At 41.2% G+C, this 72,089-nt stretch overlaps 5 non-coding genes across 5 annotated transcripts; 2 read left to right on the forward strand and 3 right to left on the reverse strand.

The window, feature by feature from the left end:
* Window positions 1–11,956: 11,956 nt before the first annotated feature.
* On the reverse strand, window positions 11,957–12,029 carry trnar-ccu (transfer RNA arginine (anticodon CCU)). Its single transcript has one exon. It is a non-coding gene; the product is annotated as a tRNA-Arg (tRNA).
* Window positions 12,030–17,088: 5,059 nt separating this feature from the next.
* trnas-uga (transfer RNA serine (anticodon UGA)) lies at window positions 17,089–17,170 on the forward strand. The gene has a single exon. It is a non-coding gene; the product is annotated as a tRNA-Ser (tRNA).
* Window positions 17,171–21,097: 3,927 nt separating this feature from the next.
* trnaq-uug (transfer RNA glutamine (anticodon UUG)) lies at window positions 21,098–21,169 on the reverse strand. The gene has a single exon. It is a non-coding gene; the product is annotated as a tRNA-Gln (tRNA).
* A 3,981-nt stretch (window positions 21,170–25,150) lies between these two features.
* Window positions 25,151–25,222, forward strand: trnap-cgg (transfer RNA proline (anticodon CGG)). The gene has a single exon. It is a non-coding gene; the product is annotated as a tRNA-Pro (tRNA).
* A 1,272-nt stretch (window positions 25,223–26,494) lies between these two features.
* On the reverse strand, window positions 26,495–26,576 carry trnal-aag (transfer RNA leucine (anticodon AAG)). Its single transcript has one exon. It is a non-coding gene; the product is annotated as a tRNA-Leu (tRNA).
* Window positions 26,577–72,089: the final 45,513 nt, after the last annotated feature.

Genomic DNA, 72,089 nt, shown 5'->3' on the forward strand with positions numbered 1-72,089 from the left:
GTTCCCACAATGCATCAGGCTTGTCTATATGTTCATTTGCAAACTTCAAACGCTGATTTTTGTGGTGAGGACGTAGAAGAGGTTTTCATCTGATGACTCTTCCATGAAGACCATATTTGTAGAAGTATCTCTTATAGTGGAATGGTGTAGCACAACTCCAGCGTCTCCAGGTCTTTCTGGATGGATCGTGCAGTCTAACGTGGGTTTGGACTTGCTTTTCTCACAATCCTGCGAGCTGTTCTGTCTGATGTTTTTCTTGGTCTTCCAGATCTTGCTTTAACTTCCACTGTTCCTGATGACTGCCATTTCTTAATTGCATTCCCAACAGAGGATATTGGCATTGAAAACTCTTCTTATAGCCTTCTCCTGGTTTGTGAGCATCAACTATTTTAAGTTTCAGTTTTCTAGACAACTGCTTAGAAGAACCCATGGTTTTTGTTTTTTGAAAGTGTAAATGATGGAAATAAAATAACGTTTTGTGACATATTATACGAATGTCTACTCTGTCATTTGATGCCTTTTGGAGATTTTTCCATCTTTTCTTGGCTTCTTTATCCAAATTAATACAAATTTTTACCTGGGGTGCCCAAACATTTGAGCCCCACTGTACCTACAGACTCAGTCTTTGGATGGTATGGGTAGTTATTTGCTACCACGACGGCCGACATGCGCCCCGTCACGGTTACCAACAATTTTGGCAATGAATGAGTAATTCACATTGAACAATTGTGATTGGTTGGTCATTTAAAAACATTGCATTGCAAGTAGAGCTGTCAAAATCGCAGAGTAGTGATATATACACAGCTGTCAGCCTAATGACATTTGCAAGTTCAACATGCTACAACACCATGTTATCACATTGGTTGTTTTTGACTATGTAACATTTGCAAATGGCAGTGGTGGGATTTGACGCCTCCAGAGAGACTGGAGCCTAAATCCAGCGCCTTAGACCACTCGGCCACACTACCTGAACGTATTGATCCTCCACATCATGACACACACAGTGACCGTGACTAACGGTATGCTCGTTAATGTCAGTGGAACAATACTTTTGCAAGTCAAAAGCCAATACTTAATTGAAAAATGCCAGTACTTTATTAAAAATGTTATCACTCTATGAACAGCAGAGGAGAGTGGCGTAGCAGAAGCGTGCAGGGCCCAAAACCTAGAGGTCAATAGATCAAAACCATCCTCTGCAAATTCCTATGCTCTGTATCAGCATTTCCAGTCTGTTGATGTTTAACAAAGCATCTGTTGCTTGTCCAAAGTGAAATGTCTCCACCTGCTGAAGAGTAAACTCAACAGCATGTCAAATTTATTTCATCCATAAAAATGGAAACTACAGTGCTCATACCTGCCATAACACCCATAAAACTGGAGCATAATACAATAAATATACTACACTATAGTACAAGTACATAAATACAGTAAAATAGAAACTGTAAAACATGTACATTTAAAGTGCTTGTTGTGCTGTCTGATAGTCTGAGGTATAAAGAGAGAGCATACCGCTTAGTTTGTGTCCCAGGAGGTCTTAGTCTACCACTACGTTCTATAACCCTACCAGTCAGATTACCACAGGAGGTCTTAGTCTACCACTACGTTCTATAACCCTACCAGTCAGATTACCACAGGAGGTAATATCTTCTGCAGCTCTTTTAAAGACTCTACCATAATACCTGCTGGAGATGCCAGGTCCTCATACATATAAAGCATGCTTTTGGGATGACTCCCGCAAGGAAATTGAAATATCACTGAATAAAAGAAGAAATTTGGGTTAAACATGTAATGGTATAATATTGTATATGGCTTCAAAACCTGTAAATGCAACTGTGGTGGCTGGAAATCAAACCTGGGCAAAACGATTGAACTGCTATGGTATAAATCATAGTCGAAAAGTAACACACCTGTTGCGTTTCTGCTGGACAATACAACGCTCACTGCAAATCTTGTAACACAGACTGAAAGTAAATGCTGAGAGATACATTGATAGAGACGGGTGGCTTCCAGTACCTATGAGATAACACAATATTGTTAATGAAGGCATATCTGCGTTTTTTGTGTATGAGTCATTGAGTCATTGATGAGTCAATGAGCGTATTAGTTCGTTACCACCCTTCCAGCTTTGTGACATTTGCAAATGGCAGTGATGGGATGAAATTTTGTTTTAAAAACAAAAAAACACAACTGATGCTGAAAATGCATTAACAGGTGGTTGAACACTGGCACAAGTACATGAATGGAAGTTGTGATTCTATGATTATTACTGACATTGAGACAACGAAAGTCATTCTTTAAGGCTTGGTGTTGTATCATATGTGCTGAACTTTTATGACATTGCTTGGTGAAGTAACCAAAATCATAAGAGTCAACTTGGTAGACTCCTTGCTGAGATTGTTACGCTTAAACTTGAGCTTCAATGATCAGCTAAACCCTCCTTTCTACCACCTTGGAGTAGACTGTGGAGTTCTTTAACTACCTCAGCGACTTCCACCAGCGAAATTGACGACAATCTCGCATCATCCTCAAGCTCTGCCTCTACCTTAGTGGATGTGTCAGCTGGATTTAGAAGTTCCTCAAAGGGCTCCTTCCACTGCCCTATTATCTCCTCAGTTGAGGTCAACAGCGTCCCAGCCTTACTGTACACAAGGCGATGGACAAGAAATCCATTGGGGTCTCCCCGCGCAGGTTTGAATCCTGCTAACAACAAAAGGTGTTGTTTAACAGACAACCAACATTTTTTATGATTTTATGACATTTTGTGAATATTTTGTTATACTAAACAATGATTTTTCTGAATTTTTTTAAATACTATTGTAACCAAGGTCAAAAATCCTCAAAAGAGGAGTTGGAGACGTGCTCTCAGCCAATCAGGAAGAAGCCCGGACTGTTGACCTGCACGGAGCAGAGTTCACTTCCTTTTTGAGCTGCTGGGAGAACGTAGCAAAACCCTCGTGTTAAACGATACCTACCTTGTGAATATATATTGACAAAAGTTGCTAAAAGTGATTAAAAACCGCTTGAGACAATCCAGTGGGGAGCCCTGGACCTGTGAGCGTGCAGTCGGAGAGACCTGACGCCTCCCTGATGAAGAAACGCATTGGTGAGCGATTGTTCTACCATGTTAAGCGTTAGCCGCTAATGCTAGCGCGCGTGAAGCGCTAGCTGAGATGCTAACTAGCACAATGTCAGACACCATTCACAAGCGCTAGAACTATTAGCTTGATGTTTTAAATCTGCGAACTTGGTTCAGCGCTGTGCATTGTGTTGCATAGTTGTTATACATTTGACTGTGTTGATTTAGCACTTAAAGCATCTGTGAAATCTGTGCACTTTGAGCATATTAAGATATGTTTGAACTATCTTTGAGTGTTATATTTTATTTTTGATGTGTCTAAGCATGCCCTCATATGTCAGAGGGTACACAGACTGTGTCAGCATACTAGTATGTTTTGTGTTCTAATTATTTTGTGTAAGTGATACTTTGATATGATATGGAAAGGTTTTTCAATAATTACCTCTGGAATATTTTGAGGATGGTTGTTACCAATATGGTAATTTTATGTCACAATGATTGTTCAGTTAACATGAATTATATTCTACAGTTCATGATTGAAAGCTAAACAAATGTTCTGACCTCACTCACTGTAGGTCAGGTTTTTTTGTTGGACCCTGTTGAACCTTTGATCTACCTGGAAGTTGGAGCCTGGATTGAGACTTTGATGGCGAGCCCCAGCCCAGTGGAGAACTAGAGATACGGCGCCTGCAGGATTTAGCACCTCATTTCACACACACACACACACACGCATACCAACTGCGCGGTAGGACACACCTTTCACATTCACAGTGGATTGAACTGAACCTGATTTGAAGTGATTGAAAACAGAAACTCTGAACTTTAAATCACAGCTGTGGGGACTTGGTTATATTTTATTTTTTTACTTACCCGGGTAAAATTTTGTGTAATCTGATAGTGTGTAATTGTTATGTTTTTTTTTTGGCTTATCCTTCTCGTCTATAAATTAAAAGAGAAGCGTCTTTGTTTTTTCAAAGCAAGTAAACTGTTGTTGAGTCATTCCTGGTGTATTGTTTGGTTAATTCCTGGGCTCCATAGACGAACATAGAACTTCTGATCTTACTGGCCATAGATATTTATCATATAGAGTAATCCCTTTCTGTTCACCCCCTCTAAAGGGTTCCACTACCCCCCCATGCTTCACAGTAGGGATTGTGTTCTTGGGGATGGTCCTCATCATTCTTCTTCCTCCAAACACAAGTTAGTGGAATTATGACCAAAAAGTTGTATGTTGGTCTCATCTGACCACATGACTTTCTCCCATGACTCCTCTGGATCATCCACATGGTTGTTGGCAGACTTAAGACGGGCCTTGACATGTGCTGGTTTAAGCAGGGGAACCTTCCGTGCCATGCATGATTTCAAACCATGACGTCTTAGTGTGTTACCAACAGTAACCCTGGAAATGGTGGTCCCAGCTCTTTTCAGGTCCTGGACCAGCTCCCCCCGTGTAGTTCTGGGCGGATTTCTCACCTTTCTTGGGATCATTGAGACCCCACGAGGTGAGATCTTACATGGAGCCCCAGTCCGAGGGAGATGGACAGTCATGTTTAGCTTCTTCCATTTTCTAATGATTGCTCCAACAGTGGACCTTTTTTCACCAAGCTGCTTGGACATGTCCCCGTAGTCCTTTCCAGCCTTGTGGAGGTGTACAATTTTGTCTCTAGTGTCTTTGGACAGCTTTTTGGTCTTGGCCATGTTAGTAGTTGGATTCTTACTGATTGTATGGGGTGGACAGGTGTCTTTATGCAGCTAACAACCTCAAACAGGTGCATCTAATTTAGGATAATAAATGAAGTGGAGGTGGACATTTTGAAGGCAGACTAACAGGTCTTTGAGGGTCAGAATTGTAGCTGATAGACAGGTAATCAAATACTTATTTACAGCTGTATCATTCAAATGAATAGTTAAAAAATCAAATATTGTGATTTCTGTATTTTTTTAGATAATGTCTCTCACAGTGGACATGCACCTACGATGACAATTTCAGACCCTCCATGATTTCTAAGTGGGATAACTTGCAAAAAAGTAGAGTGTTCAAATACTTATTTTCCTCACTGTATCTCCCGGGTCTTTCCATAGAGAGCAGGTCAAGGCCAGCAACAAAAAGGCCACACAGATATTCAATCCAAACTTTATTAACACACATACACAAAGCGTAACAATGGTAATGCAGCAGTCAAACTTGGACACAGACATCCTGTGAACGATGCTTCTGGTTTTACTTAGCTCGCTCCACCATGGCGCCTTACTAACTCCAAGTATTCTAATGTATTGAAACTGATCCATGATCCCTGGTATGTGATAAACAAGCCCAACACCACAGTATGAGAAACATCCCATAACCACCATGCTTTACTGTCTTCACAGTGGACTGGGGCTTGATTTCAGTGCAGGGGGGTCGGAGGACAAACTGTCTGCGGCTCCTAGACCCAAAAAGAACAGTTTACCTCTCATCAGTCCCTAGAATGTTGCTCCATTTCTCCTTTGGCCAGTCAATGTGTCCTTTGGTTGTTTTCCATGTCAGTCAGGCTTTGGATGTAATTTCAAGGCATTTGAAATCATTTTGGCAGAGCAGCTTATAATCTTCTGTACGCCTTTATGTGTTTTCCCCTCTCATATCAACTTTTTAATCAAAGTCCTCTGTTCCTCAGAGCAATGTCTGGAACGAGCCATTTTTTTTTCAGTGTGAAATGCACTATAACTTCTCCATGTTCAACATGTGCTTCCTTCCTTCCTTAAATATGTATGTATACAGTAGGGCTGGCCAAAATAAAATCCAGATTATTTTGATCAAAATTTTGATCGCGATTATTCTCACGATTGTTTGTTGATTTTAACCAAAACAAATTTTATCGTCATGTAGGCTATTTATAACTGGGAGAGGGAGTGTGATGGATGCTACTCACAGAGAGACGGCTGACTCATTATGAACGGGTCGGGTTGAATGGCGGATACACGTCGTTTGTATGAAACGTCTGTATCTTCACTGCGCTGCATTTTTATGAACTATGATATTCTCGCAATGGGTAACATCTTTGGCCCAGGTCCAGGTACAGCAGCTTCGTCTCACACGCTGTTACTCTACCAACTGCAGTTAGTTGCTTTCAATAATTTCTTCTGTGTTCTTCGCCGTGGCGGCCGCGATAGCAGAGTTAAGCGCAAGAAACACTGGTACAAATACAGGTTGCCTCTCATACTTAACAATATACAGCTGTGTTAATAAAAAATTTAAACTGTAGACAAATGTCAGAAGTGTGGACCGGCGCTGTGTGGCCAGATGCGGACAGTAAGAGGAGAGCGAGTAGAGGAGAGATTCAACACAGACGAAATGGGTCATGTAACGCAATATTAAACCATATCCATATAAACAGCATTGCAGCGGATGCGAGGACATTAGCACCGGTGCGTCCTAGAGGAGCTAACTGCTAACAGACGCTACTAGCACCGACTAGCACTGGTCACCGCTGTTGTCTGAAAAACAGACAACAGACGGGACAAAATGTTGCGTTTACTGGTAAACTGGTAAACCTTGAGACCGACGTATAACCGACTAACCAACTGCTATCTGTTGAATTTTCCTCCCGTTACTCTGTCCTCTGTGACTGTCTCCATCTAGATACTAAGCTGCGCGGTGCAGGAACAACTGATTGACTCATGACCAGACGGTAGTAGCGGTAGATGGGCTATGCAAAAAACCTGGAGCGTTCTATGAAGTTCAAGTTTAAGTTCAAAAAACTTTTATTTGTCCCCAAGGGACGATTCATTTTGCTGCAGTAGCAAAAAAATGACACACAGTACATGACTACAAAGACGACAACATCAATTAAAATACAGTATCAAACCAAATGGCAAAAATAAATGCCACAACATTTAAAGCTTAAACCCCAGTGTACCTTATGTGCTGACGTTACCTAGTCTTTCCAGAGTTAAGCAGAGAGATAGCAGAGGGGACAAAGGAGAATTTTTACCTATTATTATTACCGTTGCTAATTTGTTTTTCATTTTAAACTCAAAGAAGCATACCAGCAAATACATGAAAAGGTAAAGATAGACTGGATAAAAGATTTGTAAAACAATGTCATCAGGGATCTGTCCACTTTAAACTTAGCTAGCTTTCTCAGACAGAAGAGACGCTGCTGACTTTTCTTACTCATCATGTGTGTGTTTAGTTCAAAGGTCAACTTGTTATTAATGATGGCTCCCAAGTACTTGTATGATTCAACAATTTCAACCTCTATTCCATCTATAATTGTCTTTCCAGGAGTTGGAAGGTGACGTCTAAAATCAATGCACATGTCCTTAGTCTTTGTAACATTTAAGTCTAAAAAGGCTTCTTTGCACCAGTTTAAAAAATAGGGTAGTGCAGGGCCGTGAGATGTTTCAGTGGTGTCCATTAAACTTACTATGACTGTGTCATCAGCAAACTTTACAATGTAGTTATTGGTCAGTTCACTGCGGCAGTCATTAGTGTACATAATATATAAAAGAGGAGAGAGAACACAGCCTTGAGGGGAGCCGGTTGATGTCACAGATATTCCAGAAAGATGTCCATTAAAAAAAAAAACGCTCAATCACGCAAATTTGATCGTGGGAAGTCAAAATCGTGATCACGATTAAAATTCAATTAATTGTGCAGCCCTAAGATACAGTATATAGATTAATTATGGGCCATAACTGACACCTGTTTCTTCATGGAATCAATCAGCTCACTAATTTTACACAACACTGCTATTATTTTGAACATGCTCCTTTCAAGTTTGATTTAGCAAAAACAACAACCTAAAACTAAAGGTCAAAGGCCAACTGGTGCTCCTCATTGCTAATGCCTATTAGGGACAATGTTTCCAATTTACTTTACTGGAGAAGAGCTGTTCCAGCAATGTGAACAAAACACGGTAACCCCTACATATACCAGTGAAATCTATATGTTATATTTACAACTCTCCCGGCACTAAAAATCCCAGATAATCCCCCATTTGTTACCGGCTGGCTAAAGGCTGGCAACAAAATGGAGGCCACACATAAATTGATCAAAAGTAGTTTATTTATCACAAACTAACCAACACTGAATGTTACATTTCCCATAATGCAACTCCATAATATTGAGGTTGGCAGATAATAAAGAAAAGTGATGCTTCAGTCAAACAATGTTCCATAGACATGCTCTAAATGTTGTTTCTAGTTTAAGATAGAGCTCTACAGCATGGCACCTCACTAACTCACTCTCTTGGTTTTTCTCTGTTGATAGAAACGGAGAGGAAGAGGAGTCAAACTTCACCACTGTCAACTGTGTGACAGATCCTTCACATCAGGATATTTAAAGATTCATAAGAGAGTTCACACTGGGGAAAAACCTTACAGCTGTGATCAATGTGGGGCAGCTTTCACAGTACAGAGTCACCTAAAAAAACATCAACGCATTCACACTGGAGAGAAGCCGTACTGGTGTGAACAATGTGGGGAAACCTTTTCTCAGAGTGGTCACCTTAAAACTCACCAGCGCATTCACACTGGAGAGAAGCCGTACTGGTGTGAACAATGTGGGAAAACGTTTTCTTATAGTAGTCACCTTAATAGACACCAGCGCATTCACACTGCCTCGTTGTGAACATGTTTCAGAGCCAAGCTGTTTCCTCCTCCTCATGCCCTGATAGCTGTGTTGTTATATTCTGATCTTCTCTCCACGTTGAAGGCTGACCAGCAGTAACTTTATCTTCTGAACAACATGTATGTTATTGTGGATCAGCTGGACTGTTATCTGCCTGTCCTCAGAACCCTTTGTCATTTAAGCTCTAAAATTGGTGCCTGAACCCATCCTTTTAAAATTAATTTTTTTAAATGTATATATTTAAATAAAAAAAGAAGCACAAAAAGACAGTCAGCAAAATTTAAGAACAGCTTGTTTATTACTATATGGTCCAAATTAAATGTAAAAAAAAATTTAATATTTCTCCTGTAAATTGCTGCTAAATGACAAAAACAACCACTAGATGGAAAAAGGCAGCCCTGGTATTTCAGTAGCACCGAAATGAGGCCCCGAAATCCCCGTTACTATTCGGTCCGATAGATACCGGGTGTTAAGGCACCGGTGCCGTACTAGCACCGGGTTCGTTACCCAACCCTAACCACAATGTACCCACCGTGGGAAGGAGAAGGCCCAAAGGAGAAACATTAAGACGTTTAAAGATGTTTTGGTTGGAAAACGTAGAGATGTTTGAAACTTTTTTTATTTAGTAAAAACTTTCTTCTCATCTCTAGAAACATACAACTTTTTTGGGGCTGACAGGAAGTCATTGTAATCATTTTAGGACTACATTTTTGTCACACTTATATATTTCTAAACTCCCAAAAGTTGGTAAAAACTCTAACCTTTGAGCATTGTGAGTTTAATAAGAGCAATTTCAATATTTGTGTAAATTGGTCCAAACAGTCCTCTCATCATTACCAACATACTAGAAGTCGGCCATTTTAATTATACGCTCTCAAGTTATTGTTTTGTAGTTTAAAATGTTTACCTACTTTGTGGAATTTCATTTAATAATCTTTGTCATTTCATTTTTTCTGTGACTGAATGTGGTTTTAAATCTGTTGAGCTCTGTTCAGACCAACTGCCATGCTTTGCTTGTTTGCAAGACATGATGTCTCTCTCTTTCTCATGCACGCAACAAACTCTCTGGGCAGGCAAAACAGAGAAAGGAGAGGTAACCTTGCTCCTCATGACATCATAAGGGGAGGATTCCAGATTGGTCCATCTGAGCTTTCATTTTCTCAAAGGCAGAGCAGGATACCCAGGGCTTGTTTTACATGTAACACCATTTCTAACCACTGGGGGACCAAAGGCAGGCTGGGGGAACTCATGTAAAAGACCTTTTGAAGTGACATTTTCATGCCATGGGACCTTTAACGTCTCCTTGAGAGAGAGTCTGCGTGTAGGTTTATGTTTGTATTGTACTGCTAAAATTGCCTAAATGTTTAATAAGGGCAATAAAGTGCAATTTGTTTACCTTGTTATGAGTGCAAGGCTTTTTTCTCAGCTAAAAGAAAACAAGGTGCTCTTCTGAAAATGCAAAATCTAAATCAGTTCAGCCATGACTCTAAGTGGTTGTGTATGCCAGATTTAAAGTGATTCCTTCTAGGAGTTCAGAGATATGGCATTCACAAGAATCGGATGGACAGACATGAGGATACAGTCACCTTAAACCTTTGACCTCCAAAATATCAATTGATAAATTTGAAGAAATTCCCTCCAGAAATTCCTTCCTCGCTCCTGTGTTATCACGTTCACAAGAATGGGAAGTGTGTACGTATGTGGAAATGGACGGACGACCCTAAAGCATAATACTTCTGGCCACGGCTGGCGGCAAGACAAAACTAACTAGAGACAAAAAAAGAGGTGGGGTTCAGCCCTGACAGAATTGAGAATGTTGTCAAAGTTTCTGTACAGCAGGAGAGGAGTTGTTTTGGAGAGTGAGACTTTGTTGAAACAAAATAAAGACAGCTGTGCAACTGAGTCAAGGTTTAGAATATGGTGAGATTTAATTATTCCCTGCAGAGAATAACCAAGTGGGAAGACAGTTTTCACAGAGTTAACGCAGTAACAGTGTGACAACCTCTTGCAAAATTAAAACAGTAGCATCCCCGTCTTATATCCTGTTTCCCCTAGAGAAGATTTTTCTTTCCCATTACATGGTCTACACTATTTGCCGCATCATGGACTCTAGACGTCACGGGCGGGGCTTCCAGTACCTTGTGGACTGGGAGGCTGACGGTCCTGAGGAGAGGTGCTGGATACCTCGGCGTCAGATCCTGGACGCGGACCTACTCCGGGACTTCTATAGGCTCCATCCTGGTGCTCCTGGCAGTCCGCCCGGTTGCATTCGTCGGAGGGGAGGTACTATCATGACTCCAGCGTCATGACTTGGTGTTGCCGGTGTTCTGGGTATCACAGCTGATTCTCTACTACACACACCTGCTGTCACCTGCAGTCTGCACACCTGGTCCTGATCACCACCTCTGCTCCATTTAAACCATGACCTGACATCCATTCCCTGCCAGATCGTTAGCATAATCATTTCATCCGTCAACTCCAACTACATTCCTGGACCTGCACTGTCCTCCTACCACCCATTCTATCCACTGCCTACCTTCCGGACCCGTTGCTACACTGCTTTTTTCAATAAATACTCACCTTATTATTCATAAACACTTTGTCCTGATCTGCTTCTGGGTTCCTGTTTTGACTTATCGTGAAAGCATCAATGATCTCTTTCCATTCCACATTCTTCCAACGGCCTAATGCATGTTTTTAGGCTGCCAAATAGGACCCAAGTTACTGCAAATTTGTTTGTAGTAGTAGTTTATTTGAACATGTAAAATATTAAAATAAATAAATATATATACATACATTCATGCATACATATATATAATTAAAATGACAGATAAAATAGTTGTTGAACGACAAAGACAAGACTGCGATCAGTTGGTGGAACCGGGGTATTGAAGTCCCGTCCATGTAACCGATGGATATGATCAAAACCTGTAAACAGCCCAACCAATTACCAATCACATCACTGGAAAGTCAGCTTTACTACAGGGTCCTGACAGGGTAGTGGATGTCGATTTTTTAATATGGACAGTAATCTGCCAGAACATGACTTGCCACTTTTCATGGGCTGTCAACAACTTTTCCAGCAGTTATATTATGATTCATCTCACTATGGAAATCAGGTTGAGGGTCATAATCTCTTGATGCATCACCCTTTCAGAATGTCTACCCTTGTGTCACCAACAAAAGATGGTCAGTGGAGGATGGTTTTGATCCGTCAACCACTGAAGTATGGGCCCAGCACGCTTCTGTTGAACCACTGTGTTAAAATTCACCCCAGATGGAACTCGAACCCACAATCCCTGGCTTAGGAGGCCAGTGCCTTATCCATTAGGCCACTGGGGCTTTTCACCCACCAAGCTCACCAGTTCAGGAGAAATACATATACAGCGACTCCAAGTTGTTTGGTATGCCATATTTAAAGTGCTTCCCTCTAGGCGTTGAGAAATATTGCATTCACAAGAATCGGATGGACAGACATGAGGACACAGTCACCTTGACATTGAACCTTTGACCTCCAAAATCTCATCAATTGATTTGCGAGTTCATGTGAATGTTTTTGCAAACTTTGAAGAAACACAAACATGGGCGTTGTGATAAGATGGTGCTGTCTATCATTGTTTCTGAGATCAACAATACCTTCTAAAGTTGAATAGCTATTGCGTTCCCGGTAATATTAGAGAAGAGCTCTCGTTGGCACTGTAGGCGACAATTTAGAAAGTTAAGTTACTTTACACTTTAAACTGTTCCATCTCCTCTGAATCACCATCTGCAAATTTTCAAGCCTCATTGATACGCCGACCACCATCTACAGTAGGTAAATCACTGGCTAGCTATGCATCAGTACCTCATACCTTTTACCAGGTTCAGGTGGTTAATAGTTATGGTCAAATGAAGCTTCATTAAGCTTTCTGAACAATGTTCTTCATTTTCTGAGCACATTCACTCAGTAGTGTTTTATTATTGGTTGTGCATCTGTGATTGGCCTAGAGGTCTCTCAGTCCAGCACCTCTCCCCCCCATCTTTGTTAGTTTTACTCTGTCCAGCATAAATTACTGACACCATACCTCACACTCATCCATGCATACACATTCACCACTGACTAAACTGACTACCACCATCATTGAATTATCATTTCTTTTGTTGTGGTCATATTCTTGCGTTTCCTTCAACCTTTGCACACGGTCTTTTGTCCTTTTCATGGGGTCACGAAAAAATATCTAGGGTCGATCTTAGCCTCTGTGTGAGTACATAGGTCTCCACGTACATTTTTCCAATCCTTACAATTACTTTCATAGCGTCGTTGGTGCAGTAGACAGCACGTCAGTCTCATAATCTAATGGTCGTGAGTTCAACCCTCACACGGGGCAGGTGTTTTAAAAACAACTGAAGCTGAAAATGCAGTGACAGGTGCAAACTGTCACTGCACTGTGCACTGGCACAAGCACATGAATAGAAGTTGTAATTCTGTTTTTTCGTCTGACATTGAGACCCTAGTCGACCCAGTCCAAATCATCACGGTAAGCCTCACTGGGTGTCCAAACTAAAATGAAAAGAGGAAACTTGGTAGACTTCTTACTGATGTTTATATCTGTACTCACTATGCCCTTTTTTTAAAGCACCAGCCAATCACAAGTGTTACATGTGAATAATCAATGTGTGAGTAATCAGGAAGCTCACATAAAAGATAGTGGCAAGGTCTACCAAATGTTTAACTTTACAACCCATAAACTGTTCCTTCAAAATGTGGATCACAGATTATCCAGACCATAGGTCTGGATAAGCGTGCTGGGCCCATAACCCAGAGGTCGATGGATCAAAACCATCCTCTGCTAATTGCCATGCTTTGTGACTGGACTGTACTGGACACCTGATAATATTTACCAAAGCATCTGTTGCTGCAAGTGTCTGAAGTGAAATGTCTCCATCTGCTGAAAAGTACACTCTTAATGGTATGTCAGCTTATTTCATCCATAAAAACAGAAATTACAGCACTCAAACCTGATCTAACACCCATAAAATCTGCAGCATAAACAAAACAATAAATATACTACAATACTATAAATAGAAACTGTATATCATGTACATTTAAAGTGCTTGTTGTGTTGTCTGATACTCTGAGGTATTAAAAAGGGGGCATACCGCTTAGTTTGTGTTACAGGAGGTCTTGGGCTGAATCTCATTTCTCTATCTCACCCCTTCCCCTTGGTTTTGCGGGTTCACGCGAAACCTAGTGCTGTCCCAATACTCTTTTTGAACAAGGGGTAAGGGGTGTATGGCCCTTGGAACCATAGACAGTGAAATACAAAATCAAGGGAGGACGCAAGCTCACTTGAAGCAGGAGGAAACAGCAGCTGATCCACTTTGGGGCTGAAAGCGAGCAGAAGTTTCTTAAATCCTGTGTTCATGTTGTACCCATTCATTATTGCATTGGTACTGAATTACTGTAATCATTTGTAATTAATTCTTGTTCATGCACTTGGTTGGCACTTGGTTTTGATACAAGACACTGATGAAATGTGTGTGTGTGTGTGTGTGTGTGTGTGTGTGTGTTTGTGGGGGGAGGGCGGGAGGGTTACTGGCCAACAGGCATCAGACTTGTCAGGAGTATCAGAACAGCTATAGTTAATTTGTTTGTTTGTGGTCTTGTGTGTATTTTTTTTAGTTTTACACATTTGAGTGCCTTTTTATGTGTGTGACATGTTAGTTATGGTTCTAATGGTTGATAACGGTTCGTTAATATAATATATATTTTTTAATGTTTTTGCCTATTATGTTTAATTTATCACCAATAAAGACGGATTTTTGTTAACAAAATGTTTTTCTGAACACCAATGACATTCAAAACGGTGATAACTGAAACAGATATACAACACACACCATGTATACAGAGTGTATATGTATGTTTACATGATACATGTGTATACACATATGTATTGCAAACAGACCTAAGTACTACACAGATAAGAACATCTGCCTCTGCACCACCAAAGTGAACATAAAATAACTATAAAATATATAAATATATACATGCATATGTCACTGTTGTCAAAACCTACAGTCAACAGACAGAGACGGCATCTTGGAAGTTTGTGATTAATACTGTATGATGATGTAACCAAGTGGTGTCCCATTTTATAGGGGTATGTTTTCACCCCTACCCTACCCCCTACCTAGCTCAGTGGTAGAGCTCATGCTTTCCATGTATGAGAACCTGGCATCTCCAGCAGGTATTATGGTAGAGTCTTTAAAAGAGCTGCTAAAGATATTACCTCCTGTGGTAATCTGACTGGTAGACAGCACAACAAGCACGTTAAACATACATGTTTTACTTGCTATTTTACAGTGTTTATGTACTTGTACTGTGGTATATGTATTGTGTTATGCTGCAGTTTTTATGGGTGTTACATATTATGAGCATTGTAGTTTCCATTTTTATGGAAGAAATAAACTTGACATGCCATTAAGTTTACTCTTCAGCAGGTGGAGACATTTCACTTCAGACACTTAACAGATGCTTGTTAACAGCCTGGACATAGACTTGATGCAAATACAAAGCATAGGAAGTAGCAGAGGATGGTTTCGGTCCATCGACCTCTGGGTTATGGGCCCAGCACGCTTCCGCTGCGCCACTCTGCTCTGCATGGCTCAAACAAAAGAAATAGTAATTAACTATGATTTTACACGCGCCGAAAGCGGGACTAATGTGCGACGCAAACTTCTACACCATTCAGTGTAATAATAATCTAATTCAGAGCAAAATACCGTGGGGTGCCTGCCACGTCCACACGTGGTGCTGCTCCTCGGTGAATGAGACACTATTCTCTGAGAGAGAAGCTCCGATTTCTCCTGTTGCCAGAGTCTTAGGTAAGCAAAACCATTTTATCTCGTAAGAGACTTGTTGTTCTTGCACATAACCGTGTTCCTGTTGCTCCTCACACAGAGAGTGAAATCACGTTAGTAAATGTCTGGTCTTGACATGTTTACAACTTGATCGTGTTTTTCAGCATATTATTTAGGTAGTTTGTTTCCCCATCCTGTATATATTCAAATATTTGTTCTTTTAATCCTATTATTATTATTTTTTAATGTATATTGTACGTATATTTCATTTATATTTTTAGTCTGTACTGTGTGACTGTTGTACGCTGCTGTAACCCTATAATTTCCCTTTTTTTGGATCAATAAATATCTATCTATCTATCTATCTATCTATCTATCTATCTATCTATCAAACTCATCGAAGCAGAAGCAAAAATCCAAATGTCACATTCCTTGCTAGGTCTACCCAATGTTGTGATGTTAAAACGTAATTTCATTCCTCTTTGGTGTTGCATTGCGATAACAAATAGCTACATTTGTGTAAAGTAATCGACAGGCTTCATGTCCGTGTTGAGTAGGGAGGGAAATGTAATGCATACCCCTAAGTTTTTTCTTCTTCTAATATTTATCATGAAACGAGGAAGCGATTTAGAGCCCCAATTAAACAGAAAGTGAGAAAAACAGCAGTGAGAGAAACAAATCAAGGGACTGAAGAGCAGGAAGAGGGAGAGCCAGAGGAGTTTGGGGAGAGGGCATGTGATGAAAGGGAGGGATCTGACACAAAGAGGGATATTCCAGAGGGTGAGGAAGAGGAAGAAGAGGGTGAGGAGGAGGAAGAAGAGAGTGAGGAAGAAAACATAAATGGGACAGAGAGATGAACAGCCAGAGGGACAGCAAGTGGATCCATGTGGATCAAGTACTGCACCATCAGGTTTGTGATGAAGAAGGTTCTTACTATTTTCAAAGCAATGCAATTACAATTTCATTGTAGGTCTACTGTGTGTCCTTAAAATGGTGCTTTCTGCTGTCAAATTCTTTTTGTGTGTCAATACGGCTCTGTTTTTTTTTTTAAGCCTACATTTTTAAATGCATGCAGGTATACATGCATACAGTGGTGTGCATGTGTTTAGGAACCCAAGTTGACTAAAAAGAGGAATTAAAAAAATCATTGTTTGGTAATTGATCTTAATGCCTTAATTTAACGAAAAGGAAAAATCCAACCTTTAAGGACACCAATTGCACTGTCCAGTGATGGTGGTATAGCGGTGAGCATAGCTGCCTTCCAAGCAGTTGACCTGGATTCGATTCCCAGCCATCGCAGTAGTTTTCATTGTGTAGCTACTTGCTTTATTTGTCAAGAAGTAACCAGAAAGGTTACTTGCCCAACCCAATTTGATAAAATATTAGATATCTGTTATGGTAAAAATAAGAGAGCATATCAATCAATCAAGCTGCCTCCACGAGGATCCACAGACACAGGCAGTGCACTACGATTTGCAATTTGCCCGTGTCTGGTAACTACTAGTAACCAACTGAAAAGTTTATGAACGTATGTGCAAACAGGTATACCGCTGGATTTCAGGTTGTCGTGGCCGAGTGGTTAAGGTGATGGGCTTGAAATCCATTGGGGTCTCCCTGCGCAGGTTCAAATCCTGCTGACAACGAGAGGCATTCTTTAAGATTGGCAGCAAACCAATGACACAATATGGTAAATCACACATTACCGAATTGCAGATGTACCTTTGTGAGCAATATTGTGTTATCTCACAGGTACTAGAAGCCACCAGTCTCCACCAAAGTATGTCTTTTCAGTCTGTGGTACAAGATTTGCAGTGAACGTTGTATAGCAGTTCAATCATTTTGCCCAGGTTTGATTTCCAGCCATTTACAGGTTTTAAAGCTATACACAACATATTTCAATTTCCTTGCGAGAGTCATCCCAAAAGGATTAATAAAGATAAGTCTAAGTCTATCTCAGAAAAAAGTAAAAAAACTCTGAAAATCTTCAGGGGATGTAGCTCAGTGGTAGAGCTCATGCTTTACATGTATGAGGACCTGGCATCTCCAGCAGGTATTATGGTAGAGTCTTTAAAAGAGCTGCAGAAGATATTACCTCCTGTGGTAATCTGACTGGTAGACAGCACAACAAGCACTTTAAACGTACATGTTTCTATTTACAGTATTTATTAACTGTAGTGTAATGTATTTATTGTTTTATGCTCCAGTTTGAATGGGTGTTACAGCAGGTATGAGCACTGTAGTTTCTATATTTATGGAAGAAATGAACTTGACAAACTATTAAGTTTACTCTTCAGCCGGCGGAGACATTTCACTTCAGACACTAGCAGCAACAGATGCTTTGTTAAACAACAGACTGGAAATATATTTACTGCTGGTGCAAAGTATAAGGATTAGCAGAGGTTGGTTTCGATCCATCGACCTCTGGGTTATGGGCCCAGCACGCTTCCACTGCACCACTCTGCTCTGCTGTGCATGCTCAGGGGCTGGACAAACAAGCCGAAATATGTCGGTCAAAGGCAGAAAGGAACTGTTCACTTCTGGCCATTAACGACAAAAAGACAAACCTGAAGAATAAAAAAAAATATTATGCATTGTCATGTTTCCTGTATTGAGTATCATTGTCAGACATAACACCATACCTTTTGACAGCGATAATTACCCCACTAACACAGAACGTTTAGAGAACGTTAGTTTTTGGTTCTCTAAAGGTTAGTTCGAACCAAACCAAAAACTAACGTTTAGGGAACGTTCCCTCCTGGTTATAACGTTTCCTGCTGGGATTTGGACCCAGGATCTCCTGTTTACAAGACAGGCGCTTTAACCACTAAGCTACAGCGCCTTCTACAGATGGCCCTGTCTTGCAAGAATACAATGAGCTAATGAACACGGTTGCTTCCATCCATCCATCTTCATCCAGCAGCTCCAGCAGGGGACCCCTACAAACTCCAGCAAATGAAAACAGCTGGACGTGTCCTTGACAGCTGGACGCGTTAAGGCCTCATGACTCGCTGTTCATAGGCAGGCCTACCCAGAACATCATAAGTCCTATCTATGCAATGTCTTTGAGAGATGAGAGATCCTTTCCCCAAAGCCCTGGTAAAATCCAACCTCCATGCCATAAGTCCCCTCATCACAAAGGTCATTAACCACTCCCTCCGGGCAGGCCTTGTTTCATGGAAAGCCATGAAAAGCTTAAAACACAGTCCTAATTTAGTCCTCCTCAACAGTCAACATAACGTTTGCTTTGTGGCGTGTCTGTTTTTATTCCTCCCATGTTAACAGTATTGACCAATACGGTAGGCATTCTAACCTCAGCTGACACGCTCACGCCACGCACGCAGTGTGCAGGAGCCCTAAGCTTCCAAGGTAAGACTGAAGGAATTCATTATAATAAAAACTTTATAATCTTCACACTAGAGTTGCAGAGTTGCAAAAAAAAAAGTGTCTGTCTAGTCAGCAGAAATTCCTGGGTTCAAATCCCAGCAGCACCTTGTTGTTGCAGAGATTACCTGTACTTGTTTTTAAATTGCCTGCTAATCAGATGTTGTTGTGGGCGGGGCATTACGTCTGACTCAGTGGTGAGTGAAATGGAGCAGCTGACTGACACAGAACTGTAGTGGAGCCAAAGTAGGGCATTTATTAATTAATTTCATTAGTTCTCAGGCAAATAGAACACCTGGTGGGTATGTTATTGGTGTTTCTGTGTAAATGTAACATGCCATTTTCATTTACTACCAGGGTACTTTCAAAGGGGTTGGGTTGACATGATGATGATACGCCAAAAGAGGTAATCTTTCCAACAACAAGGTACTGCTGGGATTTGAACCCAGGATCTCCTGTTTACTAGAGAGGCACTTTAAGCAACTAAGCCACAGCACCTCCACGAGAAACAACCCTTTTAAGTCTTAATTTGTCTTTTACCTTGTATAAGCTAAACATAAAGTATACTGACTGGCAGTATTGGGAGTAACGGCTTAGCTCACCTAGGCATGGCGGATCAATCCTATCCAGTAGATAGTTTGCAGAAGAGGAATAAATACATGGCAGGCCTCTCCCTTCAGCAGTTTGAGAACGCCAGCCCACTCCTTCTCATTGGTGCTGATCATCCACATATCACCCCCATAGAGCCAGTGAAGCTCGGCCTACCAGGTGGACCACTCACCATTTTAACCAGACTGGGGGGGAACGTTTCAGGGCCCAGCACGGATCGTGGAGCAACAGCTACGGATGCAACAGTACCTTCTGACGTCCACTGTTCCTTCCAACATGGAGCTCTTCCAGATTGTTGAGAATCTCTAGCAGCTGGATGTGCTGCTATACAAAAATGAGAAAGTGGTAACCAGGTCAAGACAAGACCAGGAGGCAGTAAGTCTGCTTGAAGAGAAGACTACGCGTGTGGAGGTGGACAGAATACTCCGCTATGCTGTAACAGTTTCCCTAGCTCACCCGGCAAGGGAAAAGTACAACGCATAAAAATTAAGGTAATGGGTGGATCTCTGATATCTATCGGCTATATTCTAGTCCTGTCTACTTTATTTACACAACCCCAGAATACCCTCAACCCCACAAACACCCTGATTGCCTCTAATTTAGCTCAATAAACATACCAATAATATAAAAAGAAACCATGTAATATAAGTGTAACTGCGTGTATTATAGACACAACTAATTAAACAGGATGCACCATCTTCGTCCCCATCCCTTTTTGCGACTGTCCCCTGTTGGTGCGTGGCAGCCATATTTGATAAGAATGGCCAAGCAACAAAAGGAGCGTATGTGAAGTAGGTAAGGGAATGTACTGTTGAAAGTTGGTGTGCAAATGTGTGCTGATGATTGTGTAACCCTTGCAAGCGACTTGTCTTATCACCCCCCCTAAGCTACACCACCACAACAAACAGCAAAAAACAAAACAAAAACAATATCCCCAATATCAAACCTACTCCTCCAGTGGAGACTGTGCCCTGCACGCAGCACCTTGGACCGCTCAGCCATCCTGACTGAAGAATCCAACGTGTAATAGGATCTCTCACAGAAATAATAATATGGTAAGTCAATTATGTTTTTAATAAAGTAGGTTCTCAGTCATCCAGGTCATAGTTATCAAAGGAAGGTTTCCCTATTGTCAACCCAAATATATGGGTGTTTATGGAGACATGGAAGAAAGTCACCAGTGTGGAAATGTGCTTGACAATGGCAACACTGGATTTGCGGGATGTGAAGGCATCTCACCGACTCTGTACCCCAATGTGCAATGCAGGCTAAATCATGTGGTGGGAATAGAGATCCACCATTGTGTCTGTCCAAAATGTCCTCCTGTGTTCAGACATGTGCCTACTAGATGGGAAATAGACTGACATTTGGGTCAACATTGTGGAAATATCTTTAATATGTTCAACTAAGTCTAAATTTGGAGCTCTTTTAAGTTAACGTGAAGTACAGGTCACAGCTCAACATGCCACCACCAACATACTGTTTTCAGTCAAACAGCCAAGAATATTTTACCCATTAGCCTAGATGTGGACAGTGTAGAGGTTGATTTTTTTATTCCACCAGTACTCTGGCTTAAAACCAGGTTCCACCGAGACTTGAACTCGGATCACTGGATTCAAAGTCCAGAGTGCTTACCATTACACCATGGAACCACTGTTCTGAAAGGCAACATTGGTTTGCCAGGCAGCTTCTTCCATAATCTTAACACTTATGCTATTGAAGGCACACAACAATTACTGGCTAACTTAAGTCACTTAGTAAGCTAAGCGTTTACACAGGATGTGGAACAAGGCAAGTCAAGAATAGGTTTTAAAGCTCTTGCCACAAACAATGAATACAGCAGTAGATAGGTCTACTGTGTACACATGGAAAGTTTACGTGGGTTGATCATGCAGATGGTCACAAAAGGGGCGGCTGTACTTTCAATTCAGTATCTTGCACAAATTAATATCCACTATAATGTAGAGAATAGCTGAGTTCAAGCTTCCCAATACCATGTCTCTGAAATTAGTTCTAGAAGGAAACAATTCATGTAAGAAGTGGGATTTGAACCCAAGCCCCCAGTGGAGACTGCGACCTGAAAGCAGAGCCTTGGAACGCTCAGCCATCCTATCTTTATCTTGTTTATCCTTATCTTCTTTAATAGTTTTTTTAATAAATTAATTCATAAAAATATGACTAACGTGATTATTTTTAATGTTATATTAATAAATAATGTTACAACTATATGGCTAAGTAAGCAATAAAACCTTTAAATAAGCCCTTCTTGTTTTTTTTTTTGTTATGTCTCGGCAAGAAGTATTATGCTTTTGGGTCGGCTGTCCATCTCTACATCAGAATCAGAAATACTTGATTGATCCGTGAAGGGAAACTCTGGAAGAGACTGCTCCTTTGAGCCAGTAACCTAAGGATATTGGATTTGTGCCTCTACAGTCCTCCGCTCTACCAACTGAGCTATTGAAGGTCAACAATGTTTATGAACGCACTTCCCATTCTTGTGAATGTGATAACACAGGACCCCCTGGAGGGAATTTCGGAATCATCAGGGGCTGTAGCTCAGTGATAGAGCGCACTTCACAGTCTCAATGCCCAGATGTATTACAAGATTTGAGTGGTGAGTATAGCTGCCTTCCAAGCAGTTGACCTGGGTTTGATTCCCAGCCATCGCAGTAGCTTTCTTTGAGTGATGTTACTTGCTTTTTTTAACAAGAAGTCAGCAGAAAGGTTACTTGCCCAACCTGGTTGGATTAAACATTAGATCTCTTTGGGCTGCATGATTATGGCCAAAGTGATAATCACGATTATTTTGATCAATATTGAGATCACGATTAATTATCACAATTATGTTTTGATTTTCTACTCCAAAGTGCTGGAAAGGAAGGTTTCACCAATTGTTTAACCTCAGGTTGACAAGGAACAATCTCAGCAAGGTAATTGATGGATGATTCTAGTTACTTCACCAAGTTCAGCCCAAATGACACAGCTGCAAGACATCACCATGGTTGGCTTCCAGCTATGTAATAGATGCTAATGGAAAAAAAATGGAAACTACAGTGCTCATACCTGCTGTAACACCTCTAAAAACTGGAGCATAATACTATAAACATACTACAGTTTAAGTACATAAATACAGTAAAATAGAGACTGTAAAACATGTGCATTTAAAGTGCTTGTTGTGCTGTCTGATAGTCTGAGGTATAAAAGAAAGAGCACACCGCTTAGTTTGTGTGACAGGAGGTCTTAGTCTACCACTACGTTCTATAACCCTACCAGTCAGATTACCACAGGAGGTAATATCTTCTGCAGCTCTTTTAAAGACTCTACCATAATACCTGCTGGAGATGCCAGGTCCTCATACATGGAAAGCATGCTCTCTACCACTGAGCTACATCTCCTGAAGATTTTCAGTTTTTTAAAACTCTTTTCTGAGATTGACTTAGACTTATCTTTATTAATCCTTTTACTTACTTAGGGTGCTTTAGGTAACTGCCTTCCAAGCACTTGACCTGGGTTTGATTCCCAGCCTTTGCAGTAGTTTTCGTTGAGTGATATTACTTACTCTATTTGTCAAGAAGTAACCAGAAAGGTTACTTGCCCAACCTGGTTTAATACAATATTAGATCTCTGTTATGGTACAAATAAGGCAGTATATCAATCAATCAAGCTTCCTCCATAAGGATCCACAGACTGAGGCAGTCTACTACAATTTGCACTTTCTACTCCTTACATTTTACGAAATTGGCTTGTTACTTTAGTTTTGTACTAAAAGTCGTATATCAGGTGTGATTGTGAGAGAAAAGAGCAAGAGACTAGTTGTCCGGAGGATAATCAACTGAGATTGTGTGCGTCTTTTAGAACTGTAAGTCCTAGAACTGATGTTGTCAGTTCATTTAAGCCTGTTGTTGTATTGGTCTGTAGTTCTGGCAAATTTAAAAGTTAGCTTGTTTGTGTTCTTCACCTGTTACCTAGGTTACACCTGTTAGCTAGCTTACACCTGCCTGATTCGATATAATGGCCATTGTTAAATGTCCTTGCTCATTAAGATAATGTAATTGATATTGGGTTTATTGTTATTATTTACTAGCATATATGATTCCTATGCCTTGTGTATGGTAGCCTTTACAATGTTATGTATTTCTTTTATTACCACAGCCATAGCAGAGCCCCCCCCCCCCCCCCCCATGTATATCCTGATGCTTGATTGTAATAATGCTTCAACAAAGAGAAGTTGTCTCTGTTCATGTTTTAACAGACAGCCATAAAGCAAATGCTTGTGGCTTAAAGATCGAGCTACCGCTCACAAACCCTCAAACAGGCGCAGTCTCTGTGGCGCAATAGGTCAGCGCAGTCGGCTGTTAACCGAAAGGATGGTGGTTCATGTCAATGTAAATATCCTGGAGAGAGACAAATCTGGTCTTTACACTTCTGCAGAAGACCATAGAGCAGCACAAAGATAACCCAAGTGGTCTTATGTCTATTAGAAGGTACAGTTCTGCAACCCATGTACATATTAATCTTTGCAGTCATTGGTATGCAGGTCACTTGATGTAATACAAGCAAACATATAAGGCCCCACCCAACAGTTTTGTGATACGTGGCGTGCAACTTTATGTCAATGATCAAGCTTGTTGCTGTGACCAAGAAACCACCAGCAAAATGACTGATACATCATCAGTTCTGAAACTTTCTTGGATGCCAAATATTTGAATTGAAAGTCAGAATCCAATTGACATGTAAGAACAATACAATGCACGTCCAGCTTCTACATTTCCACATGAGTCAGCTTCCCCAAATTCTGAGTAACAGGAAAATAGCCTGATAATCTAATAAGCAGACATGTGCAGCACAACCTCAAAAAGCCATAAAGCAAATGCTTGTGGCTTAAAGATCGAGCTCCCGCTCTTAAAACATCAGACAGGAGCAGTCTCTGTGGCGCAATAGGTCAGCGCAGTCGGCTGTTAACTGAAAGGATGGTGGTTCAAGTCCACCCAGGGATGTTTGTTGCTTAAGCTACCTGGAGTGAGCCAACTCTGGGATTTATCCTTCTGCAGAAGACCATAGAGCAGCCCAAAGATAACCCACGTGGCCTTATGTCTGGTGATATTAACAAACATAATGTTAGTCACGGTCCCTGTGTGTGTCATGTGGAGAGCTGTTATATTATACTATCACTTTTTACTGACAAAATCAAGTCTTTGTTTTGGTAAAAATATTTTGTATCAAATGTTTCCTGTTGTCAAATGAGATCGTTAAGCTGAATCGGGCAGTGGAGCCATGAAAAGACCCCATGCCAATCTACCTGACCATAGCCTTTCAAGTCAGTGACAAATCCAAGCTGCATTTCTTTTTTACCAGTATTCAATTTCTAATTTTGACAAAAGTAGTCTGTCGTCCAATAGATGGTGGAAACTAGGCTTATCTGCTGTCACTTTTGACCAAAAAATTCAAGTTCCAATGTTGGTAAAATGTTTTGCTTCAAAAGTAGTCTTTAGTCCAATATAATCAGAAAGCTCAATCTGGCAGTGGAGCCATAAAAACACCACATGCCAAACAAACTTCTTAACGGTTGGCTTTCGAGTCACTGACTGGTCACATTTACTTGATGGAAAATTGCTAATAAGTTATATTTACGTGGCTCGTTGGTCTAGGGGTATGATTCTTGCTTCGGGTGCGAGAGGTCCCGGGTTCAACTCCCGGACGAGCCCTGAAGCAAGGTGCTGTTCCAACCCTAATCTGTACTTTAAAATCCAGTTTATTGTTAAATTAACCCAGATTAGGAGCCAGCACAATTGTTGTACAGCATGTTGGCAATTTTCATATCCTGCTTCAACTGCACGCAATAGAAAAAAACTGGGAAAAGATATGAGGAACAATGAGCAGGACATGACTCTCCTTGTTCATTGGTCTAGGTTTATGATTCTTACTTCGGGTGCTTTAGGTCCTTGATGAGACTACTTTGCATTTAAGTAGAGGAATGGATTGAATAATCTGGTTTAGTTATTGAATATGATGGAAAAGATTGTCACGCGCGAGGCAAATTCATCATAATACTACTATCACTTCTTAGTGGCAAAATCAAGTCGCTTTCCAGCCGCTGCATTTATCAATGTACGATCATTCTTACGCTCTGATTGGTGTGATACGAACGTTTCATGAATCTCACGTAAAGCCTGTCGTAAAAGGATTTCTGCGCTCATATCTACCCCACCTCTTTTTTGTTTCATGTTATGTCTCGGCAAGAAGTATCATGCTTTTGGGTCAATAAGTAGGTTTCCATATCTACATCAGAATCAGAAATTCTTGATTGATCCCTGAAGGGAAACTCTTGAAGAAAACTTATCCTTCGAGCCAGAGTTGAACCAGCGACCTAAGGATTTCAGCTTTATGCCTCTACAGTCCTCCGCTCTACCAACTGAGCTATCGAAGGGAGCCAGCATTGTCATACGAACTTCCCATTCGGATGATTGTGATAACACAGGACCCCCTGGAGGGACTTTCAGTGATAGAGTGCATTTCCAGTCTCAATACCCAGATGTATTACAAGATTTGAAGTGAAAAACTGCTGTCCAGTGATGGTGGTATAGTGGTGAGCAAAGCTGCCTTCCAAGCAGTTGACCTGGGTTTGATTCCCAGCCATCGCAGTAGCTTTCTTTGAGTTGTGTTAGTTGCTTTTTTACAAGAAGTCAGCAGAAAGGTTACTTGCCTAACCTGGTTTGATAAAATCTCTTTGAGCTGCACGGTTATGGCCAAAATGATAATGACAATTAGAGATCACGATTAACTATCGCAATTATTTGCTGATTTTCTACTCCAAAGTGCTGGAAAGGAAGGATTCACCAATCGTTGAACCTCAGGTTAACAAGGAACAATCTCAGCAAGGTGATTGATGGATGATTCTAGTTACTTCAAGTTCAGCCTAAACGACACAGCTGTAAGACATCAAATTGGTTGGCTTCCAGCTATGTAATATTTGCAAAAGGCAGTGGTGGGATTTGAACCCACGCCTCCAGAGAGACTGGAGCCTTAATCCAGCACCTTAGACCACTTGGCCACACTACCTGCAAGTATCAGATCTCCACATTGTGACAATCACAGGCACCGTAACTAACGGTATGCTTGTAAATGTTATTGGGAAAAAAACCTTTGCAAGGAAAAAGCCAACACTTTATTACAAACTGCCAATATTACTATTAAAAAATGACATCACTCTTTGTCATTTTTCTCTGGCAGTGATTTTAGAATATTGTAACCAGCATTAAGTAAGTAGGTTTAGGTCTGTGTGAATATGGGCTGAGCATTTACCTGGGCTGAACTTGTGAACATCTTCTTTTGCATATTCACTGTAAAGAGCCATTACTCCTCCAACTGCCAACTGTTGTTCCAGAGACAATAGGATATACAGTTTTAGATTGGAAGGTAACTGTCCAAGACCAAAGACTTCACTGAAATACCTCAATTGATCAAAACAGGGGGGGGATCTGCATGTTCTTTCTTACCAGCAAATTTCTTGAGGTCCAAATGGCATCTTTGATGGCGGCCAGGGTGAGCCACTGATTTGCAAAGTGTATAGCTGTAAATCTGCTTCCTAAAAACAATAACACTCCTTTCCCTCTTTTCTCTTTTGGCTTCTTCATCACTCTTCTTTGCACTCGTTCTCACTTGGACCTCCACGGGAAATAAAAGATGGCTCGTTCCACGTCTAAAATCACTTAAAAAAAGAGCTGATGAGTAAATCAAAGCTAAAATCACTGCCTTTTTTAAAACACCAATGTGAATAGTCAACGTGTGAGCAATCAGCTCACATAAAAGATAGCTGTTGGAACCTTCCTAAACCTTCCCTCAAAATGTGGGGCCCATATTCACACAGACCTAAACCTACTCACTAGTCAAATCAACAATGCCAGAGAAAAATGACAAAGAGTGATAACATTTTTTGATAAAGTACTGGCATTTTTTCATCAACAGTTTCACTCTACCACTTGACAACTCCTTGGTCTCCCCTTCCCCTCAGGACAAGAGTCTGGCCGTCATCCTCGACTCCTCCTTATCCTTTCAGTCACACATAAATAATATCTGCCGGTCTGCCTACTTCCACCTACGCAACATTAACCGCCTCCGTCCCTCCCTTACCACTCACACTGCCTCCATCCTTATCCACAGCCTCGTCACCTCCCGCCTTGACTACTGTAACTATTTGGCCTCTTTCCATAAACTTCAACTTCTTCAGAACTCAGCAGCTCGTGTCGTCACCAGAACCCCCTTTTCATCATATAACCCCTGTCCTCCAGCAGCTCCATTGGCTTCCAGTTCAATTCAGAATATAATTTAAAATCTTTCTGCATACTTTCAAAGCCGTCCATAACCTTGCTCCTCCATACCTAACTGAACTCCTTCACATCGCCGTCCCCTCCCGCTCCCTCAGATCCTCCACCTCTATCCACCTCACTGTACCCCCAGCTCGACTTGTCACCATGGGGACCAGAGCCCAGACTGGAGCTCCAACCCTGCTGCTCAGGGGGAACCTCTGCTTTAACCACCGACAGCTGCTGGACGTCTGAGGAGAAGAATCAAAAACATGCACATTAGTGTTTTTTGGCACATTAGTAAAGTGCCAAAAACCAACATGAAAAAACAGCAAGAGTGTCTTGTTTTGTTTCCAAGTCCCAGATGGAGTCTAGAGTCGGGGTATTTTAATTCCAAAAGACAAAGGAATTTTATCAGGATGCATAGTATCCCAATCCATGTAATAACTGGCCTTTAATAATAAAAATCTCCCAACCACATATAGGTTATTAGTCTGGCTATGGCCGGGTAAACTAAAACTATCCATTAAAGACAATTTTTATATCTAATATATATATTATATATATTTTATTTATTTAAATATATTTATATCAAAGTTGTTTGAGCAAGACGTTTTTAGGAATTGAAGAATGTTTACCATTGAAATAAACCACTTCTTGTACCTCCTTTTTATACAAACCTTTATTTTGAAGGCTATTCACCAAGCTCCAGCAAAACCGGATGTATTCTTTGAGCAATATGGCGACTAACGTGAGTGAAAACATTGGAGTCGGTTTGTTGTGCTGAGAAAGTGTGTGAGCTCCAACAGATGTGGTCCTTCAGAGCCTGTGTGTGTCCGGATAAACCTGTCTGATGGACTTTGTGCTGCTCACCTTCTTTCTGAATGTTTTACCTCGGACTCATCTCCCGGAAGCTACAAAGCTAACGACGCTAGCTTAGCATGCTAGCTGCTTAGCAACAGTTTGAAGGAAAACAAACAGCGTTTTTGACGGAGTTTGTTCGGAGGGAAAGTTTCTATCATTGTGTGAAAATGTCTAAAGTCCAAATGCTGAGAGGGCTGGTGGAGCAGCGACTAACTGCGGCTGCTGAAGAGATATTTGGGCTGGTTGAAAGAACGATAGCAGAGTACGAGGAGGAACTGTGTCGTTCTAAAGAGGAGCACGAGCGCCAACGGAAACGACTGGACGCTGTTTTCAGCCCTCAGCTCCGGCTGCACAGAGCAGGTTGGTACCTTTACTTCTTCTCTCCGGTCACCCTCTGGTTACACTGACATCAGACCGGGATGGGCCAACTTCCAGGACCCTGTCATTCTGGTTCATCAAACCATGTTATAAACAAAGTTAATTAGCCTCCATGATGCTAATGTGCAGACAGGTCAGCCGAAGCCAGTTCAGGGCTCCAGACTAACTAGGACCACTACAGACACTAACTGAGATGTTGGACAGGAACAATTTAAGGATGCACAGCTTAAATCTACACAAGCACTTTTTGTTTTTATATGGAAAATAGTTTTATAATTATATTATCAACTGTGCCAATGGGCCATTTGCTTATGGCCAGACAATGCAAGCTATATGTATTTTATATTTTATAGAAGAAGCAGTCACATCCAGGGGCGTAGCACAAGATCCTGGGCCCTAGTCCTGATGGGCTCCCGTGTTCCTCAACTCCCCCCCAATATAAATAACCGGGCTCTGTACACATATCTATAGGCCTAGATGTTTATAGGTAATAACTATTAACTAATGCTAGGTAGTAGGAGTAGGCTGATTTGTCTACACACATTTTAAGCCTCCTTTCTCAACATTAGACTTCTTTACTGTGGTTACTAGGCCTACCACATTAGTTTTCTCTGTACCTTTACTTGCCAACCTGTGTGCTATGGCGTCTCTGATCATCGTTAATTTATCTGGCCGTAGTCCTGGATCCTCTGGCAAAAACTGGTCTGCATTGCTGGGCCTACTTTCCAGTTCCTTCTCTCATTTCCACACTGCGCTCAGCAACACTCATGCTCTCTTCACCCCCATCCTCCTCAGATCTCATCTTTCTTTATGAAGGATACATTTGTTATTTAGCTATTATATTTAATTGTAACCTAATATAACACACTAAGATGTTTTAGTCAAAACCTTTAAATCAAAATGGCTAAACATGGTTTACTTTAATTTTGATACAAGTCCACCGGGTCAAATCCAAAGAGGGTGGTCTGTTGCGTCTCCCCCCCCCCCCCCCCCGGTGTCACAGCCCTGTGTTTCAATGTTAAGATCTACTTCTACTAAATCTGACATAGCTAATGTTGACATGTATCTATCAATGATCTACCAAGCTACACATGACACTGATTAGCCTTTTCTTGCTAAGTAGAGACATAGCCTATTATAAAATTAGGCATGTTTCAAACTAGGCTATTATAACGGTGTTTTGAATGGAAACAGAGGTTAGTGTTGTTTACATGTATAAGTTATTTGATACTGTATATTCTGCTCTTTCAACGGGTTGTCAGTCTGTTTTAACGGTCGGAGATATTCAAGCAGTTTAGCACCATGGATTTAGTTTCTAGTAAGTTACCAGTTGTTTCCCTCATTTGGTTTTTCCTTCCTTTTTTGGTTTTTCCCGTTTTTTTTTTTACAAATAACTACTGTACTGTAAAATAATAATTTTAATCATCAATACGAACGGAAGGCTTCAAATTGCGAAGATCAGCACCCCCCCCCCCCCCGCGACCAGAGTCACTGGATTAGAACGGGAGAAATGAAAAATGATTATGAAAAACAATACAAAGTACAGTAGGAAAAATAGTGACTCCGGTGTATTTCACAGCTCTTCTGACTGAGCCGCTGCAAATCCGTGAAGCAGCGAGACGGTGGAAGGTGAACTGCAACATCGCGAGGGTTCACTGTATAACAAACAGACACATGGTCGGAGAATCTAGGAAGAATTTAAAGCTTTTACTCTTAAACACAAAAGGCACGTCTACTTTAATATACACTGTATATTTAAACATATCTGTGGTCAAGCTCAGTGCCTCGCTGTGTTGTATTAACTCTGAAACTTTCTCTTTGAGTCCCTTACGTTTTGCGTGATGGTGCGGCGTGCTGGCGCTGTATATTAACAATATCCTTCCTACCACAAGCAATAAAACTCTTTAACATGTCATCACTGGGTGCTAGATGAGACTTTTAGACACCACAATACTGCACTAAGGGCAACCTGCACAATTGGTTCATTTACATTTAGCATACATTAGCATATTACTTAAGCAGTTGCACATTTTTGTTTCCCATCCCGTATATATTTAAACATTTGTTCTTATATTATTATTATTATTCATGTATATTGTATGTATATTTTTTACTATTATCTCATTTATATTTTTATTTATATTCTGTGTTGTGTGACTTATGTACATGTCCTGCTGTAACACCGTAATTTCCATTTTTTGGGGGATCTATAAATATATATCTATCTATCTATCTATCTATTGACTAGTGGACTGGGAGATTACAGCCCTAGTGTTCTGGTCCTTTCTCCAATAACATTGGTATCCTATTCTTTTGTTGTCTGTCCCTCCAGAGCTCCCACAGCAACATGTCTGTAAGGAGGAGGAGGTTCTCTCGGACCAGCAGCTCAACATGCCAGTTATAACCTCTGTGGAATCAGAAGCAAACCGTGACCACCAGCTCCTCTCTCACAACTCTCATGGAGCTGAGAGCCAAGATCAGAAAGGAGGCCAGCATGGAGACTCAGGGTCAACTAGAAATGCAGAGCCAGAACCAAAGAAGAGACGACGCAAGAGCAGACAGAAGTCACAGCAAAACGTAGACAACACTAACATGTCAGAGGTTCACTCTAATACTCAACAGGTAAAAGAGCATTGCAGCACTTGGAGCGCTTTTAAAAAGTTTTATACAGTCTGTTTTAAAACTCAGTGAAAAAAGTACGTTGTGATGCAGTCGGCTCGTAAATTAAATAAGAAAAAAATAATTTTTTTCTTTTAATAAAAAAAAAATCTAAGTTATTTGAAAATGAAATCGCGAACCGGGTGAATCGATGTCACAATTTTCCTGCTTGACGACCAACCACGCTCACGATGAGACTAATCTGCAGAGTCGAGCAGACCATAATGGAAAAACTCCATTATAGATCAGACTTATTTTTGCACCCAGTGGAGTCGCCCCCTGCTGAAAATTAGATAGAAGGCAGCTTTACTGAGCTTCAGCATGGCTCCCACACTTTTCTGAGAAGCTCTGTCCATTAAATTTTACAGTCTATGGTCTCAGGAAAAAAAGAAGCAAGTGTTCTGGTTCTCCAGTAACAGTGGTGTCCTATTCTTATTCTGTCCCTCCAGAGTTCCAGAACATGTCTGTAAGGAGGAGGAGGTTCTCTCTGACCAGCAGCTCAACATGCCAGTTATAACCTCTGTGGAATCAGAAGCAGTGACCACCAGCTCCACTCTCAAAACTCAACAGCTGAGAGCTGAGAGCCAAGACCAGCAAGGAACCAGATTCTGTCAGGATCAGGTAGAAATGCAGCAGATGAGAAGCCCCAGAGAGAGACTCAGAACAGTAGACCACTGCAGTCTTGTTTTTTATTTTTTATCATGCTGTTTTAGAGAATGTAATCCAGCTTTCGGGATGAATGCATGGTTAGCGAACCCTTTCTGTATCATCGAAATTTCAGACATTGGTTATTTGTTAAAGAAAGACAATGACTATTTCAGTCTCTTTGACCAGTGGTACTTAAAACAGTGTGAAGATTATCCTCTGTGATCCGTCACATGTTCTGGACTGAGTTTGTGAATTGTTACCATTAGGCATTGGTCGGTTACCGGTTTCAAGGTATATTGTGATTTGAAAAAGTCACGGTTTCAAATCCTCTAAAGTTTCCATAGTGTCCTAAGGTATCAGCTTTTTACCCAGACATTTTGAAATAATACATTTGAAAGCTGTGATTGCAAAACTGATGTGAAAACCGTATATTTTTGCTTAGGTTATCATACTGTCAGGATCTCATCCACATATACACTCAGCAGTTCAGATAGAACGGTGCCGATGGGGACATGGGTTAATGACAATTATTTTAGAGAATAAATGACAAGTATTAAGTGTAACAAACGCTACTCATTTACACTTTCAGAAATCAGCTCTAAAAAGTATACTTGTATTTGAGTACAGCTGATATACAGAGTCATGCCAGTGGTTCTCTATTTTATTACCTTGAATAACATTTGGGTTTTTCTCCTGAAAAATAAGCAGAACACTTCTTCCAACTCTGCGTTTTTCCTAAAAATCATTGCTTACAAAGTAGCTCATTGTTAACTTACTACGTTAGGAGAGATGCGTCATTTGTGATTAACATAATTTCAATATAGAGTAATTGATCCGAAGTTTGAATCTCTGAATATCTTTCCTATTTTGCTCACGTTTATAAAAACGTGAGCACGGTTTTATGATCCGTGCGCACAGTTTATTTTAAGCAGTTTAAGCAATGTCGTCGGATTAACAGGTGTGAATATTTGTAAAAACTGCTTGTAATTAAAAAAAAATAAAAGCAGAAAGCACCAATTTGTTTGTAGTTTGGAGCCCTGTAAAGAGATCCTGTCAACATGAAATTACAGTTTTCTAACAGTTTTCTACATGTGCTTGTATTTCCTAATCTCCTCAGACGTCCAGAAGCTGTCGGTGGTTAAAGCAGAGGTTCCCCCTGAGCAGCAGGGGTGGAGCTCCAGTCTGGACCAGGAGGACCCAGACCCCACACATTAAAGAGGAACAGCAGCAGCTCTGGACCAGTCAGGAGGGAGAGCAGCTTCAAGGGCGGAGGAGGCTGATATCAAGTTCCCGTTCACTACTGTCCCTGAGAAGAGTGAAGAAGATGATGAAGAGAAAGCTCAGTCCTCTCAGCTTCATGAAAGCCAAACTGAGGAGAACAGAGAAGCAGAGAGAACAGGAGATGATGGAGAGGACTGTGGAGGACAAGAACCAGCCAGGAACTCAGATCCAGATAGTCCTTTACAACCAGCTACTATGAAAAGACTTCAGACTCCTCTGAATCTGAATCTGGACTGATGATAGTGCAGAATGGGAGGAGACTAGGGAACCTCAGACAGGTTTAAACCCTCTGCCAAACAATGAAAAACCTGTAAGTGATGTTGGATGTAACACTGGAAAAACATCAGTTAGCTCCTCGAATGTACAGGAAGCTTTGGCCGCAAAAAAAATCTTCAGAAACACTCTGGAGACCAAACAGGAGAGAAACCATTAGTTGCTCAGTGTGTGGTAAAAGATATCTTCGGAAGAAAACCTTAACGACTCACATGAAACTTCATTCAAAAGAAAAATGTTACACCTGCTCAGTTTGCAAAGCAAGTTTCTGTCAGCTTGGCAATTTGGTTGTACACGTGAGAATCCACAGAGGTGAAAAAACCATTAGTTGTTCAGTTTGTGATCAAAATTTGCACTGAAGCAAAATCTGAGGACGACATTTGACTGTCCACACGGGAGAGAAAACCATTTAGTTTCTCAGTTTGTAGTAAAGGTTTTACACAAAAGAAAACTCTGAGACAACATTTGACTGTCCACACATTTGCTTCACAGAATCAATCCGCTCACTAATTGAAAACAACCCTGCTATTATTATGAGCATGCTCCTTTCAATTACAGATTCAATTCTACAGAATGAGCAGCATGGACGTCATGACTGTTGGTTTTCTAGGACTCTACAACACTTACTAGTAAATTATTTGCCATGTAGAAATATCACTTTTACCAAAAAATATGATTATGAGTTAGTGATGCTATTTTTAAACATCCGTGACCACGACATATGCGCCTGTGTTTCAGTGGCGTCAGTGATGCTCAGCAGTTTATTCCAGAGCACAGCAGAAAGCTCTGCTGGCTTCAGAAATGCTTGAGGAATGTAGCTTGTGTGGACAATACCACATTACACTACCATATTACTTACTTACCCAATACTGCTGGCTATATAAGTTTGATTTAGCAAAAAAGACAACCTAAAACAAAAGGTCAAAGAATTGTTTATGAACAGATTCAGTTTTATTTTTTAAATAATTTAGTTACAGTTTTTCAGCTTGCATACAGAGGAAAACACTCAACAGCCACTGCCCTGACACAGATGGTTGATGACTGGTTTAAGGATATGGACGAGAGGAAATAATAGGTGTTGGATGCTGATTTTACTGCAGCATTTGATATAACTGACCCCAACTTACTGTTAAAAAAAATTGGAATGTTAGGGTTTTTCAATATCACATTATTATGGATGGGAAGTTATTTGATGATAGGAGACATTAGTTTACTTTAATGGAAGATGCGCCTGTGTTTTTCAGAGGAGTCAGTGATGCTCAGCAGTTTTATTCCAGAGCACAGCAGAAAGCTCTGCTGAGGTTAGAAATGCTTGAGGAAATGTAGCTTGTGTGGACAATACCACATTCCACTACCATATTACTTACTTACACATACTGTTGGCTATACAAGTTTGATTTAGCAAAAACAACCTAAAACAAAAGGTCAAAGGTCAACTGGTGCCCCTCATTGCTAATGCTTTCATGAACAATGGTTCCAATTACTTTACTGGAGTAGAGCTGTTCCAGCAACATGAAGACAACACGGTAACCCCTACAGATACCAGTGAGAGTTAAAAATCTGTGGGAATATGTTATATTTACAACTCTCCCAGCACAAAAACTCCCAGATGATCCCCATTTGTTACCGGCTGGCTAAAGGCTGGCAACAAAATGGAGGCCACACATAAATTGATCAAAAGTAGTTTATTATCACAAACTAACCAACACTGGATGTACATTTCCATAATGCAACTCCATAATATTGAGGTGGTAGATAATTAAGAAGGGTAATGCGTCAGTCAAACAATGTTCCATAGACATGCTCTAAATGTTGTTTCTAGTTTAAGGTAGAGCTCTATAGCATGGCAACATAACTTACTCTCTTGGTTTTTCTCTGTTGATAGAAACAGAGAGGAAGAGGAGTCAAACGTCACGCTGTCAGCACTGTGACAAATCCTTCACATCAGGATATTAAAGATTCATCAGAGAGTTCACACTGGAGAGAAGCCTTACAGCTGTGATCAATGTGAGGCAGCTTTCACAGTACAGAGTACCTAAAAAGCCATCAACGCATTCACACGAGAGAAGCCGTACAGCTGTGAACAATGTGGGAAGACCTTTTCTCGTAGTAGTCACCTTAAAACTCACCAGCGCATTCACACTGGAGAGAAGCCATACTGGTGTGTGAACAATGTGGGGAAACCTTTTCTCAGAGTAGTAACCTTAAAACTCACCAGCGCATCACACTGGAGAGAAGCCGTACAGCTGTGAACAATGTGGGAAAACCTTTTCTCAGAGTGGTAGCCTTAAAAACTCACCAACGCATTCACCCTGCCTCGTTGTGAACATGTTTCAGAGCCAAGCTGTTTCCTCCTCCTCATGCCCTGATAGCTGTGTTGTTATTTCTGATTCTTCTCTCCACATGTAGGCTGACACGCAGTAACTTTATGTTCTGAGCAGCATGTATGTTATTGTGGATCAGCTGGACTGTTTTCTGCTTTCCTCAGAACCCTTACCATTTAGGCACCAGAATCAATGCCTGAACCGAACCCATCCTTTTAAAAATACTTTTTTTAAAGTGTATATATAAAAAAAGGAGCCAAAAAGACAGCCAGCAACATTTAAGAACGGCTTGTTTATCGCTATATGTGCAAATTAAATGTAAAAAAAAAAATGTAATTTCTCCAGTAATTGCTGCTTAATGACAACAACCACTAGATGGAAAAAGGCAGCGCTGGTGTTTCTGTTGCACCGAAATGAGGCCCCGAAATCCTGTTACTATTCGGTCCAATAGATCCGGGTGTTAGAGCACCGGGTTTTGTACCCAACCCTAACCACAATGTACCACAGTGGGAAGGAGAAGCCCAAAGGAGAAACATTAAGACGTTTAATGATGTTTTGGTTGGAAAACGTAGACGTGTTTGAAACTTTTATTTGTTTTTATTAAAAAGTAATAATAAAAAGCATGGCAGTTGGCTTGTTTGCAAGACATGATGTCTCTCTCTTTCTCATGCGCGCACCAAACTCTCTGGGCAGGCAAAACAGAGAAGGAGAGGTAACCTTGCTCCTCATGACGTCTTAAGGGGAAGATTCCAGATAAGTCTATTTCAGCTTTCATTTTCTCAAAAGCATTTAGGATACCAGGGCTTGGTTTACATGTAACGCCATTTCTAACCACTGGGGGACCATAGGCAGGCTGGGGGAAACAAATATAAAAGACCCCGTGAAGTGACATGCCATGGGACATTAACCTCTCCTTGAGAGAGAGTCTGTTTGTATTTTTAAGTGTGAACTGTACTGCTACTATTGCCTAAATGTTTCATAAGGGCAATAAAGTGCAATTTGTTTACCTTGTTATGAGTGAAAGCTTTTTTCCCCCCGCTAAAACAAAACAAGGTGCTCTTCTGAAAATGCAAAATCTAAATCAGTTCAGCCATGACTCTAAGTGGTTGTGTATGCCAGATTTGAAGTGATTCCCTCTAGGTGTTCAGAGATATTGCATTCACAAGAATCGGATGGACAGACATGAGGTTACAGTCACTTAAACCTTTGACCTCCAAAATCTCATCAATTGATAAATTTGAAGAAAATCCCTCCAGAAATTCCTTCCTCGCTCCTGTGTTATCACGTTCACAAGAATGGGAAGTGCGCACGTATGTGGAAATGGACGGACGACTCTAAAGCATAATACTTCTGGCCACGGCTGGCGGCAAGACAAAACTAACTAGAGACAAAAAAAAAGGTGGGTTAAGCCCTGATAGAATAGAGAATGTTGTTAAAGTTTCTGTACAGCAGGAGAGGAGTTGTTTGGAGAGTGAGACTTTGTTGAAACAAAATAAAGACAGCTGTGCAACTGAGTCAAGGTTTCGAATTTTGGTGAGATTTAATTATTCCCGCAGAGAATAACCAATGGGAAGACAGTTTTCACAGAGTTAACGCGGTAACGTGTGACAACCTCTTGCAAATTATATTATCTATATCCTGTTTCCCCTAGAGAAGATTTTTTCCCCCCATTACATGGTACACTATTTGCCGCATCATGGACTCTAGACGTCACGGGCGGGGCTCCAGTACCTTGTGGACTGGGAGGCTGACGGTCCTGAGGAGAGGTGCTGGATACCTCGGCGTCAGATCCTGGACGCGGACCTACTCCGGGACTTTATGGCTCATCCTGGTGCTCCTGGCAGTCCGCCCGGTGGCATTCGTCGGAGGGAGTACTATCATGACTCCAGCGTCATGACTTGGTGTTGCCAGTGTTTTGGGTATCACAGCTGATTCTCCACCACACACACCTGCTGTCACCTGCAGTCTGCACACCTGGTCCTGATCACCACCTCTGCTCCATTTAAACCGTGACCTGATCCATTCCCTGCCGGGCGATAGCGTAATCATTTCATCCGTCAACTTCAACTACATTCCTGGACCTGCACTGTCCTCCTACCACCCATTCTATCACTGCTACCTTCCGGACCCGTTGCTACACTGCTTTTTTCAATAAATACTCACCTTATTATTCATAAAACCTGTCCTGATCTGCTTCTGGGTTCCTGTTTTGACTTATCGTGACTGCATCATGATCCTTTCTATTCCACATTCTTCCAACGGCCTAATGCATGCTTTAAGGCTGCCAAATAGAACAAGTTACTGCAAAATTTGTTTGTAGTAGTAGTTTATTTGAAATGTAAATATTAAAAAAAAAAAAACATATACATACATTCATGCATGCATATATATTATTAAAATGACAGATAAATAAGGCCATGTACTTCTCAGCACAATCTGCCAAAATTGAAAGTCATTCAAAGAAAAAAATTCCCATGTTCAAAAAGAAGTAGGAAGAAGTTCATAAACAACTTATCAGGTCCGACCCCTTTTCTACATTTATCCTTTAGTAAATACAAAATCTTATGCTTCACTTATTAACATCATAGACACAGATGCATACATACATACTGTTGGAGATACTGTGAAATCTTTAGACAGGATCGCGGGGTGGTCGGCTGCAGGCAAATAAGCACTAAACACTGCTTCCGCTAGGACAACCTGTCCTTTATCCCCGCGGAATACAGTACAGATGTGAGCAATAAACTCACACTGTCAATAAACACAAAACACCGTTTTCTGGTAGGATTAACTATCCCGTTATCCTGCCACAGAAAACGGCACAGCTGTGAGCAACAAACTCACACTGTCAATACACACTGTAAAGTACACTCTCCTTTACAGACAAACACTCAGATGCCGTACCTGCTAGAATATATGTCTCTTTATTCCCCACAGAATACAGCAAAGCAAACAGCATGCAACAGATGTGCACTCCATACGTGATGCATAGTATACACTACTTCAGAGCTCTTACCTTGACACAGGACTGGAGAGCCGTCAGTCCGGCAGGGCCCGCATCAACGTAGCTGGACGTCTCGTACGCGACTCGCAGCAGGCTCCGTCGGACCGAGAGATTCTCAGTCTTTTTATTCTCTTAACAAAACAAGGATGGTGTGTGAGCGGAGGGGCCAGTCCCCGCTACCAGCCCATTCCTTGGTGAGTCCGGCGCACCTGCCTCGAAACCATGTTTCCAAAACAGGAGCGCCGTCCTCAAAACATGGCCAAACTTTTCAAAACATGAGCTCGATACGTGACCAAAACAAGTTATATAAGGCTTATGCTAAGTAAAACAATGATAAATGAAACATAAAACAATAATAATAGTTATACAACAGTGAATCAACAAGTTATACAAGTGACCCACTTAGCTGTTGTCAAGGATCAAAATGCAAAATAAAGTTTTTCCTCCACACATACCTTCACACATTTACACGGTTTGCGTTTCTTTTCTTCCCTTCGTCCTTCTTTCTATACCCTCTATCTATAGCAGATTTAATAATAACAATTTCAATCTCCACCCCTGAAAAGTGCCGCTTCTTAGCCGGATTACGTCTGGCCATGTCATAAATTGTCATGTTGTTAATAGTAGGGGCGAGGCCTCAAAACCGAGAATATATTGGGGCGTGATATTTAAATTACGATCGTTTCCAGCCGTTGCATTTATCAATCTACAATCATTCTTACACTCTGATTGGTGTGATATAAAAGTTTCATGAATCTCACGTGAAATCTGTCGTAAGAGGATTTCTGCGCTCATATCTGGGCTGGTTTCTACGTTAGGTTGGGTTAATGAGGGCCATTAGCTCTAAGGATGTGCTTCAATACATAACTGAAGTGGACGAACTAATAAGTAGCACTATGGTGCAATTTGTTTACCTCACATAAGCTAAAGCCTTCTTCCAAGCTAAAAGAAAACAAGGTGCTCTTCTGCAAAAGCACAGCTGGGAGTGCTTGAGAGCCCTTTGAGGTGCAGTGGGATTTTCGGCTGAGATGCTTCGGGTGTGTTTAGGTGTGAGCCCAAATAGTTGTAGAACGACAAAGACAAGACAGCAATCAGGCGGTGAAACCGGGGTATTGAAGTCACGTCCATGCAACCGATGGATATGATCAAAACCTGTATACAGCCCAACTACTTACCAATCACATCACTGGAAAGTCAACATTACTACAGGGTTCTGACAGGGCAGTGGATGTTGATTCTTCAAAATGGACAGTAAACTGCCAGAACATGATATTCCTCGAGAACATTAATTTTCTTCAACAACTTTTCCAGCAGTTATATCATGATTCATCTCACTATGGAAATCCGGTTGAGGGCTATCATCTCTTGATGCATCACCCTTTCAGAATGTCTACCCTTGTGTCACCAGCAAAAGACAGTTAGCGGAGGATGGTTTTGCTTCATCGACCACTGAAGTTTGGGCCCAGCACGCTTCTGCTGATCCACTGTGTTAAAATCACCCCAGATGGGACTTGAACCCACAAGCCCTGGCTTCGGAGGCCAGTGCCTTATCCATTAGGCCACTGAAACTTTACGCCCCCAAGCTCACCAGTTCAGGAGAAATACATATACAGCGACTCCAAGTTGTTTTGTATGCCATATTAAAGTGCTCCCTCTAGGCGTTCAGAGATATTGCATTCACAAGAATCGGATGGACAGACATGAGGACACAGTCACCTTGACATTGAACCTTTGACCTCCAAAATCTCATCAATTGATTTGCGAGTTCATGTGAATGTTTTTGCAAACTTTGAAGAAACACAAACATGGGCGTTGTGATAAGATGGTGTTGTCTATCGTTGTTTCTGAGATCAACAATACCTTCCGAAGTTGAATAGCTATTGCATACCCGGTAATATTAGAGAAGAGCTCTCGTTGGCACTGTAGGCGACAATTTAGAAAATGAAGTTACTTTACACTTTAAACTGTTACGTCTCCTCTGAATCACCATCTGCAAATTTTCAAGCCTCGTTGGCACGCCGACCAACATCTACAGTAGGTAAATCACTGGCTAGCTATGCATGAGTACCTCACACCTTTTACCAGGTTCAGGTGGTTAATAGTTATGGTCAAATGAAGCTTTATTAAGCTTTCTGAACAATGTTCTTCATTTTCAGAACACATTCACTCAGTAGTGTTTTATTATTGGTTGTGCATCTGTGATTGCCCTAGAGGGGCACCTCTCCCGCTCATCTTTGTTAGTTTTACACTGTCCAGCATAAATCGCTGACACCATACCTCACACTCATCCATGCATACACCTTGCATACATGTATACAACCTTTGCACACGGTCTTTTGTCTCCTCTTTTCATGGGGTCATGACAAAGCATCTAGGGTCAATTTTAGCCTTTGTATGAGTACATAGGTTTCCAGAAACATTGTTTTTATTGAAATTAAAGACCAAATTGTTAGTTTTTCTGAAATTTTCCCAATCATTGCAATAACTTTCAAGGCCTCGTTGGCACAGTAGGCAGCACGTCAGTCTCATAATCTGAAGGTTGTGAGTTCAACCCTCACACGGGGCAGGCGTTTTAAAAACTAAAAAAACACAACAATACAATACAATACACTAACAATCAGGTGGTTGAACACTGGCACATGAATGAAATTTGTTATTCTTTGGTTATTTCTGAGATTGATACAATGAAAGGAATTATTTAAGAGTGGTAACCAACCAATGAAAAGGGTTACAGAACATATGTGGTATGTCCTTGGACATACTATCCAAGCAGGGAGATGAGTACAGAGATTTGGGTGCTAGCAAGATGGATGTAGGTTGCCCATTGTTCATTTAGACTTACCAGCAACATTGTTATGATACAAACCTGCTTGAAAAACAGCCACAATTATTTTTAAACACTTATGCATGGAAAACACATGATATGACAGTGTCTGAAGTGTTCAGGGGCCTGTTGCACGAAACTAGGATAAGGGATTAAGCCGGGATATTCAAGTTATCCTGGATGAATTTAGCTTGGACTCGGTTGCACGAACCCAGATTGAATTAAGCCCAGCCAAGTACCATGGAGATTTATTCTTTGCGGCTAGCCTGGTCCAGAGCGGCTAACGCCAGGCTAAGATTAATCCTGGAGTCTCATGTGTTAAATCAGCTGCTGTCTCTGATCCGAAATAAACGTGTTTAACAGTTATTCCGTTGTCTTCTGCATGTGTTTCTGCTTTATTTTATTAACATGCATTAGCCTACTTGTCACTATTGTTTCGCGAGTTTGATTTAAACCCTACTACAGCTGTTTAGATGTTAGAAATGGTTGCACTGGCACCCTGATGCGAGTGGGACTTTTCCCGGTGTGACGGTACTATGTCGACGCTGCCTGGCGTGCGGCCGTGGCCGGTGGCCGCTGCCCGGTGCTCGGTGCCCGGTGCCGATGGCTATTGCCTGCCAGCAGACTTGCGAGTCGCGTCAGTGTCCACTCTCTCTGTAAAAGTAGAGATGAGCAGCGCAGCGTCCGTGGTCTCAGCCTCAGGTTTCTACAGGACGCGCTCCGGAGATTAAGTGTGATGATATTAATGCAGCGATATTCCCAGATGATAATAATGGCAGACTGGTCCTAGACAATACATTCATGATTTCATTTTCTTGTTGCGTGTCCTTCTCTAATGAAGGTAGTTTGTGTTACTCCTTAATATGTGGGGCCTATTGTTTTTTTGTTACAGCTTACATTGGTTTCATAACCTTCTCAATAGTCTCACATCACCGGACCAATAACGTGGCCTATATACAGCACGTATGTAGTGTAGTTTACATTCATCACACTGGGAACACCACAATGCTTCTTAATCTTTTTATTTGGGTGCGGTCACTTGTCAGAAGAATAAAAAAACATGAATATTGTTTTACATATATGTTCACAGCGTGTATTGAAGTCATTTACTTTTTTCTAGTTGTCCCTTTCTGATTGTTCTGTATGAACATTAATTGTCAAAGAATTAGATATAGTTATAGAGATTTGGCATGGTTGTAAAACATGTTCTCACGTTGTGAATAGGGTTTGAAATTAAGCCTAAAGTCCGTAGGGTCCATTTCCCGAGGACATTAGTTCCCTCTGCTCTCTTTTTGGAGGCAAGTAGATATTTTTAACCCCCACACATTCAGTAGGGTCCGCTATGTTGGGCTTTTTTTTCTCCGTTTGATAAGAGCCGTATTTCCCTTTTTCCTATTCTTCCCCTCCTCGTTACTGTCCCTAGAAGCTGCTGCTCATTGGGTGAAACATTTGGCGCATGCGTCTTCTCATCTCTGCATCAGTAAATCTGTGATTAATAACGTGTCTATTTGAGAAGCCGTGAACGTGCACTTATCCTGGCTATCTACACCTGGCTTGACATAGCTCCACCTGTTTATCCTGGCTCGGCAAACGTGCAACCGATTAAGCCGCGATGAACAGTCGCACTAAGTCAAGCTGCGCTTTTCACTTATCCTGGATATCTTTATTCTACTTTCGTGCAACAGGCCCAGGAGACTTCTGGTAACCGTGGGGTTGTTTAGACATGGTGTTGGTAGAATTGGACTCGCGTTGCATCTCTGCCGTCAGAGTTTTTTTTTTTTTTTTTTTTATTAACTGCCTGCTGCTCTAACCATTTTTTTGTGTCTGAAACTTTCTTGCTGTGTTTATAAAAAAATAAAAAGGCAGTTGCGGTATAAATTAATAAATTACAAATGAAGACACACACAAACACATTCCAACCCCCTGCCCCCCCCCCCTCTCTCTTTGTTTCCCTCTCTCTCTCTCTCTCTCCCTCTCTCTCTCTCTCTCTCTCTCTCTCTCTGTATCTTTTACTCACTCACACACCACACTCCCAATTGAGTGTGTGTCTGTGAGTGTGAAATAAAAAAGAACCAAAATAAATAAATCATCACACTGATCATAGAAAAATTAAAAGTTAAAAAATAAAGTTATATTATTGAGTATGAAAACTCTTGTTCATTACATTTTACTTAATAATTGCAAGCACGTTGGGCATCCAGATAGCACAGTGGTCTGTGCGGATGCCCGTGTTTAGAGGTTTACTCCTCGACGCAGCCGCCCTGGTTCGAATCCAGCCTGCGGCCCTTTGCTGCATGTCACTCCCCCTCTCTCCCCTTTCTTCAGCTGTCCTGTCCATTAAAGGCCTAAAAATGCCCGAAAAAATAATCTTAGAAAAAAATAATTGCAAGCACATTGTTGCAAAACTTGTTATATACTGTAGGCCTATATAGTTTGTTACCATGACAACACCAATGACACTCAATGCTGATGCTGTCATGGAAATAGTTTTCTAATCAGCAATAAATATAACAATTTCTGATCAACCCATATCAATTGCATGCTTAAATAACATACCGGTTAAAGCCACCCCCCATTTCCGACCCACTTCCGGTTATATCTGACCACTTCCGGTGTAGGCCCCGCCCACTCCGAGTACGGATCCGGATACAGATAATAATGTGGTAAACAGATACAGATACAGATACAGATAATGCTGTACTCGCTCATCCCTACAATTTAATATACAAAGTTCAGACAGGTGATGCATAGGCAGGGTAATAAATATATTGTAGTGTTATAAGAGCAGAGTAAATATGGCTATGTAATATGTACAATGTATGAACATCATGTACAGATGTGCAATGTAGTAGCAGTGATATATAGTAGTAATAAGAATAATATATATAATATAACAGAATATAAGTAAGAAAAATAAAAATTCAATAAATATGGAAAAACTGAGTACCATATAGACATATTTGCAGTGTGGAAACTTTATAAGAATAGTAAGAATAAGTATGTGTAGACTAAATAGTATGAAGAGCAGTAGAATATGGATATGTATAGATGTATCTTACCAGTTAATTTACAATTAAAAAAATAGGACATAGAATAATTACAAGTAAACCTCAATATAGCAAAAATATTTTAAGCTTACAAATAAAGGAAGGATGGATCCCTTATTTGTTTTTAACATCAGTACTTTAATAATGAAATATGAAGATAACAAATCTGATTAAACCATAAAACAACACATATAAACACATCCAACAATGAAAAATGTAATTAATTCAATAAATTGTTCCATGTGTCATCTTAATTGTATAAAGTGCTTGACCATGCAGTTGTATGACAATCTTTTTTTGTAATTGTAGTATGCTTCAAGGGACCCAGATGTTCCCCGGCACACCATGTTCCCCCAGTTAATGGATGCAACAACTGGGGTGATGACAGTGGTGTGCCGGGAACATCGGCTGAGAAGGGCTGCCGAGAGCCGGGAGCGGTGGCTCCAAAAACAACTGGAGCGTTGTAAGAGGGAGAAGGAGGCGGCTGAGAGGAAGGTGCAACAACTCCAGCAGGAGTTGGAGTTGTTGCACCTTGCTGCAGCCTTCAATAGAGATGGTAAGTTTTTAGTTGCGCTGCATATTGTCTCAGCTATGACTGTGATAGTGTGGGTGTGTAATACAGGATCTGGAGCTCACCGACCATTTAGCACATGTAGTGTGTGAAATACAATGTTTTGTTAATAGGGTTATTAGAAGATTATTTTGATACACAAAGCATACTTTTATATTTATCCTTTTTCTTGCAGATGCAGCAATGCAGGCAGAAGAGGAGGAAGCAGAGGAGGAGGAGGCAGAGCAGGGACAGGAAAGAGAACAGGATGGCAATTAATTTTTTTTTTTAAGTTTCTTTTTCTATTTTTTAAAAATCACTTTTTTTTTAATAAAGGTTTTATTGATGATGAGTTTCACATGGTATTGTTGGTTGAAATTGAGGTTGTTGTCCCAAACCTAGCATCATACTGTGTATCAAATTAACTACAAACCTTTTCTTAGAGAAAACAAACACTCAGCCTTTTTATTATTAACAAATAAAATTACAACATTCAGATATCACAATTCAAAACATAAAGTTATAGTAAGCAAACTGCAACTTATATAACATAAGGTCAGGTATCCACGGTAAAAAAAAAACAATATAAACAAAACCATGAGGTAGACAGCGTAGTAATAATAAAAAGAAATATAATGGAAATAAATGTGACAGATTTGCAACCACGTATATACAGTATATATATATATACATATGTATTACATCTGGAAGGAACCGGAACAAATCTACACACATCATCACAAAGACACTTAGTTTCTCTGTTTTTAAAGACTTTTTTGGGCATTTTCAGCCTTTATTGTAGGCAGGATAGATAAAGATATGAAAGGGGGGGGGCATAAAAGTGACTTTCTCTGCAGAAGAAGCGTGTGAATGCTAAGTGGTTCTAAGATTATTAAGGGTTTCATATTTAAGGGACTGTTTACGCTGCTGTGTAAGAAGGAAGTAAAGCAATGAGAGAGGTAAGAGACGGAAAAGCTTTTCCACATTCATATGGAGATAATAACGCTCCAAAATGATGTGAAACTGCATTTGTTTTCATTGAAAGACGTACCACTGTCTTGAGGGACGACCCCTGAACACCAGCTGATTCTAATACTTTGAGGATTGATATGTGATAACAGGATCAGAGGATCATTTGTGACGCAAATTTCAAGTTTTATATCAGAAACTGCAGATTTAGTGAGAAATTATATAACACAATAATGACTGAGGCCTTTTACTTTAAACTGCAAATAGTCTCTTTACTTCTCTGTGACGTCTCTGAGTTTTCCTTCATCATCTCACAGTCCCCAATCACCGTGCTGCACAGACCAGAGAACATGATGATCTTTCTTCTCTCTGCAGGAACTCGTCCTAGAGTCCTCTGAAGGTCCTCCATGTCTCTCAGAGTCTGTCCAGCCTGAAGATAAGCTGATCTTTGCTCCGTCTCACATGTCCTCTTGATTTCTTCCAGGTCCTTCTTCAGCGCTTCAACCATCTCCAGGAACTCTGTCCCCAGCTCTTCTACTTTCTCTACACTTATGTTCTCAGTTAGTGTAGTAGCTACTAATGCTAATGCTACTGCTACTGGGGGAGGGTGTATAGCTGCAGACACGGCCCCCCCTTCTCTTCTCTAATTTTCTGCAGCTCTTAGCTGTGCTGTTATAGTTTTAGACTGCTGGACTTCCTTTGACTGAGCTCCTCTCTCCTGTCATCTGTAGGCAAATGCTCGTCATAACCTAGCTCTGGGGAGCGGGTTCCCTGGAGTCCTTATGTTTTCTTGCCCCGCAGTTTTCCCTGGATTGGCAAGAACAGTTGTCGCTGTGGCCCTTTAAGATGCCCTGCTACGCCCCGCTATGCCCTGCCCTGCCATACTACGCCCTGCAGTACCCTCTATGCCCTGCAGTGCCCTGCTACACCCTACAGTACCCTGCTATGCCCTGCAGTACACTGCTACGCCCTGCAGTACCCTGCTACACCCTGTAGTACCCTGCTACACCCTGCAGTGACCTTTATGCCCTGCTATACCCTCTACGCCCTGCAGTGCCCTGCTCTGCCCTGCTACGCCCTGCAGTACCCTCTACGCCCTGCAGTACCCTCTATGCCCTGCAGTACCCTGCTACGCCCTGCTTTTTACATAGCTTTGTAAATTATTGAGTGGTCCAGACCTACTCTATCTGTAAGTGTCCTGAGATAACTTGTGTTATGATTTGGTACCTTCATTTAAATTGAACTTAACACCTGCTTGACAATCAAGCCTTTCCTGATTCTGATTCTGGAGCCCAGCAGGCGGCCTATGTGCAAAATCAGCTAGAACACGTGGTTCAACACGGCAACTACAAACTGTTCTGTGTGCTCATGAAATTCAGAGGTAAGGAAACACCAGAATCACCAGGAACAACGTTCTCCCAAGAACACAAGTCTGGGCTTGTCATTATTGGGAAATGCCCAAAAAGGAAAGTGTATGAAAATAGAAACAGCAGCTTATTCATAGTTCCTATTAACCAGCGGTGATTCTCCACTGCAGAGCTGCACATAAATCATTATGTGATAAACTAGTGCTGCCCTCTGGTTCCCGCTTCAGTCAGCCACCAGCAAAAACTAATAAACATAGATTCTCTTTCGTCCCCTCTGCTATAACTCTGCTTAACTCTGTAATGACAGGTAACGTCTGCACATTAGGCACCCTGGATGTAAACTTTAATGTGGTATTTATTTACCTGTTTGGTCTGATGCTGTATTTTAATCAATGTTGTCATCTTGTTTTCATGTCCTGTATGTCAACTTCTTTGCTACTGCAGCTAAATTAATCGCCCCTCGGGGACAAATAAAGGTCTTGAACTTGAACATAAAGTACTGAGTCTAAGTGTCAGCTGATGAACAGACAGAAAACACAACAGGAAGAAACGCCCGGCAACTGCACCTGAATGAGGAATGAGCGGCTGCCAGCAGGCCTCTCTGGGTCTTAGTCTCTGTCTCAGCTGTAGTCCAACATTTAACTCTGTCTCCTCTCTGTGTAGAATCAGCTCTCTCTTACCTTTCTGTCTGCAGGCAGGACGCTCAGTCTCTCAGCTTCCTGTTTCTCAGTTATCACATGATCAGAGGAGCCAATCACAGCAGAGCTGGGGTAACTCAACTAGAGTGTAAGAAGAGCTCAATGTCTCCAGATGTGAGGGTAATAAGGCAAATATATCTAGGTGTGAGGGTATTAAGGCAAATGTCTTCAGGTGAGAGGTGTGGTGGAAGTTTCTGTTCACGAGTGAGGAATTTGTGTTGAAGAATTGACCTTGTTGAAACAAAATAAAGACAGGCTGCAAACTGGACTAAAAGTTTAGGTATTCGGTGGAAGGGTTTAATTATTTTCTGCAGAGAACAGCTTTCACAATGAACAGAGTTACAAAGTGGCAACGGTTCTGGTAAATACAATCAGTAATACACCTCCTTATATCCCCGCAAATATCTCTAGGTGTGAGGGTAGTAAGGTAAATGTCTCCAGATTGAGGGTAATAAGGTAAATGTCTCCAGATGTGAGGGTAATAAGGCGAATGTCTCCAGATGTGAGGGTAATAAGGCAAATGTCTCCAGATGTGTGGGTTGTAAGGTGAATGTCTCCAGATGTGAGGGTAATAAGGCGAAGTTCTCCAGATGTGAGGGTAATAAGGTAAATGTCTCCAGATGTGAGAGTAATAAGGCGAATGTCTCCAGATGTGAGGGTAATAAGGGGAATGTCTCCAGATGTGAGGGTAATAAGGTGAATGTCTCCAGATGTGAGGGTAATAAGGTGAATGTCTCCAGGTGTGAGGGTAATAAGGCGAATGTCTCCAGATGTGAGGGTAATGAGGTGAATGTTTCCAGGTGTAAGGGTAATAAGGTGAATGTCTCCAGGTGTGAGGGTAATAAGGCAAATGTCTCCAGATGTGAGGGTAATAAGGTGAATGTCTCCAGGTGTGAGGGTAATAAGGCGAATGTCTCCAGGTGTGAGGGTAATAAGGCAATGTCTCCAGATGTGAGGGTAATAAGGTGAATGTCTCCAGGTGTGAGGGTAATAAGGCGAATGTCTCCAGATGTGAGGGTATGAGGTGAATGTTTCCAGGTGTAAGGGTAATAAGGTGAATGTCTCCAGATGTGAGGTAATAAGGCGAATGTCTCCAGATGTGAGGGTAATAAGGCGAATGTCTCCAGATGTGAGGGTAATAAGGCGAATGTCTCCAGATGTGAGGTAATAAGGCGAAGTTCTCCAGATGTGAGGGTAATAAGGTAAATGTCTCCAGATGTGAGAGTAATAAGGCGAATGTCTCCAGATGTGAGGGTAATAAGGGGAATGTCTCCAGATGTGAGGGTAATAAGGTGAAGTCTCCAGATGTGAGGGTAATAAGGTGAATGTCTCCAGGTGTGAGGGTAATAAGGCGAATGTCTCCAGATGTGAGGGTAATGAGGTGAATGTTTCCAGGTGTAAGGGTAATAAGGTGAATGTCTCCAGGTGTGAGGGTAATAAGGCAAATGTCTCCAGATGTGAGGGTAATAAGGTGAATGTCTCCAGGTGTGAGGGTAATAAGGCGAATGTCTCCAGGTGTGAGGGTAATAAGGCAAATGTCTCCAGATGTGAGGGTAATAAGGTGAATGTCTCCAGGTGTGAGGGTAATAAGGCGAATGTCTCCAGATGTGAGGGTAATGAGGTGAATGTTTCCAGGTGTAAGGGTAATAAGGTGAATGTCTCCAGATGTGAGGGTAATAAGGCGAATGTCTCCAGATGTGAGGGTAATAAGGCGAATGTCTCCAGATGTGAGGGTAATAAGGCGAATGTCTCCAGATGTGAGGGTAATAAGGCGAAGTTCTCCAGATGTGAGGGTAATAAGGTAAATGTCTCCAGATGTGAGAGTAATAAGGCGAATGTCTCCAGATGTGAGGGTAATAAGGGGAATGTCTCCAGATGTGAGGGTAATAAGGTGAATGTCTCCAGATGTGAGGGTAATAAGGTGAATGTCTCCAGGTGTGAGGGTAATAAGGCGAATGTCTCCAGATGTGAGGGTAATGAGGTGAATGTTTCCAGGTGTAAGGGTAATAAGGTGAATGTCTCCAGGTGTGAGGGTAATAAGGCAAATGTCTCCAGATGTGAGGGTAATAAGGTGAATGTCTCCAGGTGTGAGGGTAATAAGGCGAATGTCTCCAGGTGTGAGGGTAATAAGGCAAATGTCTCCAGATGTGAGGGTAATAAGGTGAATGTCTCCAGGTGTGAGGGTAATAAGGCGAATGTCTCCAGATGTGAGGGTAATGAGGTGAATGTTTCCAGGTGTAAGGGTAATAAGGTGAATGTCTCCAGATGTGAGGGTAATAAGGCGAATGTCTCCAGATGTCCAGATGATTCTCCAGTAACAGTGGGATAATAAAGAGGTAATATATAGGTAATAACTTGTAATTACCAAAGTAATAATGGGTAATACACAGTAAGATGATGTAATACTGGGGTAACAAGGTGATAAGAAGGTAACAGATGTAATAATATGTCATTACCAAGGTAATAATTCAAATTCAAAATAATTCAATGATAAGATATGTATATCTGGGTAGTGTATTGTAATAACATGATAATAATGGGGTAATAAATGTCGATGTCTTCACTACTATCAGCGAAATAACTTCCAAATAGACACTTCTTGGAATTTAAAATTGCATTTCCAGGTAATCTCTCCAGATGTTATTGTAATATTACACCACTGATTCATGGTTATTACACAGAAAATCCCAATGTATTTCCAGGTAAGAAGTCATGAGATTAACATATAATTGGTAAAGTATTACCCTGAAAGAAAAGGAAATATTGGACCATAAAGGGATGGATTTAGGCATTATAATATGGTAATTTTTGATTCCAAATGTCTAATTTGGAAGGTATTACGCTGATAGTAGCCTGTAATACTGTGAACACATCAACATATATTACCCCATTATTAACATGTTATTACAATATTAATGTAACCATATTACAACTACCCAGATATACATATGTCATCATCAAACCCATTCCTTACCTTGGTATATATTACGTTTTTCATTATCCCACTGTTACCCCACTATTACATCTTATAACTGTGATGTATTACCCAGTTATTACTTTAGTAATTACACGTTATTACCTATGTATTACCTCTTCATTATCCCACTGTTACCCAATTTTACATCTTATAACTGTGGTGGAATGTAAAGTGCTACCCTGTTATCTTTCATTGTTTTTATTTACAACCACAGCTCATCATCCTCTGGCTAATGCTGTTAATGCTAACATTCCTCCTACAGCTCCTGCTGCTACTACTGATGCTCCTACGGCTGTTAAATCACCCCCCCCTCCCACCCCAGTGTATGGAGCTGCAAGGACCAGGAGTGCCTTGAGTGCTATTCCTACTATAGCTCCTACTCCTCCTGCTACTGCTCCTGCTACTGCTTGATCTGCTGCTCCTGCTCTTGCTACTACAGCTCTTCCTGCAGCTCCTGCTGCTACTACTGCTAACACTCCAATTGCTAAACTAGCCCCCCCAGTGAAGAAAGATGTAAGGAACAGGAGTGCTATTACTACTGCTGCTCCTACTCCTCCTGCTACTGCTCCTACCACTCTAGCATTATATCGTGCTCTGGCGTCATCTCTTCTCTCCTGCAGCCTTCTGAACTCAGTCTTGTTCATCTGGTCAAAGAAATGAGGACAGTCTCTGGTCTGTCTTTCTCTCAGAACCACGTCCATCTTCAGGTCTCCTGGTCCTCCTGACGTGTTGAGATCTCCTCTTCAGAGAGATGGAGAAGCTGATTTTATATCAGATTGTGGAGACAGCAAGAGACACACACCATCAGAATACACACACACACACACACACACACACACACACACACACATTACCACCTTCTCATTCTATGTGTTTCCTTTATCTTCATGACTATTTCCATTGTAGATTATCACTGAAGGCATCAGAACTATGAATAAACACATGTGTTCCTCACAATGGTACCCCCCCAGGTGTGCCTTGTCAGGGTTCATTAGTGGAGTTTCTTCCTTATTAGTGGAGTTGGGACCATCAGTTGTGTGCAGAAGTCAGATTGATACACAGCCGACAGCCTATTGGACGACTGGTAGAATTCATATAATGGAAAGAACCAGTCAGGTAAGAAGAGAAACGAGCGGCCATCATTACTTTAAGAAATGAAGGTCAGTCGGTCCGGAAAATTAAGAAAACTATTAATGTGTCGTCACAAAAAAAGTGCAGTCACAAAAACCATCAAGCGCTACAACAAATTTGGCACCCATGAGGACCGCCCCAGGAAAGGAAGACCAAGAGTCACCTCTGCTGCTGAGGATAAGTTCATCTGAGTCACCAGCCTCAGAAATCACAAGTTAACAGCAGCTCAGATTAGAGACCAGATGAATAGCACACAGAGTTCTAGCAGCAGACATATCTCTAGAACAACTGTTAAGAGGAGACTGAATCAGGCCTTCATGGTCAAATAGCAGCTAGGAAACCACAGCTAAGGAGAGGAAACAAGCCTAGGAAACCACGGGTAAGGAGAGGAAACAAGGCTAGGAAACCACTGATAAGGAGAGGAAACAAGGCTAGGAAACCACCGCTAAGGAGAGGAAAACAAGCCTAGGAAACCACGGCTAAGGAGAGGCAACAAGGCTACGAAACCATGGCTAAGGAGAGGAAACATGGCTAGGAAACCACGGCTAAGGAGAGAAAACAAGGCTACGAAACCATGGCTAAGGAGAGGAAACAAGGCTAGGAAACCACGGCTAAGGAGAGGAAACAAGGCTAGGACACCAAGGCTAAGGAGAGGAAACAAGGCTAGGACACCACTATTAAGGAGAGGCAACAAGCAAAAGAGATTTGTTTGGGCCAAGAAACACAAGGAATGGACATTAGACCAGTGAAATCTGATAAATCCAGGTTTGAGATCTCTGGTTTCAACCACCGTGTCTTTGTGACGGAGAAAAGATGACGGATGGATTCTACATGCCTGGTTCTGACCGTGAAGCATGGAGGAGAAGGTGTAATGCTGAACCAGCATGGCTACCACAGCATCCTGCAGCGACATTCCATCCCATCCGGTTTGCATTTAGTTGGACCATCATTTATTTTTTAACAGGACAATGACTCCAAACACACCTCCAGGCTGTGTAAGGGCTATTTGACCAAGAAGGAGAGTGACGGAGTGCTGTGCCTCCACAGTCACCGGACCTGAACCTAATCCAGATGGTTTGGGGGGGCTGGACCGCAGAGTGAAGGCTAAAGGACCGACAGGTGCTGAGCATCATGGGAACTCCTTCAAGGCTGCTGGAAAACCATTTCAGGTGACAACCTCTTGAAGCTCATCAAGAGAATGCCAAGAGTGTGTCAAGGGGGTGGGGGGTACTTTGAAGGAACTAGAATATAAGACATGTTTTCAGTTATTTCAACTTTTTTGTGAAATCCATAATTCCACATGTGTTCATTCATAGTTCTGTTGCTTTCAGTGATAATCTACAATGGAAATAGGAAATAGGAAAATAAAGGAAATACATTGAATGAGAAGGTGGGTCCAAACTTCTGGCCTGTACTGTACACACACACACACACACACACACACACGCACACACACACACACACACTTTCACACACACACTCTCACACACACACACACACACACACACACACACACACACACACACACACACACACACACACTTTTATTTAACCAGGTTCTCATTCACAACAACAACCTGGCCAAACAACATACAGTTTCACATTTGTGTGTGTGTGTGTGTGTGTGTGTGTTCTTACCTGTGTGTGTGTGTGTGTGGGACGTCCCACAGTGATGTCTCTATAAGACGTTAGGGTGGGACATCCCACAGTGATGTCACTATGAGACGTTAGGGTGGGACGTCCCACAGGGATGTCTCTATGAGACGTTAGGATGGGACTTCCCACAGTGATGTCTCCATAAGACGTTAGGGTGGGACATCCCACAGTGATGTCACTATGAGACGTTAGGGTGGGACGTCCCACAGTGATGTCACTTTGAGACGTTAGGGTGGGACGTCCCACTATGATGGCACTATGAGACGTTAGGATGGGACGTCCCACAGTGATGTTTCTATGAGACGTTAGGATGGGACGTCCCACAGTGATGTCTCTATAAGACGTTAGGGTGGGACGTCCCACAGTGATGTCTCTGGTCTCTGTGGAACTGACTGGCTCTGTCCCATCTAACCGGTCCCACAGCCTCTAGTTCAGATCAGGGTGTGTTCATTCAGTGTGCCGATGTGCTGCAATAGCAGCAATCGGCACAATGACTATTATTGCTCATACTTAATCGTCATCTTCCGCCAAATTTCGTCTCGCTACTAGTCACAAAGTGTTGCCAACACACGCACACACATGACAATGAAATGTGGGTAATGATCGGGAATGGTGTGCTATGACTTTTCTGGGAGATTTGCCGTGTGGTTTTACCAAAATCGGCAAAAATACAGCCAACATTTCTCATTGACTTGAATGGGAAATGTTCGGGAAAATCGTTCAGCATCGCTCAAAACTCCCCCTCTTTGGGACCGTGCTGTATCGCCATACTTTAACGTAAAAACATGGTTAAAAATTTAAACCGAAGACAAGACTTTGGCGTTTATTGAGCTGTATGGGCGCACGTTTTTTTCCAAAATCACAGTTTACGTATCGTCCCGTTTTCAGACCGTCTCAGATTTTCCAATGTGTGTGTATGTGGTGGAATGTTCAGAGCTACATGGCCCAGCTGTTGTTTCTCAAACAAATGTCTCTTTCTCCTCCAGTTTTAACTCTTCAGACTTCATTATTGGTCAAAATGCAGAGGTGGGTAGTAACGAGTTACAGTTACTCCGTTACATTTACTTGAGTAAGTTTTTGAAAAAATTGTACTTCTAGGAGTAGTTTTAAATCACTATACTTTTACTTTTACTTGAGTAGATTAGTGAAAAATAAACTGTACTCTTACTCCGCTACATTAGGCTCCAACGAGCTCGTTACTCGTTACTACGCGTCATTGTTTTTACCCCCGCGTACGTCTCATTTTGTTTTATTTTGACAGAGAGAGAGAGTCTTCCGCTGAACGTGACTGTGCTTAACCAATCACACGTCGTTGTGCAGTCACGTGACCATACTCGTTTCAACAGCGGGACCATAGACCGTTAATATGGGACAGGTTAGCTTTACAGTCGTAGCAAAGCAAAGAAACAGCAGCTACGTTAGGCGGTGTGTTCAGGGTCTACCAAAACAAACGGACATGTGAGCGTTCAACACTCAACATCTAACCTGAGGAAACGTAGCGGTGGTTGTAGTTTTGCTGTGGAGAGGTGGATGTTTGTCTTTTAGGTTACATAAAGTATGTTTTACACATGCAGTATCCATCCAATTTGATGTGACAAGTCTCTCAAGTAAGCTATTTTGTAATTAATAATTTATTTTATTGATTGATGAACTATAATTTGCCTAAAGATAATTATTTTTTATCTTTGTCGGTCTGATTGATGCTTGTGTTGAGAAATAAATCAGACGTTACTCAACAGTTACTCACTACTTGAGTAGTTTTTTCGTCAAGTACTTTTTACTTTTACTCAAGTAATTATTTGGATGACTACTTTTACTTTTACTTGAGTCATATTATTCTGAAGTAACAGTACTTTTACTTGAGTACAATTTTTGGCTACTCTACCCACCTCTGCTTAATACAAACACGTTTAAAGCACTCAAATAATCCCCCCACATTTAACCACGTTTCCCCCAAACCCCCCTAGCGCCTCAACCAAACAAATGTCAGTCGGTAAACTTAAACAGTCCGGATCCAGAAATGTAGAAAAGAAACAGGACAAACATGGCAGGAGAAGCGTGGCGAGTAGCCGCAGTTAATTATTGTCCACACGGGTAACCTAGACAACTAGGCCACAGTCCGTTTAGCATCAGGGTCGGTGCGGTAGTCCCGAGGAGAAATCCCAACTGTGAAGACAGTAAATATCTGTGCTCGGATTGAATAAAACTCCTGATTGGCTAGCCGACTGTGTCTGCGTTCTGTCCAGCCCCCCTCCCCTACACTGTTCTGTGATAGGCTAGTCCCAGCGCCCCTCCCCTACACACATTCAGATTTCCTGTGTTGCTCTACTCTGCTCACTAGTGGTGGGCGATACTGCAAAATTTGGTATCGATCCGATACCAAATACATATAGGGTCCGTATTGCCGATACCGATACCAATACGATACTTTTTACTTAAAAAAATACTTTTGTGTAGGGGAGAGCATTTCATTATTCTGAGGTGAATGAATGATCAAATCTTTAGGCAATATTTTTTATTAATGTATTGAAGTACATTTATTATTAGTTATTAGGCACTGTAGAATGAATACAACCAAATTTACTGCCTTTTTAAAAATACATAAATAAATAAAGAATAACAAAAATGTTGCGATGTCTTATTCTTGAGCAATCACACTAACTAATGCACAATATGACATGACCAACATAATATTAGCCTACTCTTACAAGCTACCTGGTATTCTCTGCCTCTCTGAAATGACTCTCCCAACGAACTCTGTCTCTGTGCCGGGGGTCTGGAAGTGGAGTGATTCCCTCCTCATTTCTTCTTTTTTGTTTTGTTTTTGTAGATCAGCATTTTCCTTGTCATGTGTTTTTAAGTGTTTGTATAGGTTTATAGTGTTGCCACAGTATCGAATTCTCTTTTTACACGTATCACAGTTGCAGTATTATCATTAGTGCCGTAAAATAGCTCCACACAACACTTCTCTTCCTCTCGGCCATCCTGATCTCTCATTCAATGTGCTTTCAGTCCCGCTGCTCCTCGCACGTTGTGTCAGTGAGTCACGTGACGACACAACAACGAATCACAGCAGAGGAGCAGGAGGGGGAGGAGGAGGAATGTGGGCCAAGATGTGAAAGCGGCATTTGCTCAGGAAGGTGGAAGACACAAGCAAAGTATAGTGAACGTAGAGGAGAGATATCTAAATTAAAATATCGATTAAATTACAGTTGTATCGATCAAATACCAATACCAGCGTTGGCATCGATACTATCGATATTTAAATCGATCCGCCCACCCCTACTAGAGGAGAGCATGAGGGAAACGGAGGCTATAGGATGTAAGTCTGTCGGATGCTCTCTGAAATGACTTCAAGTCAATTACTTTTACTTTTGGTGAAATTGTTTTGTCTTTCATTAATTCCATTTATTTTTGTAAACACTATTTTGCCTTATCGGCCGTACTCGGAGTTATAATAAATATCCCCTCTTACCAACTGCAACTAGCTCAACTCCTGGCTACATCTACCCACAACATGGACATAGACAGTTTATATTAAATAATTAATAAAGGGGTAACAGTTCAACGCATAAAACAAGGCTTAAAAAATAAGGTAATGGGCGGATCTCTGATATCTGCAAAGACGAGTAGGCTATAGTCTAGTCCTGCTTACTTCCAGAGTCCCCTGCTTCCGATCGATCAGCTGATGACCCCCCCCCCCCACGTCACAACCCAGTGTCCTTTTATACATGAATCAATTAGTAAAAGCATTTTTTTTTAAAGAAGGAAATAATACACCAAATCCAGACCATACACAATCCGTGATACTATACCTTTGATATGACAGCTTATATATTTTATCTACATGGGCAAGCAAACAATACACTCATGCATGTTCCCCATGCATAAAATAGTCGCTAATGAAGATCGAAATAGGCGACAATGACAAAGGCGAAATACAAAACCAGTTGAATATAATTCTTTATTTTTCTGTCATCCTCTTCAAAAAATAAAAAAACAAACAAAATAACAGTTTGACCTCTCTCTGGCCTCTCACAGACTGTATTTATTAGGGATGAGCGAGTACAGCATTATCTGTATCTGTATCTGTTTACCACATACATTATCTGTATCCGGATCCGTACTCGGAGTGGGCGGGGCCTACACCGGAAGTGGTCAAATTTAACCCGGAAGTGGGTCGGAAATGGGGGGGGGGCCTTTAACCGGTATGTTATTTTAAGCATGCAATTGATATGGGTTGATCAGAAATTGTTATATTTATTGCTGATTAGAAAACTATTTCCATGACAGCATCAGCATTGAGTGTCATTGGTGTTGTCATGGTAACAAACAAACTATATAGGACTACAGTATATAACAAGTTTAGCAACAATAAATACAACAATGTGCTTGCAATTATTAAGTAAAATGTAATGAACAAGAGTTTTCATACTCAATAATATAACTTTATTTTTTTGGGGGTATTTTAGGCCTTTAATTGACAGGACAGCTGAAGAAAGGGGAGAGAGGGGGAGTGACATGCAGCAAAGGGCCGCAGGCTGGATTCAAACCCGGGCCGGCTGCGTCGAGGAGTAAACCTCTATACATGGGCACCCGCTCTACCCACTGAGCTATCTGGGTGCCCATAACTTTATTTTTTAACTTTTAATTTTTCTATGATCAGTGTGATCATTTATTTATTTTTGGTTCTTTTTTATTTTCACACTCACAGACACACACACTCAATGTGAGTGTGTGTGTCTGTGAGTGAGTAAAGATACAGAGAGAGAGAGAGAGAGAGAGAGAGAGAGAGAGAGAGAGAGAAACAAAGAGAGAGGGGGGGGGGGTTGGAATGTGTTTGTGTGTGTAACTTAATTTGTAATATTATTAGTTTATACCGCAACTGCCTTTTATTTTTATTATAAAACACAGCAAGAAAGTTTCAGACACTCAAAAAAACTGGTAAGAGCAGCAGGCAGTTAAAAAAAAAAAAAAAAAAAAACTCCGACGGCAGAGATGCGAGTCCCATTCTACCAACACCATGTCTAAACAAACCCCACAGTTACCAGATGTCTCCTGGTTGCTAGGTACTAGTTCAAACCGAAGTATAAAACAAACCTGAAGCTGAAGAAACCCTAAATGTTAACGGGAAAGCCCCGCGGACCTGAGAGATACGGAGTGAGCTGTTCACTTCTCTGTGTCCTGAGTGCGTGTGAGCGCAGTTGCACACAGCAACACGAGAAAACTTTGTGAGTAGGGAGGGGCGCTGGGACTAGCCTATCACAGAATAGTGTAGGGAGGGGCGCTGGGACTAGCCTATCACAGAATAGTGTAAGGGAGAGGCGTTGTGACTGGCACTGTGACTAGCCTATCACAGTTCGCAGACACAGTCAGTGGAGACTTTCACTGAACCCGAGCACGGATATTGACTCACATTACTCGGATAATACTTGTACTCGGCAAAAGTGCTTTATCCGTACCGGATACTCGTTTCAGCCGGATACTCGGATCACCCCTAATAAATACCTAATTGCAATTTTAATGCAGGTATTGTGTTAGGATATCTTAAGAAAAACGAAATAACACCAAAATGTAAAATTTAACGTGTTTAATTATACACTTGAGTTGCCCAGGTGTTTCAATAACTCATATCATGGCATAGTAAAATGTAATTATTTCATTCACATCTGAAAAATATGGTATGTAAATTCATTCAACATTACTTATAACATGCAAATAACAACTAAAAGTATATTCTTTTAACATTTATAACCTGACCTAACCTGTCACTGCTTCCGTGTTGGTGTCTGCTACGGTGTGCAGCGCTGCTCAGACCGTGCTCCGCTCCCTTTTCTCGTCTCTGAACTCGGCTCTCAGCTCCTCTGCCAGTTGCTGCCTGAACTTCCTCCGGACAATTTCACTGCTGGTGCCCTCCTTGGAGAGGATGTGTGCAATTCCAGCCAGTTTGAGGATGTATAAATATGTATAAACACGTAGGCAGCCACCGGCCATCTAGCTCCGTGTACCGCTCCTTCCACAGAGCGAGCGCCCGACGCTACCTTCTGATTCAGAACAGAGTCCATCCACGCCGTATTTGATGTGGTAGCTAGCGTTACCTACTCTGGCTTTACCTTCGGCCCATCGCTGATGCCCACAGTTGTTACTCAAGACCGCTTATGACGTTTCTTTGGCAGAGACACTGATAGTAACTAAGCAACCAATTTGCATCTTCAATTGCGCGAAAGATTAAAAACAATGCCGCGAAATACCGAGCGGTCAAAATGACCGTGTCTGGCCAAAATAGGTAAAAGTGATTTTATTTTCTTTGCCTAGTGTGTAATGTATATAAAAACTATTTTAAATTCAAATATAGAGCATTTTAGGAAAAGGCAGGTACCAGCAGGATTGCATTTTTTTATCCAGCAAAGTTATTACATATAAAATTTCAAAACGGTCAAAATGACCGTCATGGCAGTTCTAGTGTTAAAGGTTAGAATCTAATCTTTTCTTAACGTTCTAGGAATGTTTGTTTATGGTTACAGCAAATGTTCCCCTAACGTTCTCTAAAGGTTGCAACGTTAAGGGACCGTTCCGTAACGTTTGCTAAAGGTTGCAACGTTCTCGTATGGTTTGCCTAACGTTCTCTAAAGGTTGTAACTTTTAGAGACAATACGGGAACGTTCCGAGAACGTTCGCTGTAACCAAAAATGAACATTCCTGGAACGTTAAGAAAACCTTCCAATTAACCAACAGACAACCAAACTACAACCAAAACAAACGTTCTGGGAACCAAAAATTGTTATCTGGGAATACCTTTATCCTTGCCCTCAATGTCCACTTCCATTAGCCCAGTCCACTTTTGGGACTTTGTCGCCTTCAGAACGCCTTTGCTTGTTGCTGCATCCAACACACTCTCCTGGGGCCTCCACTGGGAAAGGACAGCTTTTGCATCTGGGCAGTTGGTGGTCCACTCCTGCTTGGCTATCCAGGAACTCATTCTGCTTTCAGAAGGTAGACGCCTGGAGAATGTTGCTGTGGAAAGTTTCTCTCCATTTGTTGAATCTGCTGCTAATAGAATACACTGGCTCTGGAAACTATATGACATGTCAATGCACCCCCACCATAGGTTTGTGTGGGATGAAATATCCAGACAAGAAAGAAAACAAAAGTATCCAATAAGAAGAGTTTCAAAAAGGTTTCTGAACACTCCCCATGCCGTGATGCTGGAGCAGGTCTTGTATCAGTCTTAGAATCTGAATGCGTCCCTCCACTGAGTCAGAATATGTGCTGCTGTCTCTGGACTCCAGTGCACATTGTCCCACCTTGTTTGGAACTTCCCTGCTGCTAATTTGGGAAGGTGTGGGAGTCGACTTATTGCTAGGTTTATTTCCCTCAAAGTGTTTTTTTTGTCTGGCTGGTAAAGCATCAGAGAAATTAATCAGTGGAGTTACTATTTGTGCATTTGGAAACTTTTCAGTGCCAACCTTGTAGATTGCTGCTAGCTGTGCCCTGGCCTGCTCTGGATCCGTTTTTTTGTCATTTAGTCCAAAAGAAAGGATGACCTTTTGAACTTGCTTTGAATATGGGGCTTTTTCCAAAATGTGCAGTGCATGGCCTAATTTAGCTCCTGGATAAGAGTCCACCTGTACTCTGTTGTCAACGCATTCTGGTAACCTTCCTAAGTTGGAGTCTCCAACAATTAAAACTGGCCTGTGGACTACTAAGTTCCAATTTTGGATTTTTTCATTAAAATGCTCATGTCTTTGAAACAGTGGCTTTTCCACTATTTGATGCACTGTGTCCAGTTCCTCCCTCAGCTCTTTTTCAACCCTTTCTGTCACATCAGTTTAAAATTTGCCAAGTCCCGTTTGGTAAAGTGAACAGCTAGAGACCATGCCTCCCTCCAGTTTGTTGTCCTGACATTATTTTTTAAGCTGATTAACTTGTCTTCTATAACTTTCTCTAAATGTCTAGCTATTATTGAGATTGTAGCTTGAGTCCAGTTTTTAGCGACTACATGGTGCACTCTGCTCTGGTTTAGTTTGGACAGCGTTCCTAAGCTGGTCACGGGCGTGTCTTAAATCCCCGTCAAATGTAAGGCAATAGTCCAGGTGATGATGGGCCTTTAAGTAGTTTTTGAAGGTTTTGATTAGCACTTTTCTCTCTGCCATATTTACTAGTTGTAAGATTTGATTCAAACTGCTAAAAGGTCCGTCCCTAATATGTAGATAGTCCCTTAGTTTAATGGCTCCTGTTATCACCGCAGGGTTTCCCGAGCCAAAGCAGCTAAGTCTCCTAAAGGCAAAGCTCCAGTCAAGGTAAAAGCTGTATTTAGCTGTTAAAACAGCTGTTTTTCTTCTTGAAGTAGGACAGCAGGCTGCTCTGGTCTTCTCTCTGGAAAGATGAGGTCAGTTGATCCCAGCAGTCCCCGGAGAGTGGGCCTTTGGGCTGGGCTGAGAGGAAGCTTAAGTACCCTGTTTGGCTGGGGGAGGGGCGGAATTGGGATGTTTCAACTCGTCTCTGATTTGGCAGAATCTTCTGAAAACTTTGAAGATGTCTTTCTTTTTAAATGCTCAAACTGCAACTAAAATAATGAATTGCTTTATTTGGTTGCATTTAATTCCATATAACTTAACCAGTAATTTAATCACCTATTTTTCAACAATATGGAAGTGAACATATTAGTTTGATACATGTCTAGATTAATTCACAGCTAAACTTTACTTTAAGGAACATTAGTAAAGTTTAGCTAGATTCACAGCACCAGTTTCTACTTAAGTAACATAGGCAATATGTCTGTTAAGTAGAAACTGTAAAAGATAGATCGATAGATAGATATGTAGATAGATAGATAGATAGATATGTAGATAGATAGATAGATAGATAGATAGATAGATAGATAGATAGATAGATAGATAGTGTTGGAATTTAAAATGTTATATGTGCTTAAACATTGTGTGATTTGCATTATACATTTAAGCCAAAAGGTAAAAGCATTATTTCAACATAAATGAAGACATGTTGGTTATGCATTAAGTTTTTTGTTATAAGTATATAGTTTGTTGTTTGTTGCATTACGTTGTTTTGCAATACTTCTGTTTTATAATATAAGATGTTCTGGTATATTCCGTTATAATCCAGCTCTCCTAAATGTGTTAGAAGCAGAATTGATTGTTAGGGATGCTTCCTGAATCTGGTTTCAGTCCCTTTTTATGGGCCAACTGCTCTCTTGCTTTGCAGTCCTGAGCTGAGAGTCATAAACCTTCACTCACATTCCAATTGAAAGATAAAAAATAAGCATAAACACACATCACTGTGGTCTAAAGACCACGCCCTTTGTGGAAAATACTGGGGGTCTGAGAGCCAAAGAGCCAGACAAAGGAATGGGAGAGCTAAGATAGCTTGATCCAGGTAACTTTGTCTCAGGATATCCTATGTAATAAAATGGATTCACACATCAACATCTGAGATTTTGACTACTAATTGAATGAACCCTGAGGATGGAACAGGATTTAGCTCCAACAAAGATAGATAGATAGAAAGATAAATAGATAAATATATAGATAGATAGATAGATAGATATGTAAATAGATAGATAGATGGATAGATAGATACTGTAGATAGATAGATAGATAGATAGAGAGATAAATAGATAGATAGATAGATAGATATGTAAATAGATAGATAGATGGATAGATAGATACTGTAGATAGATAGATAGATAGAGAGATAAATAGATAGACAGATAGATATATACTGTAGATAGATAGATAGATAGATGATAGATTGATAGATAATGTAGATCGATAGATAGATCGATAGATAGATACTGTATGTAGATACTGTAAATAGATAGATAGATAGACAGATAGAAATATACTGTAGATAGATAGATATATAGATAGATATGTAGATAGATGATAGATTGATAGATGATGTAGATAGATAGATGGATGGATAGATAGATACTGTAGATAGATACTGTAAATAGAAAGATAGATAGACAGATAGAAATATACTGTAGATAGATAGATACATAGATACATAGATAAATGAGAGAATAAAAAGTAAGAGATATGAAAACACATCCCATTGGTAAGCCACTACATAAAGAAACATGAAGACAAGAGTGATTGGCGAGCTGTTGTTCCCGGTCCCAGAGATGACCCCAGATGAGGAAGAGATGTAGAGGCAGCTTTAAAGTTCATCTGGGATACAGTCAGCTTGTTTCATATCATCAAGAAATGCAGGCAGAAGATCCACGGGTTTAAACAAGTGTCATTTTAAACCTTAAACCATTTAAAGAGAGTTGATTTCAACAAGCTGGGACATAATCTAAGAAACTCCAGCTCTAGTGATGAACTTCTGGACAAAAGGAGCTAGGTCTCTAAGCAGTTAGCACCTGGAACTGATGGCTGCCAATGGATTTGTCTTGCAGAACGACGGCTAATGAGTGTTTTAGGACATGAATGGGTGCTCACTCTGGCCAACTTCTGTTTGCATAATTAAACTGTTTTAAACATTGCCCTGGGGGGGGGGGCAAACACTTGTGTGAGTCCTAACTTTGTTTTTTTGAGATTTTGAGTTTAATTTGCAAGATCTTCACTAGCATCTAGCTAGATAGTATCTGGTAGCTAGCATCTAGCTAGTAGCACGACATGATTACATTGTTGTCTTAATGCATCCAGTGTCAAAATCTTGATTCATGAACTGGGTTTTCTCCACAATTCGACATTTACATATGAAGATGTTGGGCCTCCTTAGAAACAAGACGAGCTGTAGAATCAGAGTCAGCTTTCAAATTCAAATGAGAACCATATTTGGCTATTTGGTGGTAGTTTACTGGTGGAAATTTAGCAACAGAGTTGTCAAAATCTTGATTCATGAGCTGGAATTTCTCCATATTTCCACAATAGATAAGGACATGTTGGCCCTCGTTAGGAACGTGATGAGCTGTAGGATGTGAATCAACTTTCCAAATCAACAGTAAACCATATATGGGCATTTGGGATCAGTGCAAAGCCAGGAACTTTAGCAACAGAGTTATTTGAGCTGGATTCTCTCCACAATTCCACGTTAGATTTGGACATGATGGGCTTTGTTAGAAACATGAGGAGCTTTAGTATGTGAATCAGCTTTCAAACTCAAAGAGAAACCATATTTGAGAGCAGTGCAAAGTCCGGAACTTAAGCAACAGAGTTGTTAAAATCTTGATATTGTTTGAACTGTGAACTGTGAACTGAACCAGAGTAGATATGGATATTTTGGGGCTCCTTAGGAACTTGACAAGCTGTAGTATGTGAATCAGCTTTCAGTTTCTCAATTTAACAAGCTGTATCAGGCTCAGGTGACGTGTGGAGGAGATGGTGTCCTTTGTGGAGCAGTTGGAGCGGTAAGCTGTAGCGGATCAAAAGAGGTGGGAGTTTGGAGATGATGTGGTCCTTCACCAGTCTGTCCAAGCACTTCATGATGATGGCAGGAAGTGAGACGGGCGGTTATCGTTGATTGATGAAATTGTGTTTTTTTTGGCACTGGTATGATGGTGGCAGTCTTGCAACAGAATGGGACAACAGCATGGGCCAGCGAGGTGCCTGTTCATCTGGGTGAGGTGTGGATTTCCTCACAGGAGTGTTGTTGAGTGCCTCAAACCAACCAAAGTAGATATGGATTGCGTTGAGGACGTCTGTGTTGTCTTCACAGGGCAGAGGACCAGCCTTGTAGTCTGGGATGGTCTGGAGGCCTTGCCACGTGTCTGGTGTTTGTCGGGTTGTGGAAGAATCCCTGGATTCTCTGACCATAGGCACGCTTTGCTGTTCTGATGGCACGGTTCAGGTTGGCTCTGGCTGATCCGAGTGCCTCTGTGTCCCCACCCTGCATCAGTGTTGCACGTACCTCGTTGGTCCTCCAGGGTTTCCGATTTGGCCGTTTGGTGACGATCTTGGCAGCAGAGACATCCTCCATGCATTTCTGGATGTATGCAGACACAGATTCAGCATCCTCTACATTAGGGTGTTGGTTTTCAGTTGCAGCTTTCTTGAACATGTCCCAGTCCGTGCACTCAAACAGTCCTGTAATGCCAGAGCAGCGTATTACTCGTCATTAATAGAGGAAAATAGGAACAACCCTTTTCAGCACTGTAGCCAGGCTAAAAGAAGGTCACAGCTCTACTGAGCCAAGTATTCCCATAGCTCTAAGTAGTAACGACTTTATGAGGTTCTTCAATGATAAAATCATAACTATTAGAAGCAAAATTCACCCAGACCTGCCTTTAACTGGCACTGACTTATCTCTAAACTCAGGAACCTTAGAAACAGCTGTAAAGCCAGATACATGTTTAGACTGATTTGCTTCACTTGATCTTTATCAATTTAATTCAATTATTTCTTCATCTAAACCATCAACCTGCCTCTTAGACCCCATCCCGACTAGGCAACTTAAAGAAGTTTTACCATTAGTCAACACTTCTCTACTAGATATAACCAATCTATCTTTATTAACAGGCTATGTACCACAGCACTTTAACGTAGCTGTAATTAAACCTCTTCTGAAAAAGCCCAACCTTGATCCAGATGTTTTAGCCAACTATAGACCTATATCCAACCTTTCATTTCTCTCTAAGATTCTTGAGAAAGCAGTCGCCAAACAGCTGTGACTTTCTGCATAGCAACAGCTTATTTGAGGTTTTTCAGTCAGGATTTAGAGTTAATCATAGTACAGAGACAGCACTTGTGAAAATTACTAATGACCTCCTAATTGCATCAGACAAAGGGCTTATCTCTGTACTTGTGTTATTAGATCTTAGTGCTGCATTTGATACCATTGACCATCAAATCTTATTACAGAGATTGGAACATTTAATTGGCATTAAAGGAACTGCTCTAAGCTGGTTTAAGTATTATTTATCAAATCAATCTCAGTTTGTTCATGTTATTGATGAATCCTCTATGCACGCCAAAGTTAGTCATGGAGTCCCACAAGGATCTGTGCACGGTCCAATCCTGTTCACTTTATATATGCTTCCTTTAGGCAATATTATCAGGAAGCACTCCATAAACCCCAGTGTTAGCACTGGGGGGTTGTAAACAGCAGTGATCATGACGGTGGTGAATTTCCTGGCCTGATAGAAGGGTCGACATTTTATGGTCAACAACTTGATGTTCAGAGAACAATGACTTGTGACCACCTTGGCATTGTTACCCCAGCTGTTGTTAGAGTAGATGCAAACACCACAACCCGGGTTTTTTTCCACTGAGAGAGCAGCACATAGTCAGACAGACAGACAGACAGATAGGCAGACAGGCAGGCAGACAGAGAGACGAGAGTGGCAGCCTTTTTCAGTAGCTCCGTCTGCTCTGATTAAGTTCGAAGAAATAAGCACCAATAATTTTTTTTTTTATCTTTTGTAATTGAATTTCCTTGTTTTCTTACAAAAAAAACTGAAAATGATCATATGATCATTTGTGTGATGGCACAGGGATAAATGGCAAATACTGATTATAAGTGGTGTATGTATCATTGGTAACTGAGCTAAAGTAAACATCTGTTAAGTATTTTTACAACAATTGTTATGGCTGTATTGATTTAAAAACTAAAGGATCAATGGCTGTTTTACATGACTATGAAAGCCACAAAAGGGTTAATCTGAGAAACATCAGCTGCAAAAATTCATCTACTTCTGGAAAAGGGCAGGTTTTCAACCAGTTAGCACCTTAAAGTAATGACTGGCCATTGCTTTGTCTTGCAAAAGAACTGCCTAATGACCCCATGCTAATATGAAACATGCTAACATGAATGGGCAATCAAAGCCTTTTGTCATGTCCTGTTTAAACTGGTTGAATTCATATCAACTGCTGTGTTAACTCTGTCCAATCAAAGTGGGACAATCACAGCTCCGCCCTGCCTGACTCAGCTCACCAGGACATTTAATGGGCCCCTCACTGACCGATTAGAGATTTGGCTGGGACTGCTGGGATCGGCTGACCTCACCTTTCAACAGAGAGGACAGAGCACACGGCTTTGAACCTACCAGAGACTTTTGAGAAGCACAGAGAACACATCACTTCATTCAGAAACACAAGAGAATTCTGCTGTCTTACTACGGGACGTTTATTCCTGCTGAGACTGCTTTGGCTTGTTTTAACTCCACCAAAGTTTAGAGACCCAGGCTACTGAAAACTTTTAGATCCTGACCGAAGATTTTTCCTAATCAAATGGCTCCAAAGACGGGTTAGGGTTAGGTTAGGGTAGAACGCAGTGCCCTGGATGGGCGCTGCAAGGGGCACGGGCACAAGGGGACCCCCGGTTTGAGTAAAACACTTAAAATCTGCTTAAAAGACCTGGTTTGGTTCTAAAAAGCTGTTTAAAAGAAGACCAAATGCTCAGAGCAGGGCCAAAAGACCACAGGACAGGACGGACAGTGGGAACATAAACCTTTAAATAAAAGGTCTCCTCCACTCCTGCTTGGCTCCTCTCCCCGAGACACTAACACATGATTATAATAAATAAAACTACAATAATTAAAATATATAATATACACTGTACATAGAGAAAAATAAAGGGGGGAAGTTGTTAAGATAAATAAATATATAGAAAGAGAGTAAGAGTTGTGTTGATAAATAAAATGCCCGGTGCCCAGTTAAAAAGAAATTCTATTAAAATATTAATATAATTTTTTGACATAAATTACTTTGGAAACCACATTTAAAAGTACTAAAATACTGTTTTAATTACTTGCCCCTAAGAATAAAAAGTACACATACCGGTAAAATTAGTAAATAAGTGCTTTTGTAAAAAAGTGCTACGTGATAATAAATAAATAAATAAATAATAATAAAACATTGATATATACCGATGGTATATGTATCATCATGTTAAAAACCAGAGGCAAGCAATTCATGGTGTAAAACAAGATAATAAATATTAATAATCCCATTAAAATAAACACCCAGAATAAAAATCATAAAGGACCACCAAGGCATCTTTAAATGAGTTTTATTTAAAAGAGCGAACATGTAAAAGTCGGTCTATATATAGGTCGGGCCCCCCCTGCAGGCAGAAATCAGCTACCTAAAAAGAAAAAGTCTTAAAATCTTAAAAACATTACATAAAATAAGAAAGTCATAAAAATAGAAAGAAAGGAAAGAGAACATGTAGGGGGTTAAAAGACTGGTTCTGGTGCACTGCAGAGGAGGTCCCGATAAAACCTGAGGAGAGAGGAGACCAGAACAGTGGAAGAGAAGGGTTTTTAGAAACTAAAAACTTAATTAAAAAGAGAAGTGGACCCATGTTAGTATCTTTCTTTCAGACCTGTAGGGTCTATGGTTTTTAAAAAATGGATCCACTTCCTCTCCGCTGCCCGTCGCTGACTCGTGGTCCAGGTTCTGTTGCTCTCCAGGCCCATGCTCTGAACATTTTGAGGACTGTGGAGTTTAAAATGTGCATATAAAACAGTTGTGCCTTCGCCCTTATTTAAAATGTATTGATGATGTTTTATCCTTAAATAAAGAGCATTTCTTTTCTCCCACTCGTAAAACTTATGGCAGGCCCTGCACCTAATTGCATTGACCACATTGATGGTGGTGTGATGCAGGACCTGTCAAGGGTTGAATCCGGCTCTACTGTAGGGGTTAAAAATGTGAGGGAGAGGAATTAAACCAATATCCGAACCTCGAAGCGCTTCCCTAGGGACCGTGTTCTTGTTCAGGTTTGTGTGAACTGACATGTCTTTTAAGTTTTTTCTGTAGGTGGAGTACATGCGGCAGTCCCTCAGCACGTCACACTCTTCTCCCGCTCCCCGGAAGTTCCTCTTTATTGCTGGCATTAAGCTTCTCAGATTCTCTGAGTAGGTAACAACCAAGGGGACAAGGGTCGAGCTAGACGGCTGGATGGTGCTGGTCTGGTCTCTGTTTGTGAGACCGCCGCTGGCCTCCGCCTTGATACCTCTAAGGAAGCGCCTCAAGTAACCCTCACCCTCATCGCACTAAAAAGTGTCCTGGTGGCCTCCTCCACGTGCTGCGGGAAGGTGCAGATCCTGTGGAAGCGTATCAGCTGGGACTTGATGAGGCCTCTGTACATATGCTTGGGGTGATAGCTGGTTTTATGAAGGAGTGCATGGCGATCTGTGTCCTTGAAATACACCTTAGAGGCTAGTGTCTTCAACTGGTCACCGGAGCTGTGGAAGTAGACCCTCGTATTGAGGAACTCCACTGTAACGGGTGAAGGGTGTGAGTTTTTATTTTTGGGTGGTGGGATTTGATTGTGTCCAGGAAAGTCGGTTCTGTGTTGTCTCATAGGCTAAGATGTCGTCTAAGTCTAAGGAAATAAAGCAGGGGTTTGATGGTGAGTTTATGGAAAGCTGTTTCCTCCCAATGGGGCAGGTAGATGTCTACGTATGACGGGGAGTACTTCCGGCCCATTGCACACCCGCAAAGCTGGAGATAGTGTTTATTGTTGAAGGTGAAGTTGTTCCTGGTGAGTGTGAGATGAAGTAACTGTAAAATATGGCTGTCTGGTCTGGATGGGTCAGGGTGCTTATTAAAAATGTGTTTTATGGCAGAGAGACCAAGGGAAGTTTCAATATAAGTGAAAACGTGTTTCAGGCATTCTGCATTTTAAAGGTAGGTTTTTGTATCCTTTGTCTGGGTTGGGTTTGTTTTTTCTGGATGATTGGTCTTTAACACGAGTTGGTTTGTGTTAACAATGAATGTTTTCCAGCTGGATTCAAATGGATTGAGGAAGCCAAAATAGACTCTACATTGCCACTGTCATCGGTTTCTTTTTTAGGTAAGTTGTTTCCAACTACGTTCTATTGTAGTTGCAGGTGTTGGGTTGGTCATGGGGATTGAAGAGGTATCGACAATAGGATGCCCTAGGTTTTTCATAATTCCATAGTTGTGAATGACCAAATTGGTCCTACTGAGGTGTCTGTGTGTTAGGGATCATTCTAAAGAATTACCCCTTTGGTTCGCTAACCACACTATAAGTTTCCAGATCTCAAACAGAAAACAGGAGACTGAAATTGTATGCTAGAAGTACCTGCCGGTAAGGGAAGCCCCAGAAACGTCTCATCAGACAGACCTGAGCAACTTCGGAAAAAATTCCCCTGAAGGCAGTCTTTTTATTAATCAAAAAAGAATCAGGTTACATAGTGAGATTTATGGTGTGGGTGTGGTGCTTGCGGTGAAACAGTGGAGAGTATACAAGGTGATTTCACTCAAGCTAGAAGCTACATATTAACACATACACATTTGCACGTACTCCGACACATAGACACACAGATGGACACATAGACACATACACTAGTACACACATATACACACAGACAGGAGTATGGGCATTCAGCCACGTGAACGGACACTCAGACACACACAGACAGATAACATACAGACATACACATACAGATACACATACACACACATACACAGATACACAAAGACCTACACACCGAAACCCAAAACCCGTGATTCTTGTGCTAGTCTTCTCAAGGTTAAAAACCATATTTGGCATAGAAAAGTAAGCTTGACCCAGGACAGAATGCTCTTATCACATAAATGAAAACCTTAAACTGTATATGAACTTTTGAATCACACAAACTGGCTGCTTAGAAAAATCGCAGGCCTCCTAACGTGCTCATAAATGG

This window comes from Etheostoma spectabile, unplaced genomic scaffold (genome assembly GCF_008692095.1).
Source record: "Etheostoma spectabile isolate EspeVRDwgs_2016 unplaced genomic scaffold, UIUC_Espe_1.0 scaffold00005214, whole genome shotgun sequence".
Taxonomy (NCBI): domain Eukaryota; kingdom Metazoa; phylum Chordata; class Actinopteri; order Perciformes; family Percidae; genus Etheostoma; species Etheostoma spectabile.